This window comes from Oncorhynchus nerka, linkage group LG19 (genome assembly GCF_034236695.1).
Source record: "Oncorhynchus nerka isolate Pitt River linkage group LG19, Oner_Uvic_2.0, whole genome shotgun sequence".
NCBI lineage: Eukaryota > Metazoa > Chordata > Actinopteri > Salmoniformes > Salmonidae > Oncorhynchus > Oncorhynchus nerka.
The window spans coordinates 27,067,074-27,139,162 of record NC_088414.1 but is presented as its reverse complement, the minus strand read 5'-3'; the positions used below and the strand labels follow the sequence as shown (position 1 = coordinate 27,139,162).

At 44.4% G+C, this 72,089-nt stretch overlaps 3 protein-coding genes across 4 annotated transcripts; 1 reads left to right on the top strand and 2 right to left on the bottom strand.

The window, feature by feature from the left end:
• The first annotated feature begins 16,193 nt into the window (after nt 1–16,193).
• Nucleotides 16,194–26,006, top strand: LOC115147029 (T-cell leukemia homeobox protein 3-like). Its single transcript, XM_029689021.2, has 3 exons — nt 16,194–16,635; nt 19,207–19,444; nt 25,793–26,006. The coding sequence occupies exons 1-3, from the start codon at nt 16,194–16,196 to the stop codon at nt 26,004–26,006; spliced, it is 894 nt and encodes a 297-aa protein (XP_029544881.2).
• A 5,852-nt stretch (nt 26,007–31,858) lies between these two features.
• LOC115101281 (nucleophosmin-like) lies at nt 31,859–37,905 on the bottom strand. The gene is made up of 11 exons (XM_029620648.2): nt 37,794–37,905; nt 36,547–36,626; nt 36,303–36,422; nt 36,118–36,211; nt 33,999–34,099; nt 33,695–33,723; nt 33,562–33,607; nt 33,383–33,463; nt 33,059–33,181; nt 32,806–32,880; nt 31,859–32,572 (listed from the first exon to the last, which is right to left on the bottom strand). Exons 1-11 carry the CDS (start codon nt 37,831–37,833, stop codon nt 32,522–32,524), a joined length of 840 nt encoding a protein of 279 aa, XP_029476508.1. The 5' UTR covers nt 37,834–37,905; the 3' UTR covers nt 31,859–32,521.
• A 2,912-nt stretch (nt 37,906–40,817) lies between these two features.
• LOC115101279 (Kv channel-interacting protein 1-like) lies at nt 40,818–65,825 on the bottom strand. 2 transcript variants are annotated; one of them, XM_029620647.2, is made up of 8 exons: nt 65,546–65,825; nt 45,614–45,738; nt 44,960–45,029; nt 44,764–44,834; nt 44,167–44,274; nt 43,970–44,074; nt 43,765–43,827; nt 40,818–43,201 (listed from the first exon to the last, which is right to left on the bottom strand). In XM_029620647.2, the coding sequence occupies exons 1-8, from the start codon at nt 65,604–65,606 to the stop codon at nt 43,154–43,156; spliced, it is 651 nt and encodes a 216-aa protein (XP_029476507.1). In that variant the 5' UTR covers nt 65,607–65,825; the 3' UTR covers nt 40,818–43,153. The 2 variants fall into 2 exon arrangements, with proteins under 2 accessions (XP_029476507.1, XP_064860897.1); XM_065004825.1 differs by lacking the exon at nt 65,546–65,825 and adding an exon at nt 46,468–47,516.
• Nucleotides 65,826–72,089: the final 6,264 nt, after the last annotated feature.

Genomic DNA, 72,089 nt, shown 5'->3' with positions numbered 1-72,089 from the left:
CCACTGTATCAGTATTGTTCTCATCCCCCCACTGTATCAGTATTGTTCTCATCCCCCCACTGTATCAGTATTAGTCTCACCCCCCACTGTATCAGTATTGTTCTCATCCCCCCACTGTATCAGTATTGTTCTCACCCCCCCCCACTGTATCAGTATTGTTCTCATCCCCCCCACTGTATCAGTATTGTTCTCACCCCCACTGTATCAGTATTGTTCTCATCCCCCACTGTATCAGTATTGTTCTCACCCCCACTGTATCAGTATTGTTCTCATCCCCCCACTGTATCAGTATTGTTCTCACCCCCCCCACTGTATCAGTATTAGTCTCACCCCCCACTGTATCAGTATTGTTCTCATCCCCCCACTGTATCAGTATTGTTCTCACCCCCCACTGTATCAGTATTGTTCTCACCCCCCACTGTATCAGTATTGTTCTCATCCCCCCACTGTATCAGTATTGTTCTCACCCCCCCACTGTATCAGTATTGTTCTCATCCCCCCACTGTATCAGTATTAGTCTCACCCCCCACTGTATCAGTATTGTTCTCACCCCCCCCCCCACTGTATCAGTATTGTTCTCATCCCCCCCACTGTATCAGTATTGTTCTCATCCCCCACTGTATCAGAATTGCATCTTTTGCTCACTCTCTTTATATTTACTTTTTCCCATCTGTCTTTTCAATTGTTTACAATGTCTCTATGTCATCCTTTCGTCCATCTGTGCCTTTATTAATAATGGTATGAAAGAGCTAAATATTATGACAGAGGAGGGAAATGATATTGAAGTTTAGAGTCAGAGTGTGGCCCTGAGATGAGAGGAAGACTTGAAGACAGGGGGGTGAACGTGAGAGAGAAAGCTAAAGAGGCTTAAGGAACGCTTGGTTTTTACTGCTGCTGAAACTACAATTGAAACCAGTTACAGATGTGTGATAATAAATGTTAAAGAGGACAGCTAGAGAGCCTGGAGTCACCTCTTTTATTACTTGGCCCCACCCACCCTCCCTCCTCTTCTTCCCATCTCTCTTTCCATTTCTCACTCTCTCATTCCACCATCTATCTTTCCTCTTCTCTCTCTCGCTCTCTCTGCATAAACTGAGGAATTAATCATTTAACTTGCAACGGGAATGCAAAGGGACTACCAGAATTCCCCCTAGCCTTGATTTACTTCAGCTTCTCATTCCATTCCCTTCCTCTCATCGCTACCCATCCCACATCTACAGTTCTCATTCATACAGTATGTTCCGATGTGATGCCTCTCACAGTAACTATAACACAGCTTGCATCATACATTTGTAAAGTGCATTCAGCTGCATGAACAGGTGGTACAGTATAATCTGTGGTCAGAGTTCGGGACTTTGTCCCTCTGCCCCCCCCCCCCTTTCTCTATCTTTCTCACCCTCTCTCTCTTTCCCTCTCCCTCTCTCTTATTGGCTTAAGATGGTATTGATCACTCAGGCCATTACTGGGTGATATTCACTTAAATTCTCAGAGTTTTACTGACCCATTGACAAACACACTAATTGACAAGCTAGGATGCAGTAGCTGAGAGAGCTCCACATAACACTCAATTCATATTGACATGCCTTGGAGAGGAAACCTTAGCACTTACTGTAATACTGCATTAGACCAGTGGGTGTCAGTCCATCTGGGGCAGTGCTCTGCTTCCTGCGCAACATATCCACGGGATGAGGGGCTGACACTGGTGGGACAGGTTGGAAAAGACTCTGCATCAAAAGATACACCCTGACAATATTCACACAAGGTATTTCCAACCAATGTGGAATTTCTACATTTTTTGAGATATCCCTCTCCCACTCTTCACAAACTAATTTTCCCAGAGCAGAATTGAGTTCCAGAGAAAGAGAAAAAGGCCAGAGGCTTTTCATAATTGTATCGACAGGAAAATGAATATGATGAATGGCGTTCATTCAGCACCTCCTTGATTTATTGTCTTTTCCTCCAGGCGTTAATCGCTATGAGAGGGAGAGAGGGAGGGAGAAATAAAGGAAGAGAGGAAAGAGAAGGAGAGAGAGAGAGAGGAAGGAGAGTGTGAGTAGGAGAGACTACCTCTCCAACCACACACACACACATACACAAACACAAACACACACACGCACGTTCATTGAATCAGCAGCGGACTACAAGACCCAGGTCTCTCGGGTCCTTTGTAACCAACAGTAACTGAGGTGTTATTGCCTGTTCGAGCCTCTGAGACCCTGTGTGGCGGAGACTAGATGAAACTTTGTTCTGGTAAAGTTCAGTGGCTCAGATCATGAGGAGTCAAGCAGGACACGTTACACACAGCCTCTGACACACCAGGAAAATGGATCTCAGTATATTAAGTGCGTCTTGATTTATGCAGCCAGGTTGCTCATCATCCATTTCGAAATTTGACATCCATCCAGGTAAGAAGGACATTGGGAGAATACTTTTAAAAAACAGCCACTATGGGTTTGCTAGGGTGTTGTGGAGCGGCTCTGAGGGTCACGTGTTCAATCCCCGTTTTTTTTTCTTCCCTATCCCGAACCTTAACCTTTACCTTAACCATTCAGAATTAATGCCTAAACTTAAACTTTGTGACGTTTATGACAAATGTCGGATGCTGCAGTGAGACTGTGAGAGCTTGTTGATGTATGAGGCCAAAATACATCAACATTTTCTTTCTGCATTTTCGTGAACTTTAGTTTACCTAATTGTGATTCTGTATTAAATCCACTAATCCACTAATCTTTCAGGCCATTCCCTAAATCCTTACTCCTCCATTCACCGCTACATCCCTCTCCCTCCCTCTATCAGAGTGCTCTGACTCCAGATGAATCCAGAGCTCATAAAGTGTGTGTTTGAGACCCATCCATCATGGTTGTGTGAGAGAGGAGAGGAGAGGAGAGGAGAGTGAGACAGGACTGAAACAGGTGTGTGTGCATTGTGTGTGAGTGCGTGTGTGTGAGTGCGTGCGTGCGTGCGTGCGTGCGTGTGTGTGAGTGTGTGTGTGTGAGTGCGTGTGTGTGTGTGTGTGTGTGTGTGTGTGTGTGTGTGTGTGTGTGTGTGTGTGTGTGTGTGTGTGTGTGCGTGCGTGCGTGCATGTGTTTGTGTGTGTACGCGTATCTGCTTGCGTGTGTGATGAGGGGTGGGGGTCCTCTCCATTACTGATATGCAAGTGTGTGTGTGTGTTCTAGAAATAGCAGCGTGTAAGTATGACAGTATGGTTGTGTGTGCCTTCAAACACAAAAAGCAGGTGATATCAGGTGATATCCTACATTTACAAAAAAATATCAATGGAGTTCATGGCTGATCACACACATACATATAAACACACACACACACACAAAATGCATAGTGTGGATGGACTGACAGTACCTTGCTTCTATCAGATATATTATCCATCCCTCTGTGGGGTATTTCAAGCTAAGATGAAAATTGGAGAGTTATGAGAGAGGAAAATGGAGAGAAAGAGATGGAAGAGTGATATAGACAAACAAAGTGCTAAAAAAGGGTGGAATAAAGAGAGCATTTATGAGTTGGAATGAGTAGATGGAGAACGAGAGAGAAAGACATGAGAGAGATGGATGGACGTGGGAGTTGGTGGGATGCTGGTCACCCCAGGCATGGCACTCAGATAGGGGATGGAGGCAGGAGAGACAGAGGGCAGGGCACTCGGCTCAGTGGGCTGCTGCCCCCAGGCAGGGCAGGTGGGACAGCAGGGGGAGACTGGTGGCTCAACAGCTTGCTCCACCCTGAGGGCCCAGCAGGCCAGGAGTAAGCAGGGGGCTGGAGTAACGCCGCTGCCAAGGAGAGGGAGGCCACTGCTGGTGGCAGCTGGTCCTGCCCCCTCCCACCAGCAGGCAGCAGGCAGGGTGAGAAGGTCAAAAGCCAGTCGTTAGGAGGACAAAGGGAGGCACAGCGACAAGAGGGGATAATCGTGTTTTATTGAGTGCCGTTGACAAGGCACACAGCGCTGGCAACACTGATACCACACACACAAACATACCATGCCCGGTGGGCGGGTGTGAGCAAAACACACACACACGAACGCACACACACACAATAACACACACACACACACACACACACACACACACTAATGCACACGCACGCAAGCACACACAAAGTAACATACATTATTGGTCCATATCTGTCAGTATGACCCTTCCCCCCTTTTGCTTTTCAACATCGCACCCCACCTCGACCCACGACCTCTCATCCCTTCCCTTCAAGTGAGCGGTTCTGCACTCCACAGCACTTAACATCAGAGATCTGCACCATGTCCTTCACTAACCTGTCATCTAGAACTCCCTAAATCTAACTCCCTACTTTTTATTCGAACCAGATCTAGATATACGAAAACTAATCATGAAAATGAAATCTGCATTTTCATGGAAAGCCTTTCCTTAAAAACATATGAGCTAAGGATTTATTTTCATGTCAACACTGTACATCTCACATGGTGCCTCTCATCATTCTCACTGTTGTGCTATACCATGCCTTACAGCCCTAAAACACCCCTCCCGTCTCTCCTCCATGTTCTACTGTGTTCTAGAGCTCAGAGACACTCAAACATGAAACAAATACATCCAATCTCCACTATCATACTCTACCCAATAACACACACTACCCTTGGGCACAAATCCCCATCGACAAGAAGCAGAAAACTACTAAAGACAACTATCCAAATCCCGATCTGAGACACAACCAACCCTGCATTGCTGTCATCAGTCTGCAGAGTGACGTGCTAAGCTCTCTCAGGCGACCGGGCCCTTCAGCGAAACCAAAGCCATGTACCACTGTGTTAAGTAAGGTTACAGACACACGAGCAGCCATGAGGGAGACACAGAGATCGCTTCCGATTGCAGCTCGTCTCCACAGAGCGTGGCGTGCTAAACTGGGCTCAATGGAGCATGGCTCTGCTGACGGGGACAAAGGGGGTTCAGCTTGGCAATGTGATGCACACACACAAACTCAGCCCTGTAAACATGACTCACCTGTTGGTCTGTCTGCCTGTCAATCTCCACTCCACCAACCCTCGTACCCTGCCGCAACACAGAGAGAGAGAGAGAGAGAGAGAGAGAGAGAGAGAGAGAGAGAGAGAGAGAGAGAGAGAGAGAAGCAGGGGATCTCTCCAGGGGGTAGTGGGACAGAGAGGGTGTCCATTCCCTCCCTCAGGCAGATCTTCTTTCTGCTCTTTGTTCCTTAAATACTCCCAGCGAGCAGGTTACTCTGAAGCATGGCCCATTGTCTTAAACAGCTGTCAGGCACACTACCGTTATCTGTCTCCATTCCACTGTGTAGCGATGACTTTTTTTCTTTCAGCCTCCATCATCAAGTGCAGCAGGCATTTCTGCAACACTAACAGTCAGACTGAACAAATGCTGAGGTCTGCATCCTCTTATTCCCTCTTCCTCCTCTCCCTTTGCTGTGGGGTGGTTAGAAGACTGTTAGAGGAAGACTGCATTATTACGATGTACATTAACCAGTTTTTGTCCATTGAACCATCACAGTCACTGTAATTGAATTACTCTGTAAACTTCCAGGGTAATGGTCAGCATTGTTCCTTTTCTTAACCCCGGTGACAACAGACTTGTTGCTAATCAAAATCACATTTCTGCTTTCTTGAGAAAGTTTCATTTTAGGTTCATCATTTCAGGATAAACTTCAATTTGATAACATTGGGAAACGCACTGCAGTTTACATGACCTTTATATTCCAATTAGTAATTGTGGTCAAAAATATTATTTTTCATTTGATTTTCATTTAACTTTTATTACAATCAAATAACTATACACAAACAATAACATGGCACTATGTCCCTATTTGACCAAATGAGTTTGAGTACTGTCCATTGTCTACTAATCAACAGGTAATCAGACTGACACGACAGCTGTAAAACAAAACAACTGGTGTTTATATTTAAAGCCTTCCCTTTGCTTTACAGCCATTCTATTTGTATTACATTTGATTAATCATACAATTAACTTAATGAATGTTTCAAAACACAAATGTAAGTATTGTTGCTGGCTACAGTGCATTCGTAAAGTATTCAGACCCTTTGACTTTTTCCACATATTGTTACATTACAGCCTTATTCTAAAATATATATATATATTTTTAAATCCCTCATCAATCTGCCCACAATACCGCATAATGACAAGCAAAAACTGGTTTTTAGAAATTTGTGCAGATTTATTAAAAATAAACAACTGAAATATTATATTTACATAGGTATTCAGACCCTTTACTCAGTACTTTGTTGAAGCACCTTTGGCAGCGATTACAGCATTGAGTCTTCTTGGGTATGATGCTACAAGCTTGGCACACCTGTATTTGGGGAGTTTCTCCCATTCTTCTCTGCAGATCCTCTCAAGCTCTGTCAGGTTGGATGGGGAGCGTCGCTGCACAGCTATTTTCAGGTCTCTCCAGATATGTTCGATCGGGTTCATGTCCGGGCTCTGGCTAAGCCACTCAAGGGCATTCAGAGACTTGCCCCGAAGCCACTCCTGCGTTGTCTTGGCAGTGTGATTAGGGTCATTGTCCTGTTGGAAGGTGAACCTTTGCCCCAGTCTGAGGTCCTGAGCACTCTGGAGCAGGTTTTCATCAAGGATCCCTTTGTACTTTTCTCCATTAATCTTTGCCTCGATCCTGACTAGTCTCCCAGTTCCTGACACTGAAAAACATCCCCACAGGATGATGCTGCCACCACCATGCTTCACCATAGGGATGGTGCCAGGTTTCCTCCAGACATGACGCTTGGAATTCAGGCCAAATGGCCCGATCTTGGTTTCATCAGACCAGACAATCTTGTTTGTAATGGTCTGAAGGTCTTTAGGTGCTTTATGGCAAACTCCAAGCAGGCTGTCATGTGCCTTTTACTGAGGTGTGGCTTCCGTCTGGCCACTCTACCATAAAGGCTGGATTGGTGGAGTGCTGCAGAGATGGTTGTCCTTCTGGAAGGTTCTCCCATCTCCACAGAGGAACTCTAGAGTTCTGTCAGAGTGACCATCGGGTTCTTGGTCACCTCCCTGACCAAGGCCCTTCTCCCCCGATTGCTCAGTTTGGCCAGGCGGCCAGCTCTGGGAAGAGTCTTGGTGGTTTCAAAATTCTTCCATTTATGAATGATGGAGGCCACTGTGTTTTTGGGGACCTTCAATGCTGCAGAAATGTTTTGGTATCCTTCACCAGATCTGTGCCTCGACACAATCCTGTCTCAGAACTCTACGGACAATTCCTTTGACCTCATGGCTTGGTTTTTGCTCTGACATGCACTGTCAACTGTGAGACCAGGTGGGTACAAAATCACATCCAATCAATTGTGTTTACCACAGGTGGACTCCAATCAAGTTGTAAAAACATCTCAAGGATGATCAATGGAAACAGGATGCACCTGAGCTAAATTTTGAGTCTTATAGCAAAGGATCTGAATACTTATGTAAATAAGGTATTTCTGTTTTTTAAAACAATGTAATACTTTTTAGAATAAGGCTGTAATTTAACAAATGAAAGAAACAGTTAAAAGGTCTGAATACTTTCCGAAGGCACTGTATAACTAGACTGCATATGCATTGGAGAAATTATTGGTGTGAACATTTCTGAGTTCCTCCATAAACTCACACTCTTCGATTGGTTTTACATTTACATTTAAGTCATTTAGCAGACGCTCTTATCCAGAGCGACTTACAATAATTTTTAGAGCAGATGCTGTTTGAACAACTGTGTGTGTGTGTGTGTGTGTGTGTGTGTGTGTGTGTGTGTGTGTGTGTGTGTGTGTGTGTGTGTGTGTGTGTGTGTGTGTGTGTGTGTGTGTGTGTGTGTGTGTGTGTGTGTGTGTGTGTGTGTGTGTGTGTGTGTGTGTGAGGAGTAAGTGAGCATGTGTTTGTGCGTGTCCATAACAGGAGTTAATTGACCACAACTTTCATTCATTACATTTACATTTGACATTTTAGAGCGACTTAGAGTCAGCAAAAGCAGCAACTGTCAACCTAATCAGTTCTCTATGTCCTTTCTCATCTGCTGACTGCAATGGAACAAACTAACACAAGCTGTGGTAAAAAAAAGGGGGGGGGGACAATATTCACACACAGACACAGAAAGAAACAGAGAGATTTTTCGGTTTAATAATGTTAACATTACAGAACTGCATGTCAATGTGTTGGGTGGTAATGTGATGGGTTCAAGCCAAACACACATTAATGTACATTATTATAACACATGTTGATGTCACCTCATACTGTACCTCCAGCATGCCAAACTGTGTAACCATGGGTGCACGTGTGAGACACTTATGTTCCCTTCATAGTCTCAACATCTTTTGAAACCCACTGACTAATCGGGGATCAAACCGATGGATTGACCTAAATAAATGAAAAAGCATGAAATCCATCCATCTTTCAAAAAACAAATAAAAGAATAGGTGCATTCAAGATGTTAGAATAGCCTAATTACTGCGATTTGCATATGAGGGTGCGCGTGCAAGACCGCCCCTGGTGCTGTTTTTATTGCGTGTGTCTGCCTTTATCAATTTTCTCCAAGCATGGGTAATGGGAAGTCTGGCAGGCGTGCAGCTAAAGCGCAGCAGACAAGTATGCAGAAAGACTACGCTACTTTTGAATAATAAATGATGCGCTTTTATAGCGCCTCTAAAACGCCCGTGATGGTACAATATGAAAAGGCTATGATAAGTAATAGTGCATTTAGAAAGGATCTAGTATGTTTTTATTACACCGTTTTAAAAAGCACAGAACGAGGGAGACGGAGCGCGGGAAATGGATTGAATGGGGCGGGGTTGGAGTGAGAGAGATATCAGTATGAATGCAATAAAAGGAATGGACGAGAAAAGAGCCGACATTCCCTCCCAGCGAAATAACCTGCTTAATTAATGAAAGTTTACCGTCTCTCGCTATTTTTCTGCGGCACTATTGTCTCCTCTTATGAAATATTAACTACCTTTGTATATAAAACTCTAAAGTTGAATGCCATTTCTTAGGTTTCGGGTTGACTTGGGTTTTCTTGTTGTTCTCTACCATATTATTTTCTGGCCTTTAATGGAGCAGCTTTTCATTTAGTTTACATTGTGCGTCCTGTGTGTCTTCTGCTGTGTGCAGTCAGATTGTCAAATAGTACATTTTACTGAGGGATTTGAGGTTAACGGCCGAGTATACAGAATGTGGCATGCTTTCCCCTCCTATATAGCATGTGGCATGCTTTCCCTTCGTATACAGAATGTGGCATGCTTTCCCCTCCTATATATAATGTGGCATGCTTTCCCTTCGTATACAGAATGTGGCATGCTTTCCCCTCCTATATAGCATGTGGCATGCTTTCCCCTCGTATATAGAATGTGGCATGCTTTCCCCTCGTATATAGAATGTGGCATGCTTTCCCCTCGTATATAGAATGTGGCATGCTTTCCCCTCCTATATATAATGTGGCATGCTTTCCCTTCGTATACAGAATGTGGCATGCTTTCCCCTCGTATACAGAATGTGGCATGCTTTCCCTTCGTATACAGAATGTGGCATGCTTTCCCTTCGTATACAGAATGTGGCATGCTTTCCCCTCCTATATATAATGTGGCATGCTTTCCCTTCGTATACAGAATGTGGCATGCTTTCCCCTCCTATATATAATGTGGCATGCTTTCCCTTCGTATACAGAATGTGGCATGCTTTCCCCTCGTATACAGAATGTGGCATGCTTTCCCTTCGTATACAGAATGTGGCATGCTTTCCCCTCGTATATAGGATGTGGCATGCTTTCCCTCGTATACAGAATGTGGCATGCTTTCCCCTCGTATACAGAATGTGGCATGCTTTCCCCTCGTATATAGGATGTGGCATGCTTTCCCCTCGTATATAGGATGTGGCATGCTTTCCCCTCGTATACAGAATGTGGCATGCTTTCCCCTCGTATACAGAATGTGGCATGCTTTCCCCTCCTATATATAATGTGGCATGCTTTCCCTTCGTATACAGAATGTGGCATGCTTTCCCCTCGTATACAGAATGTGGCATGCTTTCCTTCGTATACAGAATGTGGCATGCTTTCCCTCGTATACAGAATGTGGCATGCTTTCCCTCGTATACAGAATGTGGCATGCTTTCCCTCGTATACAGAATGTGGCATGCTTTCCCCTCGTATATAGGATGTGGCATGCTTTCCCTCGTATACAGGATGTGGCATGCTTTCCCTCGTATACAGAATGTGGCATGCTTTCCCTCGTATACAGAATGTGGCAAGCTTTCCCCTCGTATACAGAATGTGGCATGCTTTCCCCTCGTATATAGGATGTGGCATGCTTTCCCTCGTATATAGGATGTGGCATGCTTTCCCTCGTATACAGAATGTGGCATGCTTTCCCCTCGTATACAGAATGTGGCATGCTTTCCCCTCCTATACAGATTGTGGCATGCTTTCCCCTCGTATACAGAATGTGGCATGCTTTCCCCTCGTATACAGAATGTGGCATGCTTTCCCCTCGTATATAGGATGTGGCATGCTTTCCCTCGTATACAGGATGTGGCATGCTTTCCCTCGTATACAGAATGTGGCATGCTTTCCCCTCGTATACAGAATGTGGCAAGCTTTCCCCTCGTATACAGAATGTGGCATGCTTTCCCCTCGTATATAGGATGTGGCATGCTTTCCCCTCGTATATAGGATGTGGCATGCTTTCCCTCGTATACAGAATGTGGCATGCTTTCCCCTCGTATACAGAATGTGGCATGCTTTCCCCTCCTATACAGATTGTGGCATGCTTTCCCCTCGTATATAGGATGTGGCATGCTTTCCCTCGTATACAGAATGTGGCATGCTTTCCCCTCGTATACAGAATGTGGCATGCTTTCCCTTCGTATACAGAATGTGGCATGCTTTCCCCTCGTATATAGAATGTGGCATGCTTTCCCCTCGTATACAGAATGTGGCATGCTTTCCCCTCGTATACAGAATGTGGCATGCTTTCCCCTCGTATATAGGATGTGGCATGCTTTCCCCTCGTATATAGGATGTGGCATGCTTTCCCTCGTATACAGAATGTGGCATGCTTTCCCCTCGTATACAGAATGTGGCATGCTTTCCCCTCCTATACAGATTGTGGCATGCTTTCCCCTCGTATATAGAATGTGTCATGCTTTCCCCTCGTATATAGGATGTGGCATGCTTTCCCCTCGTATACAGAATGTGGCATGCTTTCCCCTCGTATACAGAATGTGGCATGCTTTCCCCTCCTATATAGAATGTGGCATGCTTTCCCCTCGTATATAGAATGTGGCATGCTTTCCCCTCCTATATAGAATGTGGCATGCTTTCCCCTCGTATACAGAATGTGGCATGCTTTCCCCTCGTATACAGAATGTGGCATGCTTTCCCCTCGTATACGGAATGTGGCATGCTTTCCCCTCATATATAGAATGTGGCATGCTTTCCCTTCGTATACAGAATGTGGCATGCTTTCCCCTCCTATATATAATGTGGCATGCTTTCCCTTCGTATACAGAATGTGGCATGCTTTCCCCTCCTATATATAATGTGGCATGCTTTCCCTTCGTATACAGAATGTGGCATGCTTTCCCCTCGTATACAGAATGTGGCATGCTTTCCCTCGTATACAGAATGTGGCATGCTTTCCCCTCGTATACAGAATGTGGCATGCTTTCCCCTCGTATACAGAATGTGGCATGCTTTCCCCTCGTATATAGGATGTGGCATGCTTTCCCCTCGTATATAGGATGTGGCATGCTTTCCCCTCGTATACAGAATGTGGCATGCTTTCCCCTCGTATACAGAATGTGGCATGCTATCCCCTCCTATATATAATGTGGCATGCTTTCCCTTCGTATACAGAATGTGGCATGCTTTCCCCTCGTATACAGAATGTGGCATGCTTTCCCTTCGTATACAGAATGTGGCATGCTTTCCCCTCGTATACAGAATGTGGCATGCTTTCCCCTCGTATACAGAATGTGGCATGCTTTCCCCTCGTATACAGAATGTGGCATGCTTTCCCCTCGTATATAGGATGTGGCATGCTTTCCCTCGTATACAGGATGTGGCATGCTTTCCCTCGTATACAGAATGTGGCATGCTTTCCCCTCGTATACAGAATGTGGCAAGCTTTCCCCTCGTATACAGAATGTGGCATGCTTTCCCCTCGTATATAGGATGTGGCATGCTTTCCCCTCGTATATAGGATGTGGCATGCTTTCCCTCGTATACAGAATGTGGCATGCTTTCCCCTCGTATACAGAATGTGGCATGCTTTCCCCTCCTATACAGATTGTGGCATGCTTTCCCCTCGTATACAGAATGTGGCATGCTTTCCCCTCGTATACAGAATGTGGCATGCTTTCCCCTCGTATATAGGATGTGGCATGCTTTCCCTCGTATACAGGATGTGGCATGCTTTCCCTCGTATACAGAATGTGGCATGCTTTCCCCTCGTATACAGAATGTGGCAAGCTTTCCCCTCGTATACAGAATGTGGCATGCTTTCCCCTCGTATATAGGATGTGGCATGCTTTCCCTCGTATATAGGATGTGGCATGCTTTCCTCGTATACAGAATGTGGCATGCTTTCCCTCGTATACAGAATGTGGCATGCTTTCCCCTCCTATACAGATTGTGGCATGCTTTCCCCTCGTATATAGGATGTGGCATGCTTTCCCTCGTATACAGAATGTGGCATGCTTTCCCCTCGTATACAGAATGTGGCATGCTTTCCCTTCGTATACAGAATGTGGCATGCTTTCCCCTCGTATATAGAATGTGGCATGCTTTCCCCTCGTATACAGAATGTGGCATGCTTTCCCCTCGTATACAGAATGTGGCATGCTTTCCCCTCGTATATAGGATGTGGCATGCTTTCCCCTCGTATATAGGATGTGGCATGCTTTCCCTCGTATACAGAATGTGGCATGCTTTCCCCTCGTATACAGAATGTGGCATGCTTTCCCCTCCTATACAGATTGTGGCATGCTTTCCCTCGTATACAGAATGTGGCATGCTTTCCCCTCGTATACAGAATGTGGCATGCTTTCCCTTCGTATACAGAATGTGGCATGCTTTCCCCTCGTATATAGAATGTGTCATGCTTTCCCCTCGTATATAGGATGTGGCATGCTTTCCCCTCGTATACAGAATGTGGCATGCTTTCCCCTCGTATACAGAATGTGGCATGCTTTCCCCTCCTATATAGAATGTGGCATGCTTTCCCCTCGTATATAGAATGTGGCATGCTTTCCCCTCCTATATAGAATGTGGCATGCTTTCCCCTCGTATACAGAATGTGGCATGCTTTCCCCTCGTATACAGAATGTGGCATGCTTTCCCCTCGTATACGGAATGTGGCATGCTTTCCCCTTATATATAGAATGTGGCATGCTTTTCCCTCGTATATAGAATGTGGCATGCTTTCCCCTCGTACATAGAACGTGGCATGCTTTTCCCTCATATATAGAATGTGGCATGGTTTCCCCTCGTATATAGAATGTGGCATGCTTTCCCCTCGTACATAGAACGTGGCATGCTTTCCCCTCCTATACAGAATGTGGCATGTTTTTCCCTCGTATATAGAATGTGGCATGCTTTCCCCTCGTACATAGAACGTGGCATGCTTTCCCCTCCTATACAGAATGTGGCATGCTTTTCCCTCGTATATAGAATGTGGCATGCTTTCCCCTCGTACATAGAACGTGGCATGCTTTCCCCTCCTATACATAATGTGGCATGCTTTTCCCTCGTATATAGAATGTGGCATGCTTTCCCCTCGTACATAGAACGTGTCATGCTTTTCCCTCTTCCTTCAGTTGTTCCCCCTATTTATTCCAAGGCATTTTCAACGCCCTACATAGAAGGAACCGACTAGGTGAAATATCGGTCGATGTGCCCTTGAGCAAGACCCTTAAATCCTAAATGCCCCTGGAAATCGCTATACATAATACATTAAACTAAAATTGGAGGTTTATGCTATATGCATTGGAAACAATAAATGGAAATTAAAATATGCACATAAAGCAAGGGTCAGGGAGGGCTCTGGACTGGCCATGAAGGGGCTCTGGACTGGCCATGAAGGGTTATCCATGTCAACCACTAAACGCCACGGGTTGACATCAGCACTTACTGATAATCTTTCAAATATCAACTTCAAAGTAAACTGATTTTTCCTCGGCCAGCTCCAATCCCCTGAAGCTAATCAAACGCAGCAGAGCATAATCGCCCGGCCAGGCCCAAGGAGCATAATCGCCCCGGCCAGGCCCAAGGAGCATAATCGCCGCGGCCAGGCCCAAGGAGCATAATCGCAGCGGCCAGGCCCAAGGAGCATAATCGCCCCGGCCAGGCCCAAGGAGCATAATCGCCTCGGCCAGGCCCAAGGAGCATAATCGCTTTTACTCAGCAGATTACAAGGAGCCACTTAGAGCCTATGTCAGCAGATCGGGTGTCCTGTGCTCCCCATTCAGTTGGCGCGTGGAGTGGAAATAAAGTGTCCCACTGCCACTCTTGACCAGACGCACAAAATAAAGCCACGAAATCTTAAAAAACTAAACAAACATGAGCTTCATTTAAAATGAATTCGCATAACGAACGAATCATTAGGATACATTGCAATATGTTTCTATGAATCAAATAGACCAAACACCAGGCCTAATTCTAACATATAGCCTAACCTAAAACATTGGCATAATAAACGGTTGCGATGCATGTGATTTTTAATAGTCTAGTTATTTTCAAACTAAAAGAAGCCATGGCTTTTACGCTCAAAGCCATAGTCTACGTGCCTATCATTTTGTACATATCAGGGTTAATACAAGTTACAGGCTATCATATGCCTTCTTCATGCGTAGCCTAATATTTAGCATTGAAACGACAAACCGCTTCGTTGGGAGTGGAATTTAAACTTCATTAGCAGCCTATCAACGACTATAACCGATACGTACATTGTCCAAATTCGACTTGCGAGCTCAAAGCTCAAATTCGCTGTTGATATATGAATCTGATCGAATCCCCGAGCTGACAAGGTAAAAATATTTCGTTCTGCCCCTGAACAAGACAGTTAACGCACTGTTCCTCGATAGGCCGTCATTGTAAATTATGGTTTGTTCTTAAATTAACGGACTTGCCTAGTTAAATAAATAAACAATAATCAAGATAATCGCTGCCCCAGTGAAAAGCCAACGCGCACGGTTTGTAAATTAATACATTTAGTCTATGTTGTGTCCAATCCACGACTAGTGGCGAGTGATAATAAATTCTGCAGCCCTCAGTTGCCTCTGTATCGATGTTTCTCAATTAAGCATAAGCCCGCATTCTTATTTTGCTTGCATTGACCATTCGGAATTGACCATCGTCACCATGCCACCACCACCAGTGGTGTGTGGGACGATGCCAATATGATGCTTCCTTTATAGGTTTGCTGGCATGAACGCGTTTTGTTATTGTCATTTTGTGTAGGCTTCCACTTAATTGTAATTCATAGTCCTACATTATTTTCGATCCAAAGCAAATGCATAACGTTTGTAAAGTAAACCCATAACCCATCAAAACACAAAATAGGCTATGAACTTTTAAAGTAGAAACTCAAATGATACAAATCAGAATTTGGATAAACCACTCGTGTAGAACTAGTCTAATTAGGAATGCATGCATAATCATTATGCAGTGTCATTAAATCTCCTTTTATAAACCGTGTTTATGATACACTATAACAACGCATCATTGAGAGTCGACTATACAGACGATAAAGATATTAATGAATCCGCTACAATGTGCCCCTTTTAAGAAAGTATGTCACTTGGGAATGTTCCCTTAGATCGCATTAAATTGAGAAAATTAAAGTTAATAGTTCAACCAATGATGTGGCGGAAAAGCTCCTCCAACCAATAGGAAGAGGGAAAGAGGAAACATTATTGCGGCGGGGGTGTGGGCAGAGGACAATTGTCCCAAGCAGCGATTGCCCTGCACAGCAAAATCGACGTTTAAAACTTCTTCAAATTTCAGATGGACGGATCCTTCAGAGCCGGGAAGGATGGTGGAAAACTCGCTGCCATAGAAGGCCATAGAAAGCATACTCCAAAACGAGCTTTAAAAGGGAAAGAGCTAGATGCTTAACCCGATATAAGCTATTTTTTAATTGTACACGTCGTTCCCTTTGCATCATCGGCTCTGACCGAGGACTGCATAAAGGGTCTGGAAAGGTTCTGGGAGCGAGAATGGAACGGGCGCCAAGCACAAGCCCCAGTGGCGTAAATCAGCCCCCACAACCTGCCCAGCATGAACCTATTAGTTTCGGCATTGACCAGATTCTTAGTGGTACCGACCAGGAAGAATCACAGAATACAACCCGGAGTGGTTCGGATACTGGCAACTCCACAAGTGGAGGAGGTTACCACCTCGATAGTCCAACTGGAGCCAGTGCAGCGCCCTTCACTTCGCTTTCCGGTTCTTTTCATGGCCTTGCATCATCATACCAGGAATCAAGTCCATACGGAGTGAACTTGACTTTCAACCCAGGAGGGGTGATACGCGTCCCGGCGCACAGGCCGCTGGCCGCGGCAGTGCCTCCTTCTATAGTCAGCGCGGTACCAGGGCTAGGGAGCATCAGCTTCCCCTGGATGGAGAGCAGCCAAAGATTCGCAAAGGAAAGATTCGCAGGTAAACTATCTCCATTCAAAGTGTATCTTACTCCAGGAGTAGCTAGGCTTAATGTCTGGGAAAACGGCCATAAAAGCACATTGGCAAGTTGGGATATAGGTCAGTAGGTCGGCCTATTGACCAGGATGTGGTCATTTCCATTTTAAATTGGTAAATTCCGGGTTTTCGTATGCTAGCCTATTCTTTTTCAAAGATGAATTTTCATTTCACCCATGGAGTTGAAACGGAATGGAACTGGGCCATAAATAAAGTATACTGGACTCGTCTAAACAGTTCACCAGATGAACTTACATTTTAGTCTAATTCTGAAACCTCTATTTTGAGGGAAAATATGTAGGCCTGGGCTACATGTTCACAGAAATAAAATCAACAATAGCATCATAAAAACAAATATTTGATGAAAAACAGATTAATTAAACATTTAATTATTCATCATATTATGTAATATTTCAAAGTAAGGTTTAACTCAAAGGATAAAGCCTCCACCTACATGTATATATTACCTCAATTACCTCGACTAACCGGCACATTGACTCTGTACCGGTCCCCTGTATGTAGCCTCACTATTGTTATTTTACTGCTGCTCTGTAAGTATTTGTTACGTTTATTTTTTACTTATCTATTTTTTAATTAACCCTTATTTTTCTTAAAACTGCATTGTTGGTTAAGGGCTTGTAGGTAAGCATTTCACTGCAAGGTCTACTACACCCGTTGTATTCGGCGAATGTGACGAATACAATTTGATTTGATTTGACATAAAACAATAAAAATACTTTTAAATGTGGAGTAGGCCTGTAGAAATACTCGCCGAATTAGGTCTGTTCTCGGTACATTTGGCACAAGTTACAATACTTGCAATTTGCACCATTAAACTAGACACAACTTTCTTACAGGTTTACCACAAAATGTAACAAGCAAATACCAACTGATCACAAATATCAAATTGCAACCAGTGTAATTCTAAGAAATAAACACACATTGTAGACTCGCATTGAACAATAATTATTTCGCTTCTATTTCGATCTATTTTTGATTAAATCGATAGGAGGGATGCGCTTTTATCGAAATTGCTACGATACATTGCACAAGTGTTTCAGACATCTTTATATTGGCTATTAGCTACACCACTTGTCTCCCGCAACTAAACCTAATTACTGAAGGAACAGTTGTGAGTGTGTGTGTGTGTGTGTGTGTGTGTGTGTGTGTGTGTGTGTGTGTGTGTGTGTGTGTGTGTGTGTATTCATTAAGGATCACCATTAGCTCCAGCAGCTACTCTTCCTGGGGTCCAGCAACATTAAGGCAGTTATATACAATTTAAAATATTACATTGTTACATTTCATAACACTTTTCATAACACATTAAGCGTGTTCCCTCAGGCCACTGCTCTACTATCACATATCTACAATACAAAATCTGTGTGTAGGTGTGTGTAGAGTGCGTGTGTTAGCGTGTGTATGCGACTGTCTGTGCCTGTGTGTGTGTTTCTTCATAGTCCCCGTTATTAGTGTGCGTGTTTTGCTAAATAGGAAATATTACAATTATAAGTGTATTATTATTATATAATGGGGTATAGACTAACACAATGTGCATTTATTAATGAATTAATGAATTTGCTTTTTGGATTTCTGTTTATATTTGTTTTAACTAAATGTTTACATGGAACATCTAGAGTAACTGAGAGTAGATGATTCTTATTAAGTTACAACTACTTGTTATTTAACAGAAATGAATTCTAAACACATAATTGGCCAATATGGTAGCCTACTGTTTGCCTTATCCGTTATTTTATTGTCAAGTTGTAATAACACAATCGGGAGACTCCAAAAAATACAAAGAGGAGAACCTCTTCATCTGAAACGTAAATGTTTCCCATTCTGTGTTCCAGTGGGTGGCCTGTAATCTTTTTCAGCACCTTTGTCGACTTCTGGGGGGGAACTATGACGATGTAAAGTGTCATTAATATTGCAGGGGGGGTTATATATGATTCTTTGTCCGCATTTTGTGACAAAAGCAAGAAGCTCTCCACACCAGAAATGAATTGTGAAAACATTCACCTCTTTTCATCGACATCCGCAGCATAATTAACTGTCAATGTGTAGGCCTATAAATATTCAGAATATTACGCCACTGCTACTGCAATCTGTCTGCTACTATAAACTACTATAAAAAACCATTGTATAAGAGGAAATGAAAGATCTGGATTTTGACTTGTATTTAACCATGGACCTAGACAGAATTTATCATTTTGTTTGAACAATTTTTTGATAATACTTAAAAATATGTTGAACATGGATTTTGTTTGGATTGGAATAGCATTACCCAATGGGGAAAAATAGGCCTCTAAAGACCCATAAAACACTCAAACATTCCAGCTCTATGACAGAGAGGAGGGGGGTATATTATTAGGTCAAACCAATGAGCTGTGAATTTATTTAGATTTTCGATCACATGTAGATATTGCAATGCGGAATGTAATGTCCTTCAACAAACTGAACACGACACAAGATCCTGTTAACCTGTGCATGACCTGCTCTCTTTGTTTGTCCAATGTCCCTTCCTCACACACATAGCTGCACTGACACCATTCACAGTGGCCCGGCGAATCGGTCACCCCTACCAGAACCGCACCCCTCCGAAGAGGAAGAAGCCGCGGACATCCTTCTCCCGGGTGCAGATCTGTGAGCTGGAGAAACGCTTCCACAGACAGAAGTACCTAGCCAGCGCTGAGCGGGCTGCTCTCGCCAAGACCCTCAAGATGACCGACGCACAGGTCAAGACCTGGTTCCAGAACCGCAGGACCAAGTGGAGGTGAGACACTGAGCTGGAGAAGGAGAGGGGAGGAAGAGAGATGAGGATGAGTGGTTCCTCTGGAGAAAGAGGACGATCTAGTCTGGGTTTACTCTCTGTCAGTGGCTAACACAACATCAGGTACCACTTTCTAATGTCAGTTTCCAATTTTGAGAATTATAGTTTGAATAAAACTACAATATCACCAGTAACTTAGATTTCTAATACCCGTTATAGAGGTGTGCTAAGGCCCTAGATAACTGTTTATCAATGCTAATGGTGTAACGGCATTCCTCTTCCTCTTCTGAGGAGGAGTAGCGAGAAGGATCGGAGGACAAATGTGCAGCTTGGTAAGTGTCCATAACGTTTATTTAAAGACAAACTGAAAACTACAAAACAATAAACGTGAAACGAACGAAACCGAAACAGTACCGTGTGGCAAAAAACACACACACCGAAAACAAACACCCACGAAACACAGGTGGAAAAAAGTCTACCTAAGTATTTTCTTCTTAACCTTTATTTAGCAAGTCAGTTAAGAACAAATTCTTATTTTCAATGACGGCCTAGGAACAGCGGGTTAACTGCTTGTTCAGGGGCAGAACGACAGATTTGTACCTTATCAGCTCTGGGATTTGAACTTGCAACCTTTCGGTTACTAGTCCAACACTCTAACCACTAGGCTACCCTGCCGCCCCAATCGGAGACAACTAACGACACCTGCCTCTGATTGAGAACCATACTAGGCCGAACACAGAAACCAAACATAGAAAAACAAACAGACTGCCCACCCCAACTCACGCCCTGACCATATAAACAAAGACAAAACAAAGGAACTAAGGTCAGAACATGACAGTACCCCCCCAAAGGTGTCGACTCCGGCCGCAAAACCTGAACCTATAGGGGAGGGTCTGGGTGGGCATCTGTCCGCGGTGACGGCTCTGGCGCGGGACGTGGACCCCACTTCACCACAGTTTTTGTCCGCCTCCTCAACCGCCCCCGTGGCCTCTTACGAGCGGCGACCCTCGCCGCCGACCTCCGACTGGGAACCCTAGCCATGGGTCCCAAATGGACGGGAGATTTCGGCAGCACCGGACAGGCGGGAGACTCCGGCAGCGCTGGAGTGAAGGACGACTCCCGCAGCACCGGACAGACGGGAGACTCCGGCAGCACCGGACAGACGGGAGACTCCGGCAGCACCGGACAGACGGGAGACTCCGGCAGCACCGGACAGACGACTCCGCAGCACCGGAGACTCTCGGCAGCACCGGACAGACTCCGGCACCGAGACGGAGACTCCGGCAGCACCGGACCGACGGAGACTCCGGCAGCTCAGGACAGACACCGGCAGCACCGGACAGACGGGAGACTCCGGCAGCACCGGACCGACGGGAGACTCCGGCAGCACCGGACCGACGGGAGACTCCGGCAGCACCGGACCGACGGGAGACTCCGGCAGCACCGGACAGACGGGAGACTCCTGCAGCTCAGGACAGACGGGAGACTCCGGCAGCTCAGGACAGACGGGAGACTCCGGCAGCTCAGGACAGACGGGAGACTCCGGCAGCTCAGGACAGACGGGAGACTCCGGCAGCTCAGGACAGACGGGAGACTCCGGCAGCTCAGGAGAGGAGGAAGGCTCTGACAGCACTGGAGAGGAGGAAGGCTCTGACAGCACTGGACAGGCGGGAGCACCTGTAGGGAGAAGACGGAGAGACAGCCTGGTGGGGGGGCTGCCACCGGAGGGCTGGTACGTGGAGGTGGCACCGGACAGACCGGACCATGAAGGCGCACTGGAGCTCTTGAGCACCGAGCCTGCCCAACCTTACCTGGTTGAATGCTCCCCGTAGCCAGGCCAGTGCGGCGAGGTGGAATAGCCCGCACTGGGCTGTGCTGGCGAACCAGGGACACCATGCGTAAGGCTGGTGCCATGTACACCGGCCAAGGAGACGCACTGGAGACCAGATGCGTAGAGCCGGCTTCATGGCACCTGGTTCGATGCCCACTCTAGCCCGGCCGATATGAGGAGCTGGAATGTACCGCACCGGGCTATGCACACGCACCGGAGACACCGTGCACTCCACCGCATAACACGGTGCCTCTCTCGCTCTCTGGTAAGCACGGGAAGTTGGCGCAGGTCTCCTACCTGACTTCGCCACACTCCCCGTGTGCCCTCCCCCAATACATTTTTGGGGCTGCCTCTCGGGCTTCCTTCCGCGCCGCCGTGTTGACTCCATTCGCCGGTATCCCTCCTCACACTGCTCCAGAGAATCCCAAGCTGGCTCCGGTACTCTCCCTGGGTCGACCGACCACCTGTCTATCTCCTCCCAAGTAGTGACATAGTCTAGATCGAGCTCCCATGTCCAGAAGTCCTGCGATCGATGCTGCTGCCCGTTACCACGCTGCTTGGTCCTTTTGTGGTGGGTGTTTCTGTAACGGCATTCCTCCTCCTCTTCTGAGTAGCAAGAAGGATCGGAGGACCAATGCGCAGCGTTGTAAGTGTCCATAACGTTTATTTAAAGACATAAACTGAACACTACAAAACAATAAACGTGAAACGAACAAAACCGAAACAGTACCGTGTGACAACAAACACACACACGGAAAACAAACACCCACGAAACACAGGTGGAAAAAAGGCTACCTAAGTATGATACTAACGACACCTGCCTCTGATTGAGAACCACACTAGGCCGAACACAGAAACCAAACATAGAAAAACAAACATAGACTGCCCAACCCAACTCACGCCCTGACCATAGAAACAAAGACAAAACAAAGGAACTGAGGTCAGAACGTGTCAAATGGAGACCCAATAATTCATGTGCACTCAACCTAACCGGAATATTCACACCCTTTTTGTCACTTACAGCTCAGCCTCACCAACCCAACCTGTCTTTACCTTCCATAACCGTCTACAGTCAGAACAGAAGGCTGGGGACAGTCCATGGATTGTACTTTTCCAAACACCTTTCATTCATCTCTATAGAGTGTCATTAATATTGGACTAAGTGTTTGGATCAAAGAGTTTGTGGTATATGGAAAATATCTCTTGACAGTGTTGGCGATAAAACATTCACATTTAATAGCTTATCAAATATGAACTGGATCACTTGCACAAACACACTGCAGGGCAGGCTACACAATAACATGTAATGTATGCAACACAATAAAATGTGATGTTATATCGGGGAAAGAGCATTTTTGGAACAAATGCAATAAACCAGAATACAATAAACAATGTTAAGAGAGTTAGTTTGATAGGGCTAGGTTTATGAGTTTCGTCAACTATTGTTATGGCTCTAGTTTCATCTGTTTGATTTGTTGAGTAAGTAAGATGTACTGCAGTTGGCCAACCAATTGACTCATGCCAAAACACGTTTTGCCTATAGTCTATCTTATGTTGGGCTAGGACTCCTCTATGTATGTTATGTGGCAATAAAATGTATGTGAACGATTTGGAATTGCCTGGATTTCTACATAAATTGGTCATCAAATTTGATCTGATCTTCGTCTAAGTCACAACAATAGACAAACATAGTGTGCTTAAACTAATAACACACACATTATTGTATTTTTTGTGTCTATATTGAATACATAATTTAAACATTCACAGTGTAGGTTGGGGAAAGTATGTGAACCCCAAGGCTAATGACTTCTCCAAAAGCTAATTGGAGTCAGGAGTCAGCTAACCAGGAGTTCAATCAATGAGACCAGATTGGAGTTGTTGGTTAGAGCTGCCTCTATAAAAAACACTCACAAAATTTGAGTTTGCTATTCAGAAGAAGTATTGCCTGATGTGAACCATGCCTCGAGCAAAAGAGATCTCAGAAGACCTAAGATTAAGAATTGTAGACTTGCATAAAGCTGGAAAGGGTTACAAGAATATCTCTAAAAGCCTTGATGTTCATCAGTCCACAGTGAGACAAATTGTCTATAAATGGAGAAAGTTCAGCACTGTTGCTACTCTCCCTAGAAGTGGCCATTCTGCAAAGATGACTGCAAGAGCACAGCGCAGAATGCTCAATGAGGTTCCTCACTAGGGGACGTGGGACGGTAGCGTCCCACCTGGCCAACATCCAGTGAAATTGCAGAGCGCCAAATACAAAACAGAAATACTCATTATAAAAATTCATGAAGCATACAAGTGTTACACATCAGTTTAAAGATTAACTTCTTGTTAATCCAACCACGGTGTCAGATTTCAAAAAGGCTTCACGGCGAAAGCATACCATGCGATTATCTGAGAACAACGCCCAGCAGACAAATCATTACAAACAGTAACCAGCCAAGTAGAGGAGTTACACAAGTCAGAAATAGTGATAAAATGTATCACTTACCTTTGATGATCTTCATATGGTTGCACTCAGGAGATTCCCATTTACTCAATAAATGTTAGTTTTGTTCAATAAAGTGCATGTTTATATCCAAAAACCTCAGTTTTGTTTGCGTGTTTTGTTCAGTAATCCACAGGCTCAAACGCAGTCACAACAGGCAGACAAAAATCCAAATAGTATCCGTAAAGTTCGTAGAAACATGTCAAATGATGTTTATAATCATTCGGACAATAACTTCGTCAATATAAAAGGTAAACAAGAAAGGCGCGCTCTCGGTCCCGCGCATGAAAAAGCTCTGGGCCACTGCAGTGTCCACTCATTCAGAGTCCTCTTACTCCCTCATTTTTCAGAATACAAGCCTAAAACAATTTCTATAGACTGTTGACATCTAGTGGAAGCTATAGGAAGTGCAATTTGAGTTCTAAGTCAATGGATACTGTAATGGCTTTCAATAGAAAACTACAAAAATAAAAATAAATCCCACTTCCTGGATGGACTTTTTTTGCCTGACATATCAGTTCTGTTATACTCACAGACATTATTTTAACTGTTTTGGAAACTTTAGAGTGTTTTTTTTAATCCAAATCTACCAATTAGATGCACATCCTAACTTCTGGGCCTGAGTAGCAGGCAGTTTACTTTGGGCACGCTTTTCATCCTGAAGTGAAAATAGTGCCCCCTACCCTAGTGAAGTTAAGAAGAATCCTAGAGTGTCAGCTAAAGTCTTAAAGAAATCTCTGGTAACATGCTAACATCTCTGTTGACGAGTCTCTGATGCGTAGAACAAGAATGGTGTTCATGGGAGGACATACAAAATATGCCTTCTGGAGTGGCCTAGTCAGAGTCCTGACCTCAACCCGATTGAAATGCTGTGGCATGACCTCAAGAAAGCAGTTCACACCAGACATCCCAATAATATTGCTGAACTGAAACAGTTTTGTAAAGTGGAATGGTCCAAAATTCCTCCTGACCGTTGTGCAGGTCTGATCCGCAACTATAGAAAAGGTTTGGTTGAGGTTTTTGCTGCCGAAGGAAGGTCAACCAGTTATTCAATTCAAGGGTTCATATACTTTTCCCACCCTGCACTGTGAATGTTTACACTGTGTGTTCAATAAAGACATGAAAATGTATACTTGTCTGTGTGTTATTAGTTTAAGCAGACTGTGTTTGTCTATTGTTGTGACCTAGATGAAGATCAGACAAATGTTATGACCAATTTATGCAGAAATCCAGGTATTTCCAAAGGGTTCACATACTTTTTCTTGCCACTGTATCTGCATTATTATTTCTATTCGACAAAGAAAACCATAGGTTATATAGCCAACAAGTGTAACTAGCCTATTTTATGGTAATATCATTATGAAACGTAGTTTAACATATCCTAACCTAGCATTTAAGTTGTAGGCGTATTATGAAACAATTTGCCGCTAGATTTATTGGACTGAAAAACACCAACCATTCTTATATTTTTGGAAACAAGTTATTATTAATGCGATGATACTGTAGCCTAGTCCAGCTACTTTACTGGCACCAGGTTGCTGTTGGAACGTGTCAAAGGTCAAACAACAAATGATAAATTAGGCCTACCAATTTGATGTTTGCAAATTTACCTAAAAATAAGGATAACACCAATATGTTACATTTTTGATAGTGCGGAAATTTCTACAAAGTATAAAATATTCACTGAAAAGTTCTGTTACAAATATTATCTTCAAGATTGTCTGCAAGAGTGGCTCCATCTTGAGTGCAATCATGTGCAATCTGGTTTTGTTTGGCAACATTGGTTAGTGTCCTCTCTGGTTTCTCCCATGTGTCATTATGACTCATGCCAGTGTGGTGTCTCTCCTGCTGTACTGTACCAACCATGTGATAGCTGCTGACAGGTGGTTGTCATCAGTGTCCCTATTCTGATGTCTCTGGGAGCCTCACATTTTCTCTCTGTATAGCCAAGCCCTCTAACAGTGAATCTTAATAAGTGTCCTGTCTGCGTCTGTCCCTATCCTCTACCTACCCGCCCTGTCTTCGTTGCCAGGCGACAGACGGCTGAGGAGAGGGAAGCGGAGCGTCAGCAGGCCAATCGGCTGATTATCCAGCTGCAGCATGATGCCTTTCAGAAGTCCCTGAGCGACTCAGTTCCATCCGATCCACTCTGCATCCACAACTCCTCCCTGTTCGCACTGCAGAACCTGCAGCCGTGGGCTTCTGATGAAGCAGCAAAGATGGGCCGTGTCACCGCTCTAGTGTGACAGGGACAGGGTGGGTCCCTCTGGACATTACACACTCTGACTTGCCCAAAAGCTTACTGACTGATATCTAAGAAACTGCACCAAGGTGACTGACCTGTGAGCAAAGTGAATTGAGTGATTTATTATTGTCCTTCCAGAACATAGCCAAAGTGAGTCTGAAGATGAAACAAAAACTCTGTAGTTTCCTACCCTGATATGATCTGGCCATACAGAACGTACGCTGCATGGGCCCTTGTGTCCGATAAGTCATGGGTGGTAGCTTATGACCTGTGGCGATGTATGCGACACACATCACTGAGCCAGCCCCACAATTCCAAATGGACATATTGACTGACTGACGCAGCACAGATTGGAACATTTCTTCCTCCCACGTCCCATCTGTTCATTCACCACTAATTACACTACCAGCTCTGTGCCCTTGCATCTAAAAGCTGACCAGTCTGCTGAGAAAATTGATGGGAAATGGAGAGAGTGAGAATACACTAATATTTTGAGAAGATATAAACATTTTTTGTTGCATGGAATCAATCTAATCATCCTCCTTTCCATCTTGAAATAAATCTAATTGTGTCCTCTCTGGCCTGCTAGTAAGAAGGATTTTTGTATTGGCGGACATAGGCAACACTGATCCTAGAATGCCACTGAATGTAGGTACACGTACAGGCTTCAATTCCAATTTATTATCACTCTAAAACTCAATTAGGGGTCATGCAGTGGTTACATTTAAATAAGAAGGGAAACTATAAAACCAGATATCTACAAGTGAGATTTTGTAGGATCGACTGCTTACTGTTCTATTGGGGTAGTGTTTAGTTTTGTCTGGGCATCCAAAACTAGATAACCCCTACCTTCTTAAACAGGATAGACCCGGAACACTAGCAATACATATACAGTGGGGAGAACAAGTATTTGATACACTGCTGATTTTGCAGGTTTTCCTACTTACAAAGCATGTAGAGGTCTGTCATTTTTATCATAGGTACACTTCAACTGTGAGAGACGGAATCTAAAACAAAAATCCAGAAAATCACATTGTATGATTTTTAAGTCATTAATTTGCATTTTATTGCATGACATAAGTATTTGATCACCTACCAACCAGTAAGAATTCCGGCTCTCACAGACCTGTTAGTTTTTCTTTAAGAAGCCCTGCTGTTCTCCACTCATTACCTGTATTAACTGCACCTGTTTGAACTCATTACCTGTATAAAAGACACCTGTCCACACACTCAATCAAACAGACTCCAACCTCTCCACAATGGCCAAGACCAGAGAGCTGTGTAAGGACATCAGGGATAAAATTGTAGACCTGCACAAGGCTGGGATGGGCTACAGGACAATAGGCAAGCAGCTTGGTGAGAAGGCAACAACTGTTGGTGCAATTATTAGAAAATGGAATAAGTTCAAGATGAAGGTCAATTACCCTCGGTCTGGAGCTCCATGCAAGATCTCACCTCGTGGGGCATCAATGATCACGAGGAAGTTGAGGGATCAGCCCAGAACTACACGGCAGGACCTGGTCAATGACCTGAAGAGAGCTGGGACCACAGTCTCAAAGAAAATTATTAGTAACACACTACGCCGTCATGGATTCAAAATCCTGCAGCGCACGCAAGGTCCCCCTGCTCAAGCCAGCGCATGTCCAGGCCCGTCTGAAGTTTGCCAATGACCATCTGGATGATCCAGAGGAGGAATGGGAGAAGGTCATGTGGTCTGATGAGACAAAAATAAAGCTTTTTGGTATAAACTCCACTCGCCGTGTTTGGATGAAGAAGAAGGATGAGTACAACCCCAAGAACACCATCCCAACTGTGAAGCATGGAGGTGGAAACATCATTCTTTGGGGATGCTTTTCTGCAAAGGGGACAGGACGACTGCACCGTTTTGAGGGGAGGATGGATGGGTCCATGTATCGCGAGATCTTGGCCAACAACCTCCTTCCCTCAGTAAGAGCATTGAAGATGGGTCGTGGCTGAATCTTCCAGCATGACAACGACCCGAAACACACAGCCAGTGCAACTAAGGAGTGGCTCCGTAAGAAGCATATCAAGGTCCTGGAGTGGCCTAGCCAGTCTCCAGACCTGAACCCAATAGAAAATCTTTGGAGGGAGCTGAAAGTCTTTATTGCCTAGCGACAGCCCCAAAACCTGAAGGATCTGGAGAAGGTCTGTATGGAGGAGTGGGCCAAAATCCCTGCTGCAGTGTGTGCAAACCTGGTCAAGAACTACAGGAAACGTATGATCTCTGTAATTGCAAACCAAGGTTTCTGTACCAAATATTAAGTTCTGCTTTTCTGATGTATCAAATAATTATGTCATGCAATAAAATGCAAATGAATAACTTAAAAATCATACAATGGGATTTTCTGGATTCTTGTTTTAGATTCCGTCTCTCACAGTTGAAGTGTACCTATGATAAAACAATTACAGACCTCTACATGCTTTGTAAGTAGGAAAATCTGCAAAATCGGCAGTGTATCAAATACTTGTTCCCCCCACTGTATATATAAATATATATATTTAATGGTTAATACACAGCTCAAGGGCTATTTTAGAAGAATAACATGTGCCAGTGGGGCAAGAAGCAATCCAGTAAGAGGAAGCTGTTTTATTCATGTCAGGCTATACCCATTCACTGGGACGGGCACGAGGGTGGCATACTCTACCTGAGTCCTATGAGACATCTGGGAATGTTTGAGGTAGTGCAACAGATGGATGATAACAGGATGCCTCCCGATGTATTATACTTTGTATTTGATAAATATGTAAACAACTAACTAAAACCTAATGACAAAAAAGTATTATCTTGTTTTTGCTTTGAATCACTCTCTTTATGTGTGTCGTTCTATTGGTCTCCATAGCTACTGTGTTGTTTACATATACAATGTAATATCTGCACAACATGGTCATTACACACAACTTCAATGCAAACTGAACTGCACCATAAAGATCCATATCACTAACGCTCTCTTGGACACAATCACATCTAAGGCACTTACAGGGGGTGAGGAGATCCACAGAGACCATAAAAAGACTCTCTCCATCAAAGCCCCTCACCCTGAGTGCTGCTGACTCACATTCAGCTGACCTGAGGGACATGGATAGGTCTGAGTTTTGTGTCCATTATGAATGTGATCCAAACAAAATTATAACATACAGTACCAGTCAAAAGTTTGGGCACACCTATTCAATCCAGGATCTTTCTTTATTTTTACTATTTTCTACATTGAAGAATAATAGTGAAGACATAAAAACTATGAAATAACAAATATGGAATCATGTAGTTACCAAAAAAGTGTTAAACAAATCAAAATATATCTTATAGTAGACACCCTTTGCCTTGATGACAACTTTGCACACTCTGACAGCAACATTCTCTCAACTATTCTCTTTGGGCTCCCAATTGGCACAGTGGTCTAAGGCACTGCATCTCAGTGCAAGAGGAGTCACTACAGTACATGGCTTAAATCCAGGCAGCATCACATCCTGCCATGATTGGGAGTCCCATAGGACGGTGCACAATTGGCCCAGCGTTACCGGGGTAGGCTGTCATTGTAAATAAGAATTTGTTCTTAACTGACTTGCCTAGTTAAATAAAGGTGAAAGGTAGTCACCTGGAATGCATTTCAATTAACAGGTGTACCTTTATAATTTGTGGAATTTCTTTCCTTCTTAATGTATTTGAGCCAAGCAGTTGTGTTGTGATAAGGTAGGGGTGATATACAGAAGATAGCCCTAATTGGTAAAAGACCACATCCATATTATGGCAAGAACAGCTCAAATAAGAAGAGAATTTCAAGAACTTTGAATGTTTCATCAAGTGCTTTTTCAAAAACCATCAAGCCTTATGATTAAACAGGCTCTCAGGAGGACCGCGACAGGGAAGGAAGACCCAGAGTTGCAGTTGAAGTCAGAAGTTTACATACACCTCAGGCAAATACATTTTCACAATTCCTGACATTAAATCCTGGTAAAAATTCCCTCTCTTAGGTCAGTTAGGATCACCGCTTCATTTTAAGAATGTGAAATGTCAGAATAATACTAGAGAGAATGATTTATTTCAGCTTATATTTCTTTCATCACATTCCCAGTGGGTCAGAAGTTTACATACACTCAATTAGTATTTGGTAGCATTGACTTTAAATTGTTTAACTTGGGTCCAACGTTTCGGAAAGCCTTCCACAATAAGTTAGGTGAATTTTGGCCCATTCCTCCTGACAGAGCTGGTGTAACGGAGTCAGGTTTGTAGGCCTCCTTGCTCACACACACTTTTTCAGTTCTGCCCACAAATGTTCTATATGATTGAGGTCAGGGCTTTGTAATGGCCACTCCAATACCTTGACTTTGTTGTCCTTAAGCCATTTGCCACAATGGCAAAGTCTGCTTGGGGTCATTGTCCATTTGGAAGACCCATTTGCGATCAAGCTTTAACTTCTTCGGGCTAGGGGGCAGTATTCAGAAGTTTGGATGAATGAGGTGCCCAAAGTAAACTGCCTGTTACTAAGGCCCAGAAGCTAGGATATGCCTATAACTGTTTGTATGGGATAGAAAACACTCTACAGTTTCCAAAACTGTTACAATAATGTCTGTGAGTATAACAGAACCGATATGGCAGGTGAAAACCCGAGGACAATCCATCCAGAATTTGTTTTTCAGCTCACCACTGATAATGGCTGGGAATGGGGAAAAAAAGGAAGACCTCCCAGATTGCAGTTCCTATGGCTTCCAATAGATGTCAACAGTCTTTAGAAAGAGTTTCAGGTTCGTTTTTTGATTGAAAAATGAGCTAGAATGTGTAGTTTTTCTAAGTGGCTCCCATTTTGGCTGTAGTGTTTGTTGCGCGTTCCAGTGTGCACTTCGTTATTTATTTCCGGTAATTGTCTCCGGTATTCTGTCTTAATTATCTTTTATTTACATATTAGGGTACCTTAGGATTGAATAGGGACGTTTTTTGATATTGATTGGAAGAAGTGTATTGGTAATTTAAGAGTTTCATTTGTATGCATTTTGAATGAGGGAACTGGGAGGATTACTTAGTCAAGCACGCCAATGAAACTGACCTTTTGGGATATAAAGGACTTTATCAAACAAAAGGACCATTTGTTATGTAGATTGGACCCTTATGAATGCAACCAGATGAAGATCTAAGGTAAGTTATTTATTTTATCGCTATTTCTGACTTTCGTGATACCTCTGCTTGGTTGGAAATGTATGTAATGCTTTTTTTGTGCGGGGCGGGCGCCATCCTCAGATAATCACATGGGGTGCTTTCGCAATAAAGCCTTTTTGAAATCTGACAAAGTGGCTGGATAAACAAGAAGTAAAAATTTTAACTGATGTATAACACTTGTAATTTCATTGTTTAATATTACATTTTTTGCGCACTGCAATTTCCCCAGATGTTGGCAAGGTGGGACAGTAGCTTCCCAATGATACGCAAGAAGTTAACTTCCTGACTGATGTCTTGAGATGTTGCTTCATTCTGTCCACATCATTTTTCTGCCTCGAAAAATCAACGGTCTTGTAGTTTCTGGTCAGACAATGCCCCTTTTCATGTCTGAATGAGTATTAGAGTAGGCCAATAGTTTATCAACCATAAGGTATTTTGTAATGCAGACTAAGTCTGTATTATGGTATTAAACTGGAACACCATCCACATCATTAATCCTTATGCTCATTAACAGCCATGCAGATAGAGGGGTCACAATTATATTGTACCATGTACTCATCAATATAGTGTTCCCCCAATATTTTTTTTTATTGCAGATCACAATATTCCTGTGGCTAGAGAGCTGTTCATTTTACATTGTATAGCAATTCAATAGAACAGAAGGTACAAGGTCACAAAGCAGGTATGATACAATGGAATTATTTATTAACCTTCAGATGACATCTTTGACACCGGTGCGTTAGCTGCTTCACTCTACCCTTACAGCAAAATATAAAACTGTGAGCATGACTTAAAACCTGATTGGACCAGTTAACATATTGTCTTATATTAAGTGTTCAATGTTAACATCTCAGACCCTGAGGAACCTACCCTCTGGAAGGGATGGACAGGAGCATCCAGACCCAACAGCGTATAGATGACCTGAACAGCCATCAAGTCACTTGACCCATTTACAAACATACCCCCCCAAAAAGAACACACATGAACAGATACCTTCCAAACTGCCAGAGGGACAGTCCTTCAAAACCAACTGACCAGAATTTAAAAATGCTACATTCAAACAGTAGCAAGTACGTATTTTACACATTTACAAAATGTTATGTTCCAAGTGGGTTTTCCCAGGTCTACCCACATGAAAGCTGGAATAGTATCACCCCTCCCACCCTCTGAGAGGGTCGTGGTGCTGGTAGGGTCAGGGGCTCAGTCATTAGTTCCATATTAGTTGGTGTGCCACAGCAGTACACCGGGGACTGGACGGGCTGCAGAAGTTTGATTGACATGGGAAGGGCCAGAGCAGGTCAAGGAGAGGGGTTGAAAAATAAATCAAAAAAGGTATACCAAAATATTTATTTTTTGTCTTCCACAGTCTGTCTCCACTTCCACAGTTCAGCCATTGCCTGAAAAAAGATGGGAAAAACATTTACCAAAGCATAAATCATAATGTCATAGTGAGAGCTCAGAACATTAGAGGTACTGGTGTTTCTCACTGCTGATCAAAACCAAGTAGTCTTCATTGCTCTTCCAGGATGTTTTCCAACAGCACTATGGTTGTCATTTCACAAATTGAACCACATTACGTTCCAGACAGACAGGTCAAATTTCACAACATTCCTGGGGAGCATTACCATACCTTGGTGTCTGTGACTCTGAAGCTGTTCTTCACAAAGCTCTCGAACTTGGGCTGGAGTTTAGGCAGGTTCACTCCCTGAAATAATATGACATTACTACAGGTATTCAGACGTGTCCCTTTAATCTTGTGTTCGGTCAGTCTTTTGGTTAACAGTTCTTTAACATACATCAGCTAGATCAGTTCATCCCATCTCCATTTTAGGCAAGTGTATTTCCAGATAATATATACATCAAGGCAGAACACATACACCCACCTTCTCCATAGTCGCCTTCATCTTGGCCTTCAGCTCAGGGATGGTGAGGACTGGTTTGGAGGTCTGAGGTGTTTTAGGGGTTGCTTTGGGGGTCTGGCCATTTTTGTCACCAGGCATATTTGACTGAAAAACAGAGAACTTGTTAGACAAGACATGTAACATGACTAACATGCATCACTACAATACTCAGATACAGGAGTGGTCATCTTCAGTCTCAGTCTTTTGGTAAGCAGTGTTGAAAATGCATCAGTAAATCAGCTCAACAAATATCATCTTTGACTAGAAACAATGTGATGGTAGGGCAGAAGATGTGAAGAGGACTACCTGTTTGCCAGCTGGTGTGTTGGCTTTAGGGCCCTTTCCATTCTGGGCAGGAGTCTGAGGTTTGGACGGAGTCTTCTTAACCTGAGTAAAACAGAGGTTTCTTGTGTCATTTTCAAAGGTAGAATGAAAATAGGCTGAACTAAACTAAATATTACAGGTGGGCAAATAAATGCACTCACCTTAACAGGAGTTTCTTCAGCCTCACTCTCCTCATCATCATCATCCCTAAAGAGATGTTACAAATCAACTCTAGATTAAACCTCACCATGGTCATCATGGAACATTGGTTAGTCAGTCAAACACTACACTTACTCCTCATAGTCATCCATCTTCATCTTCTTCTGTGAAGAGGAGAAAGGGAAGGATATGGTAAGTGTCATGAGGTGAGGATGTGACGCAAGAGTAAAGAGTGGATAACATTCAGAAATGGGAATGACCCTCTTCAGTCTCAGTCTTTTGGTAAGCAGTGTTGAAAATGCATCAGTAAATCAGCTCAACAAAGATCATCTTTGACTAGGGAGGCCATGCGATATTAGGGCACCAGATATATACATTTTGTAACGCAAGTTATTTCCCTGTTGGCGTGTTGGATCAAAGGCCAGTATCCGGGACCAACCTGAGATTTAAGTGCTGGTACTGATGCAGCCCTTTTCTTGGGCGTTTGTACCACTTCCTCTTCATCATCGTCCTCGTCGAAAGTTTGGTCTCCTCCCATCACTGGTGAAAAAACAAGTTAACTTTGAGTAGATAGAACATGACAACTAACTTCTCTAGGATAGGGGACAGCATTTTGAATGAAAAGCATGCCCAAATTCAACTGCCTGCTACTCATCCCCAGAAGTTAAGATATTAGTAGATTTGGATAGAAAACTCTGAAGTTTCTAAAACTGTTTGAATCATGTCTGAGTATAACAGAACTTATTTAGCAGGCGAAACCAGAGGACAAACATCCAGATTCTTCAAAAAAAAATTTAGGCCCCTCTTTTCAATGGGTATGCAGATTTCTAAGGGACCTTCTTGCAGTTCCTACCACTTCCACTGGAAGTCAGTCTTTAGAAATTGGTACAGGTTTTTCCTTTGTGTAATGAAGGAACACTGTTCAGAACGAAGCTAGAGTGAAGAGGACTGTTAGAGGCGCGTGACCTGAAAGCTAGCTGCAGTTTGTTTTCCTCCTGTATTGAACAGATCATCCAGCCTTCAATTTTATCTAATATTTACATTAAAAAATACCTAAAGTTTTATTACAAAAGTAGTTTGAAATGCTTTGGCAAAGTTTACAGGTAACTTTTGAGATATTTTGTAGTCACATTGCGCAAGTTGGTACCGGTGTTTTTCTGGATCAAACGCACCAAAAAAATTGACATTTTGGATATACATCTACGGAATTAATCGAACAAAAGGACCATTTGCGATGTTCATGGGACATATTGGAGTGCCAAAAAAAGAAGCCCAAAGGCACGGCATGAATTATATCTTTATTTCTGCATTTTGTGTCGCTCCAGGAGGGTTGAAATATGCTTGTCAGTGTTTGTTTACTATGGTGCTATCCTCAGATAGCCTCGTTTGCCTTTGCAGAAAAGCCCTTTTGAAATCTGAAGTGTTGGCTGGATTCACAACGTGTGGCTTTAATTTGGTATCTTGCATGTGTGATTTCAGGTTAGATTTTTATAGTAATTTATTTGAATTTGGCGCTCTGCATTTTTACTGGCTTTTGGCCAGGTGGATGCTACCGTCCCACATATCCCAGAGAGGTTAAGATTATATGAGAACATTGCCCAGCAGACAAATCATTACAAACAGTAACCAGCCAAGTAGAAGAGTTACACAAGTCAGAAATAGAGAAAATGAATCACGCGCCTTTGATGACCTTCATATGGTTGCACGTAGAAGACATTAATTTACTCAATAAATGTTCCTTTTGTTCGATAAAGTCTCTCTTCATATCCAAAAACCTGTTTTGTTAGTGCGTTTTCTTCAGTAATCCACAGGCTCAAACGCAGTCACAACAGGCAGACAAATTCCAAATTGTCTCCGTAAAGTTCAGAAACATGTCAAACGATGTTTATATTCAATCATCAGGTTGTTGTTAGCCTAAATAATCAATAATATTTCAACCTGACAATATCATCATCAATATAAAAAGGTAAAGACACTCGGTCGCGCACATGAAAAAGCTCTGACACAGCAGGGTCCAGTCATTCAGACTGCTCTTACCCCCTCATTTTTCAGAATACAAGCCTGAAACAATTGCTAAAGACTTGACATCTGGTGGAAGGCATAGGAACTGCAATTTGAGTCCTAAGTAAATGGATACTGTAATGGCACTGAATAGAAAACTACAACAAAAGAATCCTACTTCCTGAATGGATTTCGCTCAGGTTTTCACCCGCCAAATCAATTCAGTTATACTCAGACACTATTTTAACAGTTTTGGAAACTTTAGTGTTTTCTATCAAAATCTACCAATTATATGCATATCCTATCTTCTGGGCCTGAGTAGCATGCAGAATTCCAAATGCTACCCCCTACCCTAGAGGAGTTAATAAAGATACATTAAAACAAAAATCTAATAATTCTCTGTATATGATATTTCAGTCTTTTGGTATGCAGTGTTGAAATCAGTAAGTCATCTCAACAACTATCATCTGACAGAGGCCATGGCACATCATACAGAGGCCATGGCAGCACCAAATATACCATGGGAGTAACACAGTCCTAAGATAAGCAATACTCACTGACAAGGTGCTGGCCACTGATGTGGATTGGACCAGAACCAGCCTTGAGACGGAAAACTGCTGGGGATGTGATTGCGAACCCACTAAGACACACCTGCAACACACAATTAACTGCTCAATAGGCATGAACTCTACACAAGGCCATACAACCACCAGAATAGAAGTATTGACGACTGACTACTCACACTTGGCAAGGTGGAGGGTTTGAGCGCAGCTAGCACAGCCTTCACCTTCTCACCCTCTGCGTCCTGTCCTTCCACCTCCACAACATGCAGCTCATCCTTGGTGCTGGGGTCCACACACACCTAAGACCAATCAACAGGAGACATAAAGTTCATAAATAGTTTATCATACCTATAACAAGAAATGGTTAAAAAGAAATATTGCCATCAATTCATATTATATAAAATAAGCACCAGTAACCCTCACCATCCTTAAGTCCAGTTGGTGCTCAAAGTCATCCTCTTCTGGGTTGAAGACAACATCCTTCCCAGATTTCAACTCGCACCCTATTGAAAAAAAGTGTAAATTACATATGAGGAAATACTACATTGTACCCCTTTCCCTTAGTTGATGGCGATGTTGGGCTGGGCAATTTCTTATCCTGTAAGAAAATGGTGGGTCTTCGGGCGTTTTTCCAGCCAGTAAAACGGCTGATGCAACTAATAACGACTCAATTGAAGACTATGCCATGTTGAATCACTTGAGTTCATGGAAAAGGAAAAGCATGCACCCAAACCGTTAACTTGTGGATAAGGTTGCCCATTACTGGACATCTCCCAGTTTGAGGTGACTGAGGTGAGGCCAAAATATGGGTCACATACTCACGTGGTTGGAAGAGTTGTGAGCCCTGACAAAGGGAACGTGTTCAATGCAACTAACTAGCTCTTAGACATGCTGCTATGAACATTATGCGAGTCAAACTACTTACAAAAACCACCACATGTACGATTTGGAATTCACATATTATTTTAATTGTCCAATCACCATTTCAATCTGTTAACAATAACATGTTAACGTAATGAAAGTGGATAAATTATCACAGGTAACTAGTTAAAACAGCTTTAGCCAAAACTAGCAACTTAGGCAATGTTAACATCTTGCTGCACTGCATGAGCACGTTTCTAGGCGGCCTTGTGCGCCATCTTTAAAACACGTGTTCAGACGCATGGAGGGCCAACTAGCTAGCCCGGTAGTTTGTGGAACATCGCCTGTAATGTCAAATTTGTCCAGCAATGTGAACTTATCAGTCTGGCCCAACTACCACAACAAATTAAATCAACCAGGGAACCAATATGATGAAAGCATTACCCAATTTAGCGAACTACTAAAAAAAGGTCTCAAGATGGTTTGCAAGCTAACTACTATAATACCGCCCATGTCTCGTGGATATCTACCAAGCTGACAACTGGGTACATTATTTCCATTCCCAAGCATTGTAACTAATGACATTGTATTCAGAAATCGTAACGTTATTGAACCATACATTGACGAAACTCACATCGCCCAATTAATTTTAGCTAACTAACATTAGTTACTGTAGCTAGCCATTGAGCTGGCTAGCTACCTCGTGCGATGTTGGCGTCTGATGAACAGCTCTTTCTTGCTAACTAGTTGACATGGATTTGAAACTATACTGAAACCACCTAATTATGTTTAAAAAAAAAACATCTCACCATAGAGAAAGGTCTGTGGCCCCATTTGTTCCTCGTCCATCCCGTTCAATGTGATTACTTTACAGCGGGCTCTTCCGAAATGAACTGAAATACCTCTTTCAACGCAGGCATACCCTACACGGACTCAATGGCCACACCTCCTTTCTAGATTGATGGAAGATTTTCTTTGGTATAGCCCAATCATCACAGTTATTTACTGAAAGAGGCGTATTTATAAATATTCATGATCATTAGAGACAAAGTTAGTAGTCGCAATTCAACCGCTGACGTGCGTCACCATCCCGCTTCTTGATTTTGTCTACCAACACCAGACAAGATCAGGACACACAGGTTGAAATGTCAAAACGAACTCTGAACCAACTATATTAATTTGGAGACAGCTAAAAAAAAAACATGTATGGCAATTTAGCTAGCTGCTTGCTGTTGTGGGATATTAACATCGGGTTGTTATTTTACCTGAAATGCACAAGGTCCTCCACTCCTCTATGATTAATCCCACAGTTAATTTCCAGCAATCTCTCCTCCTTCGGGCTTCTTATTTTTTGGACTTTATATGGCGGTTGGCAGCCAGTTTTAAGGTGCACTACCAACAGGACTGGATTGTGGACCTCAGTTCACCTTCAATCACCCACATGGGTATATGCTCTTAAAAACCAATGAGAAGATGGCACGTGGGTATATGCTCCTAAAAACCAACGAGGAGATGGGAGAGGCGGGACTTGCGTGTCAAGCACAACAAATAGAACAAAGTTCTATTTTAGAGCCTGGCTACGCAGACACTCGCGAGCAGTGTTGGAGCAATGATTGGATAACATGTATGTGTACATTTATTTTACAAAGCTCGTACACGCTACGCAAGCGGTGTGGTCAGCATGTCAGACACTAGACATATGTGGCAGGGTCTACGGACTACAAAGGGAAAACCAGCCACATCACGGACACCAATGTCTTGCTTCCAGAAAAGCTAGACACCTTCTTCACCCACTGTCAGGAAAGTGCAACCAACGCAGCCCGCTACCAAGGACTGTGGGCTCTCCTTCTCCATGGCCGACATGAGTAAGACATTTAAGGGTGTTAACCCTTGCAAGGCTGCCGGCCCAGATGACGTCCCTAGCCGCGTCCTCAGAGCATGCACAGACCAGCTGGCTGGAGTGTTTGTGGACATATTAATCTATCCCTATCCCAGTCTGCTGTCCCCACTTGCTTCAAAGTGTCCACCATTGTTCCTGTACCCAAGAAAGCAATGGTAACTGAACTAAATGACTATCGCCCCGTAGTACTCACTTCTGTCATCATGAAGTGCTTTGATAGGCTAGTTAAGGATGATATCACCTTTACCTTACCTGACACCCTGGACCCACTTCAATTTGATTACCGCCCCAATAGGTCCACAGACGATGCAATCACTGTCGTACTGCCCTATCCCATCTGGACAAGAGGAATACCTATGTAAGAATGCTGTTCATTGACTATAGCTCAGCATTCAACACCATACTTCCCGACGGGCCGCCCCCAGGTGATGAAGATAGGAAACAACAACACCACTTCGCTGATCCTCAACACTGTGGCCCCACAAGGGGCCCCTGTTCACCCATGAATGCGTGGCCATGCATGCCTCCAACTCAATCCTCAAGTTTGCAGACGTCACAACAGTAGTAGACCTGATTACCAACAATGACGAGAAAGCCTACAGTGAGGAGATGAGGGCCTTGGGAGAGTGATGCCAGGAAAATAACATGTCACTCAACGTTAACAAAACTAAAGGAGCTGATCGTGGACTTCAGGAAACAGCAGAGGGAGCACGCCCCTATCCACATCAACGGGAACGCAGTGGAGAAGGTGGAAAGCTTCAAGTTCCTCTGCGTACACATCACTGACGATCAGAAGTGGTCTACCCACACAAACAGTGTGATGAAGAAGGCGCAACAGTGCCTCTTCAAACTCAGGATGCTGAAAAAAATTGTCTTGCCCCTAAAACCCTCACAAACATTATCACTGCCTGGTATCACCGCCTGGTATGGCAACTGTACCGCCCGCAACCGCAGGGCTCTCCAGAGGGTGGTGTGGTCTGCCCAACGCATCACCGCGGGCAAACTGTTTATCTATGCATGGTAACTTTACAAATGACCTTGACTAACCTGTACTCCCGCACATTGACTCGGTACCGGTACCCCCGTATATAGCCTCGTTATTGTTATTGAATTTTCTTGTTACTTTTTTGTTTTATAAAATGTCTTCCCTTTTATTTAGTAAATATTTTCTTAACTCTATTTCTTGAACTGCATTGTTGGTTAAGGGCTTGTAAGTAAGCATTTCACGGTAAGGTCTACCTACACCTGTTAAATTCGGCACGTGACAAATAAAATGATTTGATACTACCTGCCCTCCAGGACACCAACAGCACCCGATTTCACAGGAAGGCCAAAAAGATAGTCAAGGACATCAACCACCTGAGCCATGGCCTGTTCACCCCGCTATCATCCAGAAGGCAAGGTCAGTACAGGTGCATCAAAGCTGGGACCGAGAGACTGAAAAACAGCTTCCATCTCAAGGCTGTCAGACTGTTAAATAGCCATTACTAGCAGGCTTCCACCTGGTTACGCAACACTGCACCTTAGAGCCTGCTGCCCTATGTACATAGTCTTAGAATCACTGACCACTTTAATAATGTTTACATAATGCTTTACTCATCTCATATGTATATACTATATTCTATTCTACTGTATTTTAGTCAATGCCACTCCGACATTGCTCGATCTAATATTTATATATTTCTTAATATTATTATTTTACTTTTAGAGTTGTGTGTTTTGTTAGATACTACTGTGCTGTTGGAGCTAGGAACACAAGCATTTTGCCACACCCGCAATAACATCTGCTAAATATGTGTATGTAACCAATAAAATGTCATTTCATTTGACTGACTAACTTCATATTTTATTTAATCCAGAGATCCCTCTTTCTCTCCTCTCCCTCTTTACACACACACACACACACATATTTTCTCAAAACATTTTATTGGTAGCATTTGCAATGTACAACAGAACATGAAAGCTTAAGCTCTCTCCTATCTGTCTCAGTCAAAGATAGAGTATTGTATGAGGTGAACCTCTTTGTTACATTTTATATTCAGATTGTTTTAAGCGCTGATTATCATTCATCATTATTTACCCCTTTGACACCTGAGGCAAAAATAATTGCAACATAATCAATATATATCTATAGTGCATTTGTAAAATAGTCAAGACAACTTCACTTTTTCCTCTTTTCAAACGTTACAAACTCAACTATTCATGGGTATGATGCTACAAGCTTGGCACACCTGTATTTGGGGAGTTTTTCCCATTCTTCTCTGCAGATCCTCTCAAGTTCTGTCAGGTTGGATGGGGAGCGTCGCTGCACAGCTATTTTCAGGTTTCTCCAGAGATGTTAGATTGGGTTCAAGTCCAGGCTCTGGCTGGGCCACTTAAGGACATTCAGAGACTTGTCCCGAAGCCACTCCTGCATTCTCTTGGCTGTGTGCTTATGGTCATTGTCCTGATGGAAGGTGAACCTTCGCTCCAGTCTGAGGTCCTGATGACTGCCACCAACATGCATCACTGTAAGGATGGTGCCAAGTTTCTTCCAGGCGTGACACTTTGCATTCAGGCTAAAGAGTTCCATCTTGGTTTCATAAGACCAGAGAATCTTTTTTCTCATGGTCTCAGAGTTGTTAGGTGCCTTAAGGCAAACTCCAAGCAGGCTGTCATGTGCATTTGACTGAGGAGTGGCTTCTGCCTGGCCACTCTACCATAAAGGCCTGATTGGTGGAGTTCTGAGAGATGGTTGTCCTCAATTGAATTTACCACAGGTGGACTCCAATCAAGTTGTAGAAACAGCTCAAGGATGATCAATGGAAACAGGATGCACCTTAGCTCAATTTCGAGTCTCATAGCAAAGGGTCTGAATACCTATGTAAATAAAGGTATTTCTGTTTTTTATATTTAATAAATTAGAAAACATTTCTAGAAACCTATTTTTGCTTTGTCATTATGGGGTATTGTGTGTAGATTGACGAGACAAATAAATAATTTAATTCATTTTAGAATAAGGCTGTAACACAAGAAAATGTGGAAAAGGGGAAGGGGTCTGAATACTTTCCGAATGCACTGTATCTATTTGCCATAATGTACACTGAGGAGGAACTGACAAAGTCAGCACAAATTAGTAATTCGTTGAAGAAAAATTATAGTTGTTTCACATTAGAAGAATGTTGGTTTTGTCCTGTGATGAGTTTGGGGGTTTAGCTTAACTCCTGTGTCCCTCACTAAACACTTCAACAGACAAGTCAAAACACCAATGACCAACACCTTTCACGTTGTGTTACTCAGATGTTCATCTTCTATCATTAGTTTGATCCAGCCATCATACAAGAGGATGTATCATCAGTCATAAACCAAGTCTATTAGGTGTATTTATAAGCATACAGTAGAACAGGCATCAGTCAGGGACAGACACAATTACAAGGATAGACTGGAGTGCGACAGCCAAGCCAACAGAGGTACAGAGGTCACCACGACAACAGTGAAACAGAAACAACACTTAAAACAAACAAATAATACATTAGGACAACCTCATATTTTTCGAGCATAAACACATTAATAAATAAGCAGATATGTAGATCATAGCTATCGATAAATCAATCACTGAATGAGTTTAAAGGTCCAAGTCCTGGACAAACAAATGGTTGGTAGGGCGCATAGACGTAGAATCATGATTCTATTTCTATGGTAGGGAGGGAGGAATCCCTCTGGCTCAAGCATGCATCTATTTTGACAAAAAGAACGGAGTCAAAAGAACCCAAAGTATCCCGGTGTAGTTTCAGTGTTTGACAGGTAGGGGTCAGGAGTCTTTCAGGAGTTTCCACATAGGCCTAATCGGGGAGCAGCGTATGGGTTTGAGTTTTCTCAGCTGTATCACACTGCAGTCTATATTGTATGATCATCTGATTTTACAAACCTTTATGTCACATAAAAAGGCAGAAAGCATTTTCCAGGTAATTCGTTTGCATACTCCCAGGCTCAGCAATATGACTAGCAAGTCCAGGGTTCTCTCAGCGGTTCTGGCTTCATCTGATCCATACCCAGGCAGGTAGCCAGGCAGAGACATTATTTGGCAAACACATGAATGCTGACAAGTTAGATGAGAGGATGAGAGAGATAGATATACATCCACATTCATCCACTCTGACAGACACGCACGGATAAACAAACATGTGTGGACACACGCACATGCGCACATGAACTCACACAAATGCACTGAAACACACACACAATCTCTCTCATTATCTAATTCTCTCCTTCCTTCCATCGGCTCCTTTTTTACATCACATTTTCGAAGAGCTGCATGGATCTCATCATCATTTCATCCTGAGGGGAGAAGAGGAGAAAGATGGTAAGACAGAATGTTGCAGCTCGGATGGTTGAGGGGCAGCTCTCTGCGAACTGCTGGAGGATCTTGGATGGTTGGTGGCCTGGCGGTTGGGAGCTTGGGCCGGAGGCCGATAGGTCGCTGGTTCGGGTCCCCATTTTGACTTGGTGGGAGACGTACCCTTGGGTGAGGTGCTTGACCCTGGTTGCACTTGTGGGTCGCTCTGGACAAGAGCCGGTTAGATGACTGATTGTAATGTACATTTTGAGCAGCTTCACTGCACGTAGATTGTATGTTTTAATAATATTCAATAATAAAAAAAATATTAAAATATATATATATATTTAATAAATGAGCTAAAATCTATAAAAGCCTATTTTCACTTTATCATTATGGGGTATTGTGTGTAGATTTATGATCATTTGTTTTATTTAATTCATTTTCGAATAAGTCTGTAATGTAACAAAATGTGGAAAAAGGGAAGGGGTCTGAATACTTCACGAATGCACCGTGGACACCAACAGCAATATAAAATGTATAAACATGCATGTTCTATACATACCTCCTGGCATGCGACAATGAACTCCTCTAAAGTCACAACTCCAGCTTTGTTTTTATCCATTTTCTGTGGGAAGGGAAAAAGTGAGTGAAATGTACATTTTTAGGTAAGTATGAAATTGTTATGTGGTTTAATCTGTTGTGCCCTACTAAGGGGTAGAGTATGCATGTGCTTTAATATTACATTATACTCTAGGATATCAAGTCACCTGGAAAAAAGCATCCACATGCTGTTTAGGGACATCTCCCTTGAGTGCAGGGTAGGTATATTTCCCCATCATGTCGTAAATGGCCCTCACAATCTCAGTCATCTCCTGAAACACATAAATACAAACGGTATTAAAACAAGATGACTTCATATGTGAATCTTTCAATACATAACTGACATGTAAATACAAACAGAGACCTCTCTGTTAATATATCCATCGTTGTTGATGTCGTAAAGATGAAAAGTCCACTCCAGCTTCTCTCTCATAGTGCCCCGCAGCAGTGTAGACAGTCCCATTACAAACTCCTGAGAGAGTCACCACATGAGCGAGATTAAAGATAAAATACTTAGTAAAGACTGAGTGAATAAGATAGACATAATTCTTCATATTCCTTCATTTAAAGCAGGGGTCGTCAACGAGTGATTTCTTTTGGCGCCCAAAAGTTTTTAGTAAAGAAAAAAAAACATGTTTCTTTTTTGGGAGATTTTTTTTTTTTTAATTTGGGAAAAGAAAATGTTGAATTTAGGAAATCTGTTCCAAAGTATTCCCACGAATAAAAAAATATACATTATATGATTGTATCTCAATGTAATCAAGGAATTAATGTATTTTTATTTTCAAATACAATCTCTTTTTGGGCTTAGTTGTGGTCAATTTGCAGTGTACAAATTATTATAAATATGTCCTGGTCCCCCATCCATCGGCTCCAAAAAAAATCATCCCCCGGCTGAATCTAGTTGCCTCCCCTGATTTAAACTGTCCACTGAGTAATAGTGATGGTGTTTGGTTTTTACCTCAAACTTAATGGATCCATTGTTTGTTGTGTCAAATGCATTGAAGAGATAATGAGCGTAAGTGCTGGCATCTGCAACACAACCAGATACAGGCATGAGATTTTATAATCCCATAGTAGTGCTAGTAAATGAGTCCCAAACAAGTAAGGAAGGGCATGTTATGTGTCTAAATGAGAGGTATCTGGCTGTACTGTACCTCCATGGGGGAAGAACTGGGCGTAGATGTGTTTAAATGTTTCTTCATTCACCACTCCACTCGGACACTCCTGTGGAAACCATGTGAAAACACTACTTCAAGCTAAAATAATGCAGCTTCTTCTGGGTAACGGCCAGATCAACCAATCATTTACACTCGAATGGCACCACCCATGGTTACAGAGAATTAGCGTCAATCAAATCTGACAGCTAATTAATTGGAAATTAACTAGCAATTTCCATATAACTTGTATGTGGGTGTATGTCAATGTGTGGGTGGGTATTTGAGCATGTGTGTATGAAGAGAATATATGCTTATTTATATTTTATTTAAAAAATGTTTGGTTTATATGGGTAATGCAGCATGTAATTGTTGCTATGGTGTATGATAGGCTTAGTTGTTCTGGCTGCAGGCCGTACAATCTGATTAGCACCATATGAAGTGATGAAGGCGCGAAGCTAAAATCATTTACATATTGGAGTCGCAGATGAAAGAGAACAGAGCTTTGACAAACACGTGTGAAGATGAGAATCAACATAAGCAGGAGTATACATAAGTGGCAGGGAGAGAGATAGAGTAAAGACAGGCAGAAAGAGAGAGGAAAAGAAGACAAAGATAGACAGACAGTAAAGAAAGGGAGAAGGCTGTGCGTACATTCTTGAAGCCGCGGTAGAGGATCTGTAGCTCTCTCTTGGTGAAGTTGGTCTGGGCCTCCAACTGCTCCAGACCCTCAGGCCTGTGACACACCATGGTCATCTCCAACTCATCATCAATCTTGTCTAGATAGATAGAGAGATTCGTTGTGTGTTTATATAAGGGACAGATCAAAATGTATTGTGGGGAGGGGCTGTTCCAACTTATGTGTCATAAAAAAATGCACCCCCCCTCCCCAATGCAAAATATATTTTCATAAGACCCTCCCCTTGTACAGTAAAATAAATGGAACACCCTCCCCCCATAGAATTAATTACAGATAATGTTTACGATCACAAAAACAATAACTGTAGTAACCCTATGTTCATAAACGCGGATATCAACTTCACCACTTCAGCAAGCTTTTGTGGCACAGTTGATCCCACACAGGGCTACAGGCCAGAAGGTTGGGGGTTCGCCAACCACCAGAGATGAGCTCACTCTCTTTGCCTGTTTCATTACACTACGATCAGAACTGGCTGCCGACAATGATCAGCTAAGGGGAAATCAGATTTTCAACATAATTATATAAAACATATTCAACACATTTTCTGACAACAGGTTTCTATGCCAATGCACCACAAAACCAATAAACAAAGCATACCGACTTCGGCACTTCAATATCATGGCACTTCAAAAGTTTGAAAACACCTACTCATTCCAGGGTTTTTCTTTATTTTTACTATTTTCTACATTGTAGAATAATAGTGAAGACATCAAAACTATGACATAACACATATGCAATCATGTAGTAACCAAAAAAGTATTAAACAAATCAAAATATATTTTATTTTAGATTCTTCAAAGTAGCCAACCTTTGCCTTGATGACAGCTTTGCTTACTCTTGGCATTCTCACAACCAGCTTCACCTGGAATGATTTTCCAACAGTTTTGAAGGAGTTCCCACATATGCTGAGCACGTCTTGGCTGCCTATTCTGTCCTCACAGGCACCTGTGAGGCCCAAATGGCCTAAATGTTCCATCCTACCAGGCACCTGAGTCTGTGTAGGGATGTGATTTGAATGTGACTGAAGGAGTGGGATGGTTGTTTTGATTTATTTTTCTATTTTGCAAAATCATGAAAAATTAAAAACAGAAAAGCCTTATTTACATAAGTAAATAAGTATTCCCTTTGCTATGAGACTCGAAATTGAGCTCAGGTGAATCCTGCTTCCATTGATCATCCTTGAGATATTTCTGCAACTTGATTGGAGTCCACCTATGGTAAATTCAATTGATTGTGTCACACCTTGGTATTAGTATTTTGTGTTTTCTTTAGTTATTTGGTCAGGCCAGGGTGTGACATGGGTTTATTGTGTTGTCTTCCCCTCAGTGCTGGGCTTCCCCTCAGTGCTGGGCTGCCCCTCAGTCCCGAGCTTCCCCTCAGTCCCGAGCTTCCCCTCTTCCCCTCCCTATGGTTTTGAGGTGCGTCCGGGAGTCCGCACCTTAGGGGGGTTCTGTCACGCCTTGGTCTTAGTATTTTGTGTTTTCTTTAGTTATTTGGTCAGGCCAGGGTGTGACATGGGTTTATTGTGTTCTCGTATTGGGGTTTTAGTAGGCATTGGGATTGTGGCTGAGTAGGGGTGTATAGCATAGGCTTGGCTGCCTGAGGTGGTTCTCAATCAGAGTCAGGTGATTCTCGTTGTCTCTGATTGGGAACCATATTTAGGTAGCCTGGGTTTCACTGTGTGTTTGTGGGTGATTGTTCCTGTCTTTGTGTTAGTTGTCACTAGATAGGCTGTATAGGTTTTCGCGTTTCGTTTGTTTTGTATATTATTGTTATTTCATGTATCGTTCATTTTTCATTAAAGAACATGAGTAACCACCACGCCGCATTTTGGTCCGCTCCTCTTTCAACAGACGAACGCCGTTACAGAATCACCCACCACACCCGGACCGAGTGGCGTGGTAACAGGCAACAGCGACAGAAGAGGCAGCGAAAGGAGGAAATCCTCGACGGGAGAGGACCCTGGGCTAAACCAGGGGAGTGTAGCCGCACCAAGGTGCAGCGAGAGGAGGATATAGACAGGTGGGCGGTCGACCCAGAGAGAGTGCCGGAGCCCGCCTGGGATTCGCTGGAGCAGTGCGAAGCAGGTTATAGGAGAATGGAGTTGGAGAGACAAGCACGGCGGCGCAGAAGAAAGCCCGAGAGTCAGCCCCAAAAATGTATTGGGGGGGGGCTCAGGGAGAGTGTGGCAGAGTCAGGAGTCAGACCTGAGCCAACTCTCCCTGTTTATCGTGAGGAGCCAAGGAGGAGACCAGAACCAGAGCCGGTGTTGGAGGTGAGCGAAGCAGAGACTGTGAAGGAGTTAATGGGGAAAGTGGAGGAGAGAGTAATGAGGGAGTTGCTAGTTTGGTGCTTTAGGTACAATATTCGTCCGACGGAGCGTGTCGGGGATTTGATGGCACCTGGGTCAGCGCTCCATACTCGTCCTGAGTAGTCCTGAGTAGTCGGCTGGTGAAAATTGTGCCAGCCTCACGCACTAGGCCTCCTGTGTACCTACCTAGCCTTGCACGTCCTGTGCCAGCCCTGCTCTCAGGCTCTCCAGTACACCTTCACGGTCCGGTCCATCATGTGCCACCTCCACACACCAGTCCTCCGGTGGCAGCTCCCTGCACCAGGCTTCCTGTGCGTGTCCTCGGTCCAGTACCACCAGTTCCAGCACCACGCACCAGGCCTTCAGTGCGCCTCGCCTGTTCAGCGCTGCCAGCGCTTTCCTCCTCTCCTGCGCTGCTGGAGTCTCCCGCCTGTTCAGCGCAGCCAGAGCCTTCCTTCTCTACAGCGCTGCTGGAGTCTCCCGCCTGTTTAGCGCAGCCAGAGCCTTTCTCCTCTCCTGCGCTGCCGGAGCCTCCCGCCTGTTTAGCGCAGCCAGAGCCTTCCTCCTCTACAGCGCTGCAGGAGCCTCCCGCCTGTTCAGCGCAGCCAGAGCCTTTCTCCTCTATTGCGCTGCCGGAGCCTCCTGCCTGTTCAGCGCAGCCAGAGCTGCCAGCCTGCATAGAGCAGCCAGAGCTGTCAGTCTGCATGGAGCAGCCAGAGCTGCCAGGTTGCATGGAGCAGCCAGAGCTGTCAGTCTGCATAGAGCTGCCAGTCTGCACAGAGCTGCCAGTCTGCATAGAGCTGCCAGTCTGCATAGAGCTGTCAGTCTGCATGGAGCAGCCAGAGCTGCCAGTCTGCATGGAGCAGCCAGAGCAGCTAGATCCGCCAGTCAGCCAGACTCTTCCAGATCTGCCAGTCAGCCAGACTCTTCCAGATCTGCCAGTCAACCAGAATCTTCCAGATCTGCCAGTCAACCAGACTCTTCCAGATCTGCCAGTCAACCAGACTCTTCCAGATCCGCCAGCCAGCCAGGGTCTGCCGGAGCCAACTACCTGCCTGAGCTTCCTCTCAGTGCTGAGCTTCCTCTCAGTGCTGGGCTTCCCCTCAGTGCTGGGCTTCCCCTCAGTGCTGGGCTTCCCCTCAGTGCTGGGCTGCCCCTCAGTCCCGAGCTTCCCCTCAGTCCCGAGCTTCCCCTCTTCCCCTCCCTATGGTTTTGAGGTGCGTCCGGGAGTCCGCACCTTAGGGGGGTTCTGTCACGCCTTGGTCTTAGTATTTTGTGTTTTCTTTAGTTATTTGGTCAGGCCAGGGTGTGACATGGGTTTATTGTGTTCTCGTATTGGGGTTTTAGTAGGCATTGGGATTGTGGCTGAGTAGGGGTGTATAGCATAGGCTTGGCTGCCTGAGGTGGTTCTCAATCAGAGTCAGGTGATTCTCGTTGTCTCTGATTGGGAACCATATTTAGGTAGCCTGGGTTTCACTGTGTGTTTGTGGGTGATTGTTCCTGTCTTTGTGTTAGTTGTCACTAGATAGGCTGTATAGGTTTTCGCGTTTCGTTTGTTTTGTATATTATTGTTTTTTCATGTATCGTTCATTTTTCATTAAAGAACATGAGTAACCACCACACCGCATTTTGGTCCGCTCCTCTTTCAACAGACGAACGCTGTTACAGATTGGACATGATTTGGATAGGCATACAGCTGTTTATATGAGGTCCCATAGTTGACAGTGTATGTCAGAGCAAAAACCAAGCCGTGAGGTCGAAGGAATTGTCCGACACAGGATTGTGTTGAGGCACAGATCTGGGGAAGGATACCAAAACATTTCTGCAGCATTGAAGGTCCCCACGAACACAATGGCCTCCATCATTCTTAATTGGAAGAAGTTTGGAACCACCATGACTTTTCCTTGAGCTGGCTGCCCAACCAAACTGAGCAATCGAGGGAGAAGGGCCTTGGTCAGGGATGCGACCAAGAACCTGATGGTCACTCTGACAGAACTCCAGAGTTCCTCTGTGGAGATGGGAAAACCTTCCAGAAGGACAACCATCTCTGCAGCACTCCACCATTCAGGCCTTTATGGTAGTGGCCAGACGGAAGCCACTCCTCAGTAAAATGCACATGACAGCCCGCTTGGTTTGCCAAAAGACGCCTAAAGGACTGTCAGACCATGAGAAATAAGATTCTCTGGTCTGATGAACCAAAGATGGAACTCTTTGGCCTGAATGCCAAGTGTCACGTCTGGAGGAAACCTGGCACAATCCTAATGGTGAATTATGGTGGTGGCAGCTACATGCTGTGGGGATGTTTTTTAGCAGCAGGGATTGAGAAACTAGTCCGGATAGAGGGAAATATGAATGGGACAAAGTGGGGCGAAGGTTTACCTTCCAACAGGACAACGACCCTAAGTACAGTGGCTTCGGGTCAAGTCTCTGGATGTTCTTGAGTGGCCCAGCCAGAGCCCGGACATGAACCCGATCGAACATCTCTGGAGAGACCTGAAAATAGCTGTGCAGATACGCTCCCCATCCAACCTGACAGAGCTTGAGAGGATCTGTAGAGAAGAATGGGAGAAACTAGAGGTGTGCCAAACTTGTAGCGTCATACCCATGAATACTTGAGGCCGAAATTGCTGCCAAATGTGCTTCAACAAAGTACTGAGTAAAGATTCTGAATACTTATGTAAATGTGATATTTCCATTTTTTTTATTTGCATACATTTGCAAAAATGTCTCAAAATCTATTTTTGCTTTGTCATTATGGGGTATTGTGTGTAGATGGATGAGGGAAAAAAAGGTTTTAAATCAATTTTACAATAAGACTGTATCGTAACAAAATGTGGAAAAAGTCAAGGGGTCTGAATACTTTCCGATGGCACTGCATGTCTTCAATCATTTCCAATGTCTTTGCGAGTGATGTGTCAAGGACTGTGTCTGCAGCTCTTTTCTCCCTTCTTCTCACACCCCTGCTACCACTGCTGATGCTCTGTGGCATCGGTGAGGAGCAAGCTAGTGTAGTACGTCTTTGAGGTGGGCTCAGGATAGAGCTTCCCAGGTCCTGCATGGAGACTGTTTCTAATTCTGCACTGCAAATCTGTGCAGGATATGGACTGGGGGCTGATCACCAGACAGCACTGATGGCAGAGGTAGTGCTTGGGGCCGGTGCAAAGGAAATGCTGGGGCGCAGAGAACAAACCAGGTGTTGTCTCCATTCACTGGTGTTTGAGCGTTGAAAAAGAAAAGGGCTATTTAGTACACATCCAAAACATTAATGAACATTGAATATCATTAACCGAGACTACAATAGACTATATGTTGTTGCAAACATTTGCCTAGCTACTCAACTTTGCTCAAACAAAATTATTTTTTTCTATGACAAAATGGCATTGGATCAAAAGTTGTAAAGATCTTTAGTTTAGTTGGTTGGCTTGCTATCCCTGCCTGTGTACGCTGCTTGCCAGCCAAATAGCTAGCGCTAGCTTGCTAGCTACTGTTAGCAAAACATGGCTACTCTTTTCGCCGACTACAATATAACATACAATAACATACCCCATCCTTTGGTGAAGATGGCATGTTGCTTTCAGTCTTCCCATGCTCCACGTGCCAAACAAGCCAGCAGCAACATTTCTGGAGTAGCCTTTCCACCGGAATCTCCACTGCGGCCCTTGTTTCTTTTCTTTGCATTGTCGAACTTGTCACAAACTCTTCCCCAATTTTTGAACAAGCGGTTGGGTCGGACTCCAGTGTCTCCGCAATCTCCCTCCATGAATTGGCATTTACATGCTAGTGTTTATATAATGCAGTGGAGAAGGTGCTTCTTTACCTCCTCAGTCAATCGATGCTCGATGTTGTCGTTTGTCATGTCGAATCCACATAGTTTCGGGCTAAATCAACAAAAAGCAGAAACTCGTGTCAACCCTAAAGTTGACCAATCAAGGACGAAGGTGAACACTTTGTACAAAATGATCAAATGCAGTACTACAGGATATTTCTTAACGTAGCTCTTTATTAGCTAGCTATAACTGGCATGTTCACGTATCGCCAACCAGGATCAAACTGACGATGGCCTAACCATTTGGGTGGTCTTAACCAACCATAGCACAGTATGATATGGCGGTAAAATGCATCCAATTACAATTCAGTATGTTTACACATATGAATATTACAGAAGGGGTGTAGACTTCGGCTTCCAAACTTCGGCTGGACCTTGAGAAAAAAATGTTGTGTGCCCGAACAGCCGACGAACCCTAACCGAACTCCAAAATGAACAAAAACATTGCAAAATGAAGTCATAATATATGCACAAACTGTACCTGGAAGCATGCGGCCGCCATTGAGGAGGGAGGGAGCAGGTTAGCATTTTTTGTCATCAATCTTGTTCTGGAGGTAGCTCTGCAGACTGTCACTACCTGGCACAGCCACAAAATCAGATTTTTTTAAGCCTTAACCTTAAGCACACCGCTAATCCTAATGCCTAACCCTAACCTTAAATGAAGACCAAAAAGTAAATGTTTGGTTTCAGGAATGTTTACAATATAGCCCATTTTGACTTTGCAGCTGGCCCATCTAGTGGAAATTACTTAGTTCTGCCTCCTGGACAAGACTCATAAACATCAACCTGGGCCTCTTGAGTGGCGCAGTTGTCTAAGGCACTGTATCACAGTGCTAACTGTGCCACTAGCGATCCTGGTTCGGGTTCAGGGACTGTCGCAGCTGGCTGATGTTCTTGTCCCATCACACTCTAGCAACTCCTGCGGCGGGTCGGTCACCAGGTGTACAGTGTTTCCTTCGACACATTGCTGTGACTCGGTTAAGTGGGCATTGTGTCAAGAAGCAGTGTGGCTTGGCTGGGTTGTGTTTTGAAGGATGCATGTCATCCTGAAGGGAGGGAGGAGGGATGAGAGGTATGGCAAATTGGACTCCCTCCATTGACTTGGGGAACTGTACTGATGGTAACTTTGTGCTTTGGGTGCCAGAGAGAGATGGATGTTGGGTAATGATGTGATGAGCTGGTGTCCTCTCAGGGGGGTTGTTTATCACTCAGACAGCCTCTGGTATACTGTAGGAGAGGAAACAGACACATCAGTGCTCCTCTCAGAACAAACATAGGGGTGTCACGCACTCCAAAAATCTGATGGGGCACAAAGTATGTGAGGAAGGCTCGAGGGTGGTCCGGGAACCCCTCCCTGTCCGTAAATTGGAGAATTTGGCATTTTCAGAAAGCTCTTTCCTGCAATCTAGAGCCATAATCATAATGCTTAATTCTATGTAAAAAATACAGTATGTCTATTTTTCTGCATATCTCAGCTGCCTGTATCCGACTGGTGGTTCTATTTTTTAAGAAACTAAATATGCTTCTCTGCATCACTGCTAAAATCTGGGTAAAAGAATGAAAGGATTGTGAGTCTTATTCAGTACATTTAGTTTTGTTTTTCTAAAGTCTACCAACCTTGCCAGCAGGCATGCCAGGTAAGATACAGTAGTTAGACAAGCTACCCACTGGGCACAGACATCAATTCAAAGTCTATTCCACATTGGTTCAACGTAATTTCATTGAAATGAGGTGGAAACAATGTTGATTCAACCAGTGTGTGCCCAGTGAGTAGCTACTCTGACTTGATTGATAGCCTGAAATGGCTTCTTGGTAGCTAATTATGAGGTTGGGCGATCTTTATATACAGTCCAACTGTTAGGAGAGGGAAACTGCTGAGGGGGAAAAGACCACAATGGAATGATAGATGTGAAGGGTCCCTGATGATGCCGCACCCTACGCAGACACCACTTGTGCTGGAGGTCTACAATGGCAGGGAGCTGGATCAGGGACCCTTCACATCTATGCCACAAACTGTTTGCCCTCCTACCATCAGGCAGGCGGTACAGGTCTCTACGTTCCTGCACTAGCAGGCTCAAGAACAGTCTTTTTCCAACTGAACTCTGTGACACGGCACTAGCCACATCCACCCACCCACCACTTAGTACTGCCTCTCAGGGACCTTGTTGTATTACTCTCTTTGCACTCTTCACGGTACTACTGGACTCTGATATTGCTTTGCAAAGTCTGATTAAGGACGTTATTCAGTTGTACATGTGTACCTCGGTAACCTCATTGCTGCTATTCCTGCATTTCAGTTGCATGCCTCCTTGCACTTTCAATTTGCCTTCATTGCACATTTAGACTTGCCATTTGTACTTGCCATTTGCCTTCACTGCACATTTATACATCCCACTTAATGATATACATTGTACTTAATTGTTACACTTGTACATTTTTTGTACTCTTTTATTTGCGCTTCTGTTTAGATGCTAACTGCATTTCGTTGTACTGTACTTGTACTTGTTCAATGACAATAAAGTTGAATCTAATCTATACACTCACATATGCATGCGCTCACCCACACACACACACGCACACGCATACACACACACACACACGCACACATAGGGTGCGAGGGAGGGAAAGGGTGCTAGGGAGGGACATGAACATGAAAGAAATGAGACTGATGCAGGGGAAATGGACCATGTGCAAGGTGGTACTTTGCAGAGGGCGTCAGTGAGCCCCCCTCCCATCATTCAGACTGAAAATACTTACTGACTGCTGTACTGACCTTCCTGTACTTCCTAATGAGTCACACTGCATCACAATGGGTGTCTGTCTGTACCTCTTGGGTATAACTCCTGCAGGATATGACAAAGCTTTAATCCCCCTACAGCTGTGTCTTATGGGCCCTACACACTTCGCGCAAACATTAGCGACAGAGAGTTGCTTTCACATCATAGTTCTACATACTTTTGTGTGGTAATCATTTGGGAATGGACCATATATGACACTCCATCGCTCTGTTTGCGTGAAGTGTGGAGTGGCCTTTAGTGCCTAGCTCCTACATGCAGCTCCTTGGTAATAGGTCCCTTAACACACTGTGTAATCACCACTCTACCATCCTGGACACCCTTGCTGGATAGGCTTTTCTTTATCCGTTGAATCCATTTGTGCAGTACAGCTCATATTGAATCTTGATATATTGTGTTTTGGTTGTTAGAGGGTTAAATCCTCTGCTCATTACTGTATCAGGGAGATGTGATTTAATTTGAATCCATACTTGAACTGATCAAATGAAGATGTCAGTGAATTCAGATCACGTATCAGTACCAAACAGTGGCGGACAGTGCCGTTTAAGATGAGGGAGGATTTTTTTAATGAGCATAGCCTTATTTCTATTACAGCATATTGGATGACTGTCATTCAATGTAACAGTGATAGGTTTAGGCTACAACATGATGCTAGAATTTTCCCTGTATCCATCCTGAGGTTACTACAACCTAGCCTATGAATTCAATTTTACAACGTAGGTGCATACAGGTCGAGAGACAAATTTGAGGTGACAGACAGTGACACATGGACAGCCAGTGACATTCAATACAGCCTTGCACACTCTTGCCTGCATCTAGCTGATATAGGGTGTAATCATTAGTTCAACAGTTGCAAACAAAAGTTTCTATTGGACAAATTCAGGTATGTTTATCCCCATTTTATTCCGTTTGCTTCCGTTTAAGAAACGTGTTTCAACAGAATCAGCGGAATGAATACACCCCTGATCACTAGTAAACACAGTTCACTTTCATAGCAGGCACGTTGTAGTCATTCTTGTATCTATGTGCTCTCCTCTTACCTCTTCACTTCGCTTGTGGACTTCAATGCACAACACATCAGCTGTATGTGACAGTCGAAAAAACCTTTCCAAGCCAAACCGTTACACACAGCTTACATCGTTGCCACCATATTAGCTAAAGTAATGTCATAGTCAGCATATCTAATGGGACTAAAACATTAGTCAACACGCTACATTCATACAGTAACGTTGCAGTGTACAGTCAGTAAGTAGTTACACCGGCGGGCCCCATTGCAATATATTTGTAAAACCAAAAGCTTACATTGACTTGGAAGAGTTCCAATGCTGTGTTGGAAAGTCATAGTGTGCTAGCTAACATAGAATCCCTCTGTTAATTCAGGGTGTTACAGTAGGCTAAACTAGCTAGCTGCATTTGCTAGCTAAGTAACGTTTTGTGAAACTGAAAGTTTTAAAAAAGACTCTCTATTTCTCTCTTCCTTCTCCTTCATTTTGCAATTTTTTGTTGTTGTTCAACTACTGGCTTTCTCTCTCTTTGAGTCAACTACTCACCACATGTTATGCTCTACAGTACTGGCTAGCTGTAGCTAATGATTTCAGTACTAGATTCATTCTCTGATCCTTTGATTGGGTGGACAACATGTCAGTGTAACGGTTTTCTTGAGTCGAAGGAGAGGCGGACCAAAACACAGCGTGGTTATTATTCATGGTTCTTTAATAAAGAAACTATACATGAATAGACTAACAAAACAAGAAATGTGAAAAACCAAAACAGCCCTATCTGGTGCAAACACAGAGACAGGAACAATCACCCACGAAACCCAACACCAAACAGTCTACCTAAATATGGTTCCCAATCAGAGACAATGACTAACACCTGCCTCTGAATGCCCACTCAGATCACACCCTGACCAAACAAAACATAGAAACATACAAAGCAAACTATGGTCAGGGTGTGACAGTCAGTTCATGCTGCAAGAGCTCTGATAGGTTGGAGGACATCCTCTGGAAATTGTCATAATTACTGTGTAAGTCTATGGAAGGGGATGAGAACCATGAGCCTCCTAGGTTTTGCCTTGAAGTCAATGTATCCAGAGGAGGACGGAAGCTAGCTGTCCTCTGGCTACACCATGGTGCTACCCTACAGAGTGCTGTTGAGACTTGTAACGATCTGAGTGTAGTGGGTGAGGAGTCAAGCGCAGGAAGCAGAGAGTTCAGGTGAGTGCCATTTTAATGCACCGACAAACGGCGAACATAAGCCAACCCACACGAACACACACGGCGTAATGAACAAACAGGGGAACTTAAACGGTCCAGGGAAAACCCACAAAATGGGAAAACACAAAACCCATAGACGTTCACACAAGTACACTAAAACAGATGGTCACAATAATTAATCCCGCACAAGGAACTCTGCGGGCCGGCTGACTAATAAAGCCTACTACCTAATTCAAAACAGGTGCACTCAATCAACACATAAGGAGGGGGAGGAAATAATCAGTAGTAGCTAGTAGGCCGGCGACGACGACCGCCGAGCGCCACCCGAACGGGAAGGGGAGTGTCCTTCGGTCGGAGTCGTGACAGTACCCCCCCCTTGACGCGTGGCTCCCGCAGCGAGCCGAGACCGGCCTCGAGGTCGACCCGGAGGACGAGGCGCAGGGCGATCCGGATGGAGGCGATGGAAATCCCTCAACATTGACGGATCCAAAATGTCCCTGGTGGGTACCCAGCACCTCTCCTCCGGACCGTACCCCTCCCAGTCCACGAGGTACTGCAGGCCCCTCACCCGGCGTCTCGAATCCAGAATGGCCCGTATCGTATACGCCGGGGACCCCTCGATGTCCAGAGGGGGAGGAGGGACCTCCAGTACCTCACCGTCCTGTAGGGGACCAGCTACCACCGGCCTGAGGAGAGACACATGAAACGAGGGGTTAATCCGATAATAGGAAGGGAGTTGTAATCGATAACACACCTCGTTTATTCTCCTCAGGACTTTGAACGGCCCTACACACTGCGGCCCAAGCTTCCGGCAGGGCACGCGGAGGGGTAGGTTTCGGTCGAGAGCCAGACCCTGTCCCCTGGTACAAACACGGGGCCTCACTGCGGTGGCGGTCAGCACTCCTTTTCTGCCGTCCACTAGCCTGTTGAAGGGATTCCTGGACGGCCCTCCAGGTCTCTTTGGAGCGCTGCACCCATTCCTCCACCGCAGGAGCCTCGGTCTGGCTCGGATGCCACGGTGCCAGGACCGGCTGGTACCCTAACACACACTGAAAGGGGGACACATTAGTAGAGGAGTGGCGTAGTGAGTTCTGGGCCATTTCAGCCCAGGGGATGTATCTCGCCCACTCCCCTGGCCGGTCCTGGCAGTACGACCGCAGAAACCTACCCACCTCCTGTTTTACTCTCTCCACCTGCCCATTACTTTTGGGTGATAACCGGAGGTCAGGCTGACCGAGACCCCCAGACGCTCCATGAACGCCCTCCATACTCGGGACGTGAACTGGGGGCCCCGATCAGAAACGATGTCCTCCGGCACCCCGTAGTGCCGGAAGACGTGGGTGAATAATGCCTCCGCAGTCTGTAGGGCTGTTGGGATACCGGGCAACGGGAGGAGACGGCAGATCCACAATCACCAGAACCGTGGTGTTGCCCTGAGACGGGGGAAGGTCGGTCAGGAAATCTACGGATAGATGTGACCATGGCCGTTGTGGAACGGGGAGGGGTTGTAACTTCCCCTCTAGGAAGGTGCCTAGGAGCCTTACTCTGGGCGCATACCGAACAGGAGGAGACATAAACCTTAACGTCCCTAGCCAAGGTAGGCCACCAATACCTCCCCGAAGGCTCCCACTGTCCTCCTCACCCCAGGGTGACCCGAGGAGGGTAGGACGTGAGCCCACCGAATCAGTTGGTCCCGAACACCAAGCGGCACGTACCTCCGCCCCGCCGGACACTGAGGAGGCGCGGGTTCAGCCCGTAACGCCCGCTCGATGTCCGAGTCCACCTCCCATACCACCGGTGCCATCAGCTTTGAGGCCGGAAGGATGGGAGTAGGTTCGGTGGACCTATCCTCCGTGTCGTAAAGGCGGGACAGTGCGTCCGCCTTCACGTTCTGGGAGCCCGGTCTATAAGATAAAGTGAACCGGAATCGAGTGAAAAACATGGCCCACCTTGCCTGCCGCGGGTTCAGTCTCCTAGCTGCCCGAATATACTCCAGATTTTGGTGGTCGGTCCAGATGAGAAAGGGGTGCTTAGCCTCCTCAAGCCAGTGTCTCCACACCTTCAGAGCCCTGACCACCGCTAACAACTCCCGGTCCCCCACATCATAGTTACGCTCCGCTGGGCTGAGCTTACTCGAGAAGAAAGCGCAGGGGCGGAGTTTTGGTGGCGTACCCGAGCGCTGTGATAGCACGGCACCCACCCCAGCCTCAGACGCGTCCACCTCCACTATGAATGCTAGAGAGGGGTCCGGATGCGCCAACACGGTGCATCCGTGAACAGCGCCCTCAACCTGTTGAAAGCTCTGTCCGCCTCTGCTGACCATCGCAACCGCACCGGGCCCCCCTTTAGCAGTGAGGTAATTGGAGCCGCTACCTGGCCAAAACCCCGGATAAACCTCCGGTAGTAGTTGGCAAAACCCAAAACCGCTGCACCTCTTTTACCGTGGTGGAGTCGGCCAATTACGCACGGCCTTACTGCGGTCACCCTCCATCTCCACCCCGAGGTGGAAATGCGATAACCCAGAAAGGAGACGGCTCGTTTGGAGAACACACACTTCTCAGCCTTGACGTATAGGTCATGCTCCAGCAGTCTACCAAGCACCTTGCGTACCAGAGACACATGCGCGGCGTGAGTGGCTGAGTAGATCAGAATGTCATCGATATAAACAACCACTCCCTGCCCGTGCAGGTCCCTGAGAATATCGTCTACAAAGGATTGAAAAATGGCTGGAGCATTTTTTAACCCATACGGCATGACGCAGTACTCATAGTGGCCCGATGTGGTACTAAATGCGGTTTTCCACTCGTCTCCCTTCCGAATAAGCACCAGGCTATACGCGCTCCTGAGATCCAATTTTGTGAAGAACTGCGCTCCCTGAAAGGATTCCACTGCCGTAGCAATGAGAGGTAGTGGGTAGCTGAACCCCACTGTGATGGCATTTAGACCTCTATAATCAATACACGGACGCAATCCTCCCTCCTTCTTCTTCACAAAAAAGAAACTCGAGGAGACGGGTGAAATGGAGGACCGAATGTACCCCTGTCCCAGAGACTCCGTGATATATGTCTCCATAGCCAACGTCTCCTCTTGGGACAGTGGGTACACGTGACTCTTGGGAAGCGCAGCGTTACCCTGGGAGATCTATCGCACAATCCCTTCCCGGTCGATGTGGTGGTAATTTAGTCGCCTTCTTTTTACTAAAAGCGATTGCCAAATCGGCATACTCGGGGGGAATGCACACTGTGGGACCCTGGTCTGGACTTTCCACCGAGGTGGCACCGACGGAAACTCCCAGACACCTTCCAGAACACTCCTCTGACCACCCCTGGAGAACCCCCTGTTTCCACAAAATTTTAGGATTGTGCCGGGCCAGCCAGGGAATCCCTAACACCACTGGAAACGCAGGCGAATCAATAATATAGAGACTGATACGCTCCCTATGATTCCTCTGCGTTACCATGTCCAGTGGGATCGTGGTCTCCCTGACCACCCCTGACCCTAATGGCCGGCTATCTAGGGAGTGCACGGGAAAGGGAGAATCTATCGGCACAAGCGGAACACCTAATTTAATAGCAAGTCCGCGATCCATAAAGTTCCCAGCTGCGCCTGAATCGACTAGCGCCCTATGCTGGGAAGAGGGAAAAAATTTAAGAAAAAAAATCAAGACAAACATGTGACCAACAGGGGGTTCTGGGTGAGTCTGGTGCTGACTCACCTGGGGTGATCGAGAAATGTTCCGCCTGCCATCTCGACTCCCAGACGGACCCCCCCAGCACCGATCGGCCGTGTGTCCTCTCCGACCACAGTTGGTGCAGAGGGAGCCTCCTCCTCCGGTACCCCTCGGCAAAGCCCCTCCCAACTCCATCGAAAACAGGAGTGGAGGTGCTGGGTGGTGGAACACACAGGACCCTCTCCGAACGCCCGCGGGTAGCCAGCAGATTGTCCAGTCGGATGGACATGTCAATCAGCTCATCTAATGAAAGAGCGGTGTCCCTACACGCTAGCTCCCTGCAGACGTCCTCCCGGAGACTACACCTGTAGTTGTTGATAAGGGCCCTGTCGTTCCACCCGGATCCTGCTGCCAAGGTACGGAACTCCAACGCGTAATCCTGGGCGCTCTTTTTCTCCTGCCGAAGATGGAATAGTCGTTCTCCCGCCGCTCGGCCATCCGGAGGATGTTCAAACACGGCGCGGAAGCGGCGAGAAAACTCGGGGTAGTGCTCCTTAGCTGAGTTTGGGCCATTCCAAACTGCATTTGCCCACTCCAGAGCACGACCCGTGAGGCAGGAGATGAGGACATTCACCCTCTCCGCTCCCGAGGGAGTAGGTCTGACGGTGGCCAGGTACAGTTCTAGCTGGAGTAAGAACCCCTGGCACCCTGCTGCCGCTCCATCATAGACCCTCGGGAGCGTAAGACGGAGGGGGCTGGAGTCGGGAGATGGGGAGTCCTGAGGAGGGGGGGGCGAAGGTGGAGAGAGACCGCTTCTCTCCCATCGGTCCATTCCCTTCATCACCAGATCCATCGCCGTTCCGATCCGATGGAGAACGGTGGTGTGATGTAGAACCCTCTCTTCCATCGATGGGAGGGGAGTGGCTGTTGCTCCTGCTGACTCCATTCCTCAGTGGTGCGGGATTCTGTAACGATCTGAGTGTAGTGGGTGAGGAGTCAAGCGCAGGAAGCAGAGAGTTCAGGTGAGTGCCATTTTAATGCACCGACAAACGGCGAACATAAGCCAACCCACACGAACACACACGGCGTAATGAACAAACAGGGGAACTTAAACGGTCCAGGGAAAACCCACAAAATGGGAAAACACAAAACCCATAGACGTGCACACAAGTACACTAAAACAGATGGTCACAATAATTAATCCCGCACAAGGAACTCTGCGGTCCGGCTGACTAATAAAGCCTACTACCTAATTCAAAACAGGTGCACTCAATCAACACATAAGGAGGGGGAGGAAATAATCAATAGTAGCTAGTAGGCCGGCGACGACGACCGCTGAGCGCCACCCGAACGGGAAGGGGAGTGTCCTTCGGTCGGAGTCGTGACAAGACTACTGTAGACCTTCATTGCAAAATGTGTTTTAATCAATTATTTGGTGACGTGATTATATTTAGTATAGTTTTATCTAAAAACAATAACTTTTAAAATGTTTTTACTATTTTTATTTTTATGAAATTCGCTGAGGAGGATGGTACCTCCTCTGAGGAGCCTCCACTGGTACGAAAACTGATCATGCAGTTGAAGAGGACAGACTACAGGTTTATGATCATCTGGATTAAAGATAATGAGATAATGAAGCGTACACGTTAGAGGGCTCTTCTTCAGGAGACAGACTTCACACACTCATCACAGACTCATTCTCACAAAGACACTCCTTCCTCACTAACTTTGTTACGAGGAATATCTTTATCACACTCTATGTGAAGTTAATTCACCATGATTGCTGTGAAATGGACAAATTCTTAAAACGACTGGTGAGAATTTATCCCCCTTCTCTATCCTGGTCCAGCTCTCTTCCAATATTGGTTATTCTTCTCCTCTTGTTTTAATTTCCACTTTACCTTTTGGTCACCAACACTCTCTCAGTCCTTCTCACCAATCTCTCTATCAATCTTTCCCTTGCTCACTGTTGGAATCTCTGACGTTTTAGCCATTTATTTTTGTCATGGAGACATGAGTGTTCTAGGTAGAACACTTTTGGGTTCCATGTAGAACCCTCTGTGAAAAGGGTTCTACTTGGAACCAAAAAGGGTTCTCCTATGGGGACAAACGAATAACCCTTTTGGAAACCTTTTTTCTACGAGTGTAAACTGGATTCCTCTATTGTTCTCTGCCTCCATGTGTTTGTGTCGTCCTCTCCTCTCTTTCACTCTCTCCCTCTTTTTTTCTTCATCACTAAAGCTTGCCTCCTTTTCACACATTCACTCTGTCCTACCACCCACTATTTCCTACCCTCTTTTCATCCTCTTTCATTCCCACTTTATCTCTCTCCCCTTTCCCTAGCTCTGTGTTAGTTACTCTATAAGTAATTCACTGATGCCAAAGAACCCTTTCAGGCTTCTACTGTAGATAGCTCCTTTTTTCTAAGAGTGTTTGGAAGATGGGACAGGGATGAGAAGAACCGGGGGGAAGATTTAGACACAGTGAATGAGAACCTCATCAGACCGAGCCCAGCAGGATGGTGAGGGAACATACCTTCATTCTGCTCAGCCTGGTTACATGGAGAAACCAGCTTGGCCTTTCAATACTAACATGGCCTCAATACTTTTATCCTACACAACTACAATACTGACACAACTACAGTCTGATTACTAATGCACAACATAGCCTATGGACAGAGCTTCAAAACTACACATCACTGAACAATAAACCCAATTAATTGAAAGACAAACATTCCCATTACTGAGTCCCTTGGCAACAGGACCAAATAAAACCTCTGTGGAAATAGGTCTGGATACAGGTTTGTGGGTAAATCAGACAGTCAGAGAGAGTGTCAGAGATGAGTACATAATGAGTAAGGGTCTAGATCCCCAAGGCGGCACAAGGTGACTGTGTATCTGACATGCTATAAGCACCGCTGTGTCACACACTCCATCTCTCCTCCCCAGTAGAAAACAAGCTGTCTGAAGGAGGTTTTTCTCTCACAAACTGTTGAAGGGTGTGTTAGTGATGGTGTGTTAGTGATGGTCAAATTATTTACTATGTGTTGCCAAGTGGTTTTTGAGATTAATCTGAATATATCACTGCGTCTAATCTCTGGGAATCAAGGTCACATGATCAAAATTAACATCAGCCCTAAACACTGACAGGATTTTAATCAAGGAGATCAATCCTCCTAGTTGATTGCTAATGAGATTATGTATGCATGCAGAATTGGCAACCCTAGCCCCAAGCCATAACTAATATAGCATTCAAATGTTTTAGATAGTAAACAGTTTGGAAATGGTCACGGTGTGTCCCCCCTAAAACAATTGAAAGTTGGTATAGTAGATTGGATAGTGCATCATCAGTTTTACTCTGGCCATGTTAGTCATTGCATAACTTAGAGAGCTATTTATAACTTGTCAAAAATGTCCAGATCAAGAAGCAATAGCTAGGATTTTTAGCCTATAGATTTTGTAGTAACGTTCGAGTCACTCAAATATTACATGAATACACATTAGACATGGAAAAAAGTATAGAAATGCAAGAAAATTTGCTTAAAAATGCAAAATGTTCTCTGCAACCCATGACAAAATGTGTCGAATTGCAGGAAATAAGCCTTAAACCTGCAATTTTTTTCTTTCTGCCAACAAGAGGGGTGTGAACAGTTTATGTCATGAACAGTGCTTGTGCCCATAGAAATAGATGTGGGCCGCAGGATCTTTTCCAACGCTGGAAGGGGGGACTGAGTGAAAAAGTTTGGGAACCCTGCTCCATAACATAGCTCCCTAACTTCATCATCCATCCAAAAGGCACCACAGAGTATTGTTCACATTCCCCTTATGCCCCCACAACCCTGCAGTCTCCATGACAACGGCCCTCTCAAGCATACGGAAAGGAAGAGTTATGAGATGTGAGCAGAGTGCTAATGTACATGCTCACACACAAACACACCCACACACACTCTTTCTCTCCCGAGTACACATGCATGCGTATCTGTGCACACACAAGCAAGAGCTCACGCACGTACACACACTGTCATGAAAAACCATTGAGTCATGGGCAGTGATTCTGGACCCTGTCTTTCTCAAGGGCATCTCTCAACCATGACTGTGGTACAGCCACGTGCACCACAGCAAGAAATGACACATATTTCACAGAGGTCTCCCCTGATCACTGTTCCTCAGTCTCTGTTTAAACTTATGTGTTAGCAATGCTATCCATCTCTCTCTCTCATTTTCTCTGTTAGTCAGTCTCACTCTTTCATTTTCTCTGTTGTGCCGTCCCCTGATTTCTCATTTTGTCCACACTTGTTAGTGTACAACCATTAGGGCAGCACGAGTGGAACTCATTCCTCTATGTTTGTCTATCAGCAGTAATGGAATTAATTTATGTGGGACTATTGTACTTTGTTTACCTCCTTATTGACTTATCTGTCTGTCTATCTATCAGACATATTAGAGAAGGTAAACGTTTGTGAAGCCCACAAGTATAATGCAATATAATGTTGCAAAGAAAGCAGTCTAAGACTTGTTCTAAGCAAGAAGATCTCCCTTATATTGTCATATTATCATCTCATTGTGATGAGTTATGATCTGAATCGATCATTTTGACCATCAGATTTAAACAATGAAGTCACAGAGAACGATCCAATAGATTATAATATCATATCATTGTACATGCCAGCTTTAAGTATGTGTCTTACTATAGAGACTGAGACTGATGGTTATTCCCTCAGTCATGAGTGTGTAGTTCAGGTGCTCTATTCTGTTTGGTTGTCCCTCTATGTGTCTTGTCTTTCTAGTTTGTCGTTCTCTGTCTCTCTGTCCTCGTCTCTCTGGTCTGTCTGCTTGTCTGTCTGTCTGTCTGTCTGTCTGTCTGTCTGTCTGTCTGTCTGTCTGTCTGTCTGTCTGTCTGTCTGTCTGTCTGTCTGTCTGTCTGTCTGTCTGTCTGTCTGTCTGTCTATCAGTCTGTCTGTCTGTCTGTCTGTCTGTCTGTCTGTCTGTCTGTCTGTCTGTATGTCTGTCTGTCTGTCTGTCTGCCTGTCTGTCTGTCTGTCTCTGTTGTGTCTGTCTGGTTGACGTACCTCTGGACGGTCGTCTCCTCTGCTTGGTCTGCATGGTCAAAGTGCCCACCACTGCGCCCATGTTGTTGCCGTGAAAATCTGCTTGTTCAAACAAACGACTGAGCAGTCCTCTTCTCTCTATTTATCTTCCCTTTTCTGTCCTTCTCCCTCCCTATCTCTCTGAATAAGCCCCTGCCCCCCTCTTGTCTCGTCTCTCCGTCTGGTCAACGTTGGGTCTCTCTATGGTGGTGCCCCTGTTCCTTTACCGTCGTTTCTGTGTGAATGAAATATAGCTCAAATTCTCCTTCCCCAAACGCACACAAGCTGCTCCTGCTTCTCCATGCCCCTCCCACCCTTCTCTCCACTCCTCGGTCACCGCTCTCTCTCTTTCCCTCTTTTTCACTCTCCATTCTTCCTTCCTTCCCTCTCCCTTCCTCCATCCTTCCCTCCCACCCTCTCCCTCTCTCTCCACACCCTGTTGTTATGCAGTGTCAATAACTGTTGCTGTGCTCACACCCCCATACAATGAATGGTATGGATGTAGAGTATGTAAGGCTGAGAGTGTTCCATACTGTCCACATTTCACTATGGTGCTGCATCTTCTCTCCCTATGACCTTCCCTCCATGTCTACCCTATGACAGAGTGGAATATCTAAAGCTAAGTGGGCCTCTCCTCCTGTTACCTTAGAGCTCTCTGTATTTCTAATCCACTAGCACACACACACACACACACACACACACACACACACACACACACACACACACACACACACACACACACACACACACACACACACACACACACACACACACACACACACACACACACACACACACACACACTGCACACTGCATGATTGCTTCGACATATGGCAGTGTCCTGCCTTGGTGTTGCATGTTATGTGTATTTTGCCTGAGAACAGCATGTCAGCTAGGAGGGATGAGGAGGGGAGATGTGGATTCTTCATTTCATGAGAAAAAGATAATGAAGGAACTTATAAGGACGACTGATTTTATGTAAAAAACATACACACAATCCCATGCACCCACCCACACACAGAGTTGTGTATGCATGTACGCACGTAAACACACACTCGCGTATGCATGCGTGCACATGCTGTGTGTGTGTCTCAGACAGCAGCCCAGTCCTCCAGCTGGAGTGTCCTTCTCTATCTCTAATGGTCTGTATAAATAGCTGCTTGTTTTTGGCCACCTGCTTGTCTGACGTTTGTTCTCATTGAGTCCCATTAAGCCATCATTGTAAATAAGTATTTGTTCTGAAATGACTTGCCTAGTTAAATATAGGTAAAATATATTTTTTATTAAAATACAATTAAGTGAGAGGGTTGACATGACCCCAGAGAGAGAGAGAGAGAGAGAGAGAGAGAGAGAGAGAGAGAGAGAAAGTGGAAGGAGGGATATGGGAAAAGAAGGAGAGGGAGGGGATATATCTGAGAGAGCAGAGGGGGATGTTCTTCAAGTCAAATCAAAACTTCACATCCTAATTAATTATAAGAAAACAAACTTTTCCGAGGACTGAGATTCCAATTCCTCCCAATGATGGTGAATTTCTGGCTGCAGAGCTCATTGCAGCCTATTATAGACTAATATAGTCTTTCCTCTGCGCATGGCGGGATTCTACTCAACCCTATCTCTGTTGCATTCGAGTGGTGAATATTGTTTTGCATAACTGTCATGGTTCTACATGCTGTGGGAATATATAAGTAACTGCATTATTACGATGGGCACAATTAGTATTCAGAGAGGGGTAATAGGGAGAGAAGAGAAATAGAGAGGGGGTAATATCAAATACAATTTTAATTGTCACATGCACCAAATACAACAGGTGCAGACCTTACCGTGAAATGCTTACTTACAAGCCCTTAACCAACAATGCAGTTCAAGAAATAGAGTTAAGAAAATATTTACTAAATAAACTAAAGTAATAAATAAAAGAAAAAGTAACACAATAAAATAACAATAACGATGCTATATACAGGGTCAATGTGCGGGGGTTAGTCGAGGTAATTTGTACATGTAGGCATGGGGTAAAGAGAAAATGCATAGATAATAAACAGCAGTAGCAGCAGTGTCAATGAAAAATAGTCCGGGTGAAAATGTAATTAATTGTTCAGCAGTCTTATGGCTTGTGGGTAGAAGCTGTTAAGGATCCTTTTGGACCTAGACTTGGAGCTCCGGTATCACTTACCATGTGGTAACAGAGAGAACAGTCCAAGACTTGGGTGACTGGAGCCTTTGACAATTTTTTGGGCCTTCCTCTGATACTGCCTAGTATATAGGTCCTAGATGGCAAGAAGCTTGGCCCCAGTGATGTACTGGGCCATACGCATTACCCTCTGTAGCGCCTTATGGTGGGATGCCGAGCAGTTGCCGAACCAAGTGGGGATGCAACCTGTCAGGATGCTCTCGATGGTGCGGCTGTAGAACTTTTTGAGGATCTGTGGACCCATGCCAAATCTATTCAGTCTTCTGAGGGGGAAAAGGTGTTGCCGTGCCCTCTTCACAACTGTCTTGGTGTGTTTGGACCATGATAGTTTGTTGGTAATGTGGACACCAAGGAGCTTGAAACTCTCGACCCGCTCCACTACAGCCCCATCGATGTAAAAAGACTGACGAGTTTCAGAAGAAAGACCTTTGTTTCGGGCCATTTTGAGCCTGTAATCGAACGCACAAATGCTGATGCCCCAGATACTCAACTCGTCTAAAGAAGGCCAGTTTTATTGCTTCATTAATCAGCACAAAATTTTGCAGCTGTGCTAACATAATTGCAAAATAGTTTTCTAATGATCAATTAGGCTTTTAAAGTGATACACTTTTTCAACAATAGTCATTTACAACATTTATAATGTGTAAACTGTATTTCTGATAAATTTTATCTTATTTTAATGGACAAAAAATGGGCTTTTCTTTCAAAAACAAGGACAGTTCTAAGTGACCCCAAACTTCTGAACGATAGTGTATGAGCGGTCACTCTGGGGAAGATGTCGTCGATGCACTTATAGATGAAACCGGTGTCTGAGGTGGTATACTCCTAAATGCCATCGAATGAATCTCGGAACATATTCCAGTCTGTGCTAGCAAAACAGTCCTGTAGCGTATTAATCTGCTTCATCAGACCACTTCCATATTGAGCGAGTCACTGGTACTTCCTGCTTGAGTTTTTGCTTGTAAGCAGGAATCTGGAGGATATAATTATGGTCAGATTTGCCAAATGGGGGGCGAGGGAGAGTTTTGTATGCGTCTCTGTGTGTGGCGTCTCTGGTTGCACATGTGACATGCTAATAGAAATTAGGTAAAAAGGATTTAATTTTGCCTGCATTAAAGTCCCCGGCCACTAGGAGTGCCACTTCTGGATGAGCATTTTCTTGTTTGCTTATGGCCTTACACAGCTCGTTGAGTAGTAAGTAGTTAGAAAGACTGAATCCCCTCTGGGCTTGAATTATGTGTAGGAGAAAAATGAGGAAATTCAGAGCCTACAAGCAGCTGTGTCTGATTCTTAACACTCCATTAATAGACAGTCCTTTCACAACCACTATAACCCAGTCTATTTAGTCCTTAAACCTGTTACGGCTAGACGTTCCGCTAGCGGAGCGCGAAATTCAAATTAAATTATTTGAAATATTTGACATTCATAAAATCACAAGTGCAATACACCAAAATAAAGCTTAACTTCTTGTTAATCCAGCCACCATGTCAGATTTCAAAAAGGCTTTACAGCGAAAGCAAACCATGCGATTATTTGAGGACAGCGCCCCATCATACAAACACATGAAAATCATATTTCAACCAAGCAGGTGCGACATGAAAGTCAGAAATAACGATATAATTCATACCTTACCTTTGAAGATCTTCTTCTGTTGGCACTCCAATATGTCCCAGAAACATCACAAATGGTAATTTTGTGATTTATTTGGCTAGTTTGATTCAGAAATACACCGGTTCCAACTCGCCCAACATGACTACAAATGATCTAATAAGTTACCTGTAAACGTGGTCCAAACATTTCAAACAACTTTCCTAATCCAACTTTAGGTATCATAAAACGTAAATAATCGATATAATGTAAGACAGAATATACTGTGTTCAATAGCTGATAAAATTAAAGTGGAGCGAGCTCCAGGTCGCGCGCACCAAACAAAAGAGTCCACTTGGCTTGGAAAGTACAGCCGTACTTCTTCATTTCTCAAATGAAAAACATGAACCAATTTCTAAAGACTGTTGACATCTAGTGGAAGCCATAGTAACTGCAACCAGGTGCCTGGATGGATTTGTCCTCTGGGTTTCGCCTGCCAAATAAGTTATGTTATGCTCACAGACATTATTTTAACAGTTTTAGAAACGTTAGAGTGTTTTCTATCCCAATCTGCCAATTATATGCATATCCTAGCTTCTGGGCCTGAGTAGCAGGCAGGTTACTTTGTGCACACTTTTCATCCGGACGTGAAAATACTGCCCCCTATCCCAAATAGGTTTTAAACAGGCAATCAAAATCAGGTTCCTCACTAAAGAAGTTAATATGAACCAGGCATACACAGAAACAAAGAAATGAACCATAACCAGTCTACTCAGGATCCAGGACTCAGAAGCATGCAACAGCACCCCTATCTTCATTTTGAGACAGACAGACAGACAGACAGACAGACAGACAGACAGACAGACAGACAGACAGACAGACAGACAGACAGACAGACAGACAGACAGAGAGAGAGAGAGAGAGAGAGAGAGAGGGAGTTAAAATTCCCACCAGAAAGCTCCAGGGGATTTGAATCAAGGGCTTCAAACATTCTTAGGGGTTTTGTGTTTTTACCCAGAATTTCTAATCCCATTAACTCTGTACCAACAGCGTAAATTCTCTCTCTCTCTCTCTCTCTCTCTCTCTCTCTCTCTCTCTCTCTCTCTCTTCAGACATCTGTATCCTCTCATCCTCTATGTACCCGCCTCCCCCTACTGAAGTCCCCCCCCTCACTATTAGACATGTACAGTATTCACTTGATCATGTACAACCCCAACAAAAGCCTATTTCTTTCTCTCTCTCTCTCTCTCTCTCTCTCTCTCTCTCTCTCTCTCTCTCTCTCTCTTTCTCTTTCTCTTTATCTCTCTCTCTCTCTCTCTCTCTCTCTCTCTCTCTCTCTCTCTCTCTCTCTCTCTCTCTCTCTCTCTCTCTTAGTGTGTCTATATGTATATATGTATTGTATATATGTATTGTAAAAAATCTCCCATTGTTTAAAATGCATTCCCTCTCAATTGGGCAAAAACAAAGTCCATAGATACATCAAATGGTTAAATTATGCATTCATTCTATTCCATGAACTCTACTGGACAGGCTGTTGATAACTATGATGAGAAGAGATCCAACAGACAACTACCCTTGATATCAATAGCTAATACATTCAGTATTCCCTTTACACCAGTTTGTGTTATGTCCTTGGACTCTGTCAGATGCCCTTTGTACTAATCTCAGTACTGACAATAGATCAGTGTTGCTCCACTAGTTTGAAACACTGTCATATACAGTATGTCAGCATAGCCAGTAGAAGTAGATGATCAGGCAGTGTTAGTATAGCCAACCATCTGATAGACAACAGGTTACACACAAGCTAACGTTAGTCTCTTAGTTACTAAAGTAAGAATGTTTTAAGTCTCTGTGTGTGTGTCTGTGTGTGTGTTTTTGCACTTGTACGCGTGGATGGTTGCGTAGGTTACTTTCTAAATGTAATCCATTAGTTACTAGTTATTTACCTGTCCAAAATTGTAGTCAGTAGCGTATCTTTTGGATCACACACACACACACACACACACACACACACACAACACACACACACACACACACACACACACACACACACACACACACACACATTGCCCTAAAAACATGCTCAGTTTGGTCACAGGACTCACAGGACCCTCACACTGTATTAAACACACTAACAGCACTCTCATACTGTACGAAACACTCACAGTACCCTCATACTGTACTGGACACACTCACAGCGCCCTCATACTGTATTAAACAAACTTACAGCACCCTCATACTGTATTAAACACACTCACAGCACCCTCATTCTGTATTAAACACACTCACAGCAGCCTCATACTGTATTGAACACACTCACAGGACCCTCATACTGTATTGAACACACTCACAGCACCCTCATACTGTACAAAACACACTCTCAGAAACGCAAAACTGTATTAAACACACTCACAGGACACACTCAAAGAACCCTCATACTGTTACAGGGACTATGGTGGTCTGCTTGAAACATGTTGGTATTTCAGACTCGGTCAGGCAGAGGTTGAAAATGTCAGTGAAGACACTTGACAGTTGGTCCGCACATGCTCTGAGTAAATGTTCTGGTAGTCCGTCTGGCCCAGCGGCTTTGTAATGTTGACCTGTTTAAAGGTTTTGTTCACATTGGCTACCGAGAGCGTTATCACACAGTCGTCCAGAACAGCTGGTGCTCTCGTGCATACTTCAGTGTTGCTTGCCTCGAAGCGAGCATAAAAGTAATTTAGCTCGTCTTGTAGGCTCGCGTCACTGGGC

Excerpts from the sequence above, each read along its gene's own strand:
- LOC115147029 (XM_029689021.2), top strand. The coding sequence starts at position 16,194 with ATGGAACGGGCGCCAAGCACAAGCCCCAGTGGCGTAAATCAGCCCCCA. Across the intron at positions 16,636-19,206 it reads CGCAAAGGAAAGATTCGCAG|CTGCACTGACACCATTCACA; the intron begins GTAAACTATCTC and ends TCACACACATAG. Across the intron at positions 19,445-25,792 it reads AACCGCAGGACCAAGTGGAG|GCGACAGACGGCTGAGGAGA; the intron begins GTGAGACACTGA and ends CTTCGTTGCCAG.
- LOC115101281 (XM_029620648.2), bottom strand. The coding sequence starts at position 37,833 with ATGGACGAGGAACAAATGGGGCCACAGACCTTTCTCTATG. Across the intron at positions 36,423-36,546 it reads ACCAACTGGACTTAAGGATG|GTGTGTGTGGACCCCAGCAC; the intron begins GTGAGGGTTACT and ends GATTGGTCTTAG. Across the intron at positions 33,608-33,694 it reads AAGATGGATGACTATGAGGA|GGATGATGATGATGAGGAGA; the intron begins GTAAGTGTAGTG and ends ACATCTCTTTAG.
- LOC115101279 (XM_065004825.1), bottom strand. The coding sequence starts at position 46,561 with ATGTGGGAACTCCTTCAAAACTGTTGGAAAATCATTCCAGGTGAAGCT. Across the intron at positions 45,030-45,613 it reads TCTACCGCGGCTTCAAGAAT|GAGTGTCCGAGTGGAGTGGT; the intron begins GTACGCACAGCC and ends TGGTTTCCACAG. Across the intron at positions 44,835-44,959 it reads CCAGTTCTTCCCCCATGGAG|ATGCCAGCACTTACGCTCAT; the intron begins GTACAGTACAGC and ends GTTGTGTTGCAG.